Here is a 72,089-nt window from a genome sequence, read left to right as displayed (position 1 = left end):
TTTTCCACACTAGACTTTAAGTATCTATCATTGAAATCATATTTTAGAATATTTTCAAGGAGTTTTATAATATATGGCACCTATTATTATGACATTGGCTTATAATAGTTACTTGTCAGTACTATAGAAATCAATGCCTAAAGTTGATGAAGTGAAATCTGTAACTCAAAAATTGGGCCAACTAGACAGGAAATGTTCCATTGACTGTTTCAGAATTATAAAAATTACTTTTTGTATGTGTTCTTATTAATCAGAGAATTTTTGGAACTTAGATAATTTTGCACATTCAAAGGATTAAAAAAATAGGAAATAATTAAGACAAAATAGCTTATGATTGGGTTGTAGATACGCTCATGAAAAGATATAAACCACAGATAGCTGACCACTTTAAAAGTTGATAGCAGAATTAAGTTTTTCAAAAATAGAATTTTTATAAGCATTAAAAATGCAAACACCAAATGAAACTGATATAAACTTTATTACTAATGTATAAAGAATGTTGACATTATTTTATCAAAACTGTAAATTATTTGAAGATAACAATTTTCTTACTGCCACCTACGCAACTTCCACTGAGCCTAACATAGTCTCTCAAAAACTTAAATTAAGGAACCAACACTAAAGAGTCAAAAAAATTCAGGTTACAGGTAGTATAAAAAGTTAAGTTAAAAAAAATACTATCTTTTCTTTCTTGAATCAGTTGAGATATGCAACAAAAGATGAAAAAGAATGACAGGAAAAATTACAATGTTTGTTATACAATACAAAATATATCTCCCATTGAGTAATATACATAATAATAATGATGAATTACATAATCTTCAGAGTCCCTGTTCTGATTTTAAACTCTTATTAAAAACATTTATTTAGGTATTGAACATTCAATCTACTTTGTCTTATAGACCTTACATTTTCCTAAATAATAAAAGTCAGTACATATATAACCACTTTAACAGAAACATTCAAACTATGTTTGCAATAGTTTTTATTTTTAAATAAAGTACACACTTAAATGTTTTTTCACTAAAGACTTTTTGTTATTTTAAGTCCTGTTTACCACATTGTGCACCAATAATGTTATTCGAAAATGTGTCTAATGGAATTTAAGGTAACATTCCATTCTAGAAAGTGAGAAAATGTTCTGCTACAGAAATAATTGTGGGTTTTTTTGTTATGTATCTATGTGTGTATGTATTTATTTTTGAGAGAGAGTGAGACAGAGAGTGTGGGTACTTGCCTATGCATAAGCAGGAGAGGGGCAGAGGGAGAGAGAGAATCATAAGCAGCCTCCAGTTATATGTAAATATTTATAAGGGCTTTGTTTAAAATAGCCAAAACTTAAAACAACCAAAAGTATATCAAATAGGGAATAAACAAATTGTGGTACATCTATACTATGAAAACTTAGCACTAGAAAGGAATACACTATTGATATGTGCAACAAAGTAGACCAATACTTAAAGTATTATGTCAAGTATAAGTATTATGATAAGTCAGAAACAAAAGTCTATAATGTATGATAACATGTAGATGAAATCTGTAAAAGACAAAATTATAGTAATAGAAAGCAGATCAGTGGCTGCTTAGGCCCCGGGGTTGGGAGAGCGGACTGTATGCAAAGAAACAAAGGAATACTTTTTTGTGGTAATAAAAATGTTCTGTATGTTGATTGTAGTGGTAGCCACATGACTGTTTACAGTTTACAGTTGCAACTATGTGACTGTTACAGCAATTGTAAACACTGTTTACTGTTCACAGTTGCCAAAACTCGACAATGTGTGCCTTGAAGTGAGTGAATTTTATTGTATTTAAATTATACTTGAATAAAGTTGGGTGAAAAAGAGAGAAGGGAGAAAGAGAAAAGGAAGGAGGTGAGAGAGGAAGGAAGGAAGACAAAGAAAAGAAATGAGTCATGGAGGACAAAGTCATTAGTTTGGATAATAAAGAGGAAGATCAAAAATTTTTTTTTAGTTTAGTTATTTTGAGGGAGAGTGAGCTCATGCAGGGGAGGAGCTGAGAGAGAGAGGAGAGAGAGAATCCCAAGCAGGCTGCATGCTCTCAGACAGACACGGGCTAAATCTCACGATCTAGATCTCACGATCGAGATCACGGGCTAGATCATGAGATCATGACCTGAGCCAAAATCAAGAGTTGGATGCTTAACTGAGTAAGCCACCCAGGCACCCCAAGGAAGACCAAATTTAAAAAGAAATAAAAGTATTGCTTTTCATGATTTAGCCCAAAAAAAGTCACATTATATGGACAAAAGGAAAAAAAAAGTGCATTTTGATCAGGCTTGGAAGATGTATTTTATCTGAATATTAGTAATAGGTCTTGCTTTTTCAATTAACTCCATTCTATTTCACTTTTCCCAACTTTTACCTCTGACCCATATTTACCTAATTGCTGTTGTATGAACTCCAATGCCCTGTGAAATCAAAAAGGAAATCAACACCAGAATGAGAATCCAATGGACATACAGCTAATATGCAGACTGGAAGTACCACCCCAACCTAGAAGCTATCCCCACTCTAGAACTTTCAGATAAAGTCCAAAATACAAATATAGCCTAAATGAAATATAGTAGCTAACATGGTACTTCATTTGTTTTAAAAGATGTTTCCTAGAGACTTTCCTGTCAGAATGATCACAGTACACAACTTCTGCTGTGAAGGCAATGAAAGTTCTGTTAGACTAAGAAATAATCTTCAGAATAATAATTTTTAAAAAATCAGCTCTTCAACACTGGTCTGAGGCTCAACTCTAACAAGGGAAGTGGCCTGGGCTTTGCCAGTAGAGGCTGCACATGGAGAAGTGGGAGAAGAGGAAGTAACAGGGGAAGGGAGGAGCTGGGTCTGCAGATAATCACAATGACTTTGAAGATGTTTTAGCAAATGTGGACGCAGAGGATGCTGGGCTGAGGATGACCAGTCGGAGCTCGGGCTTGCAGACACAGAGTAATACTGGCCAAAATTCATGGCCTAGAAAGTCAAGGCAGATTAATGGAAGGAGCCAGATGGAGGGGCAAGGACCAAAGCAGGAACCTGTAAAATAATCACACTCAAGCTTTATTACCAGGGCCAGTAGTAAAAAGCATTCGTGGTCATGGCCTTTGCAAGTGATGGATGTGGGCTGGGCAGTCAGTAAACTGAGGCTAATGACCTAGAAAGCAAAGAAGCATTGTAGCTGAAGAGGCACAATTCAGCTGAGCAGGAGCAACACTGCTTTTCTGTGAGACGTGTTGTATTGACAACACTTGTGAGCGACTTCATTTTTTTGATCAGGCTAGTCAGGACTTGAGTCAGTCTTGCGATGTCAAAGAGAACAAATGGACTAATAGTCTGTACTACAGAATGCCTGGGAACCAGACCTTAAATCACATAGGGATATAATGAACTCAGAAAGAAGTTGGAAATGTGAAAATTAAATATCCTGTCTAATAAATATAGTGTCCTAATGTTTATATTACAATAATTCCTAACCACATGGTTCTTTAATGTTTATTTATTTATTTTGAGAGAGAGAGAGAGAGAGAGAGCATGAATGAGCAAGGGAGGGGCAGAGTGAAAAGGAGAGAGAGAATCCCAAGCAGGCTCCTCACTGCCAGCACGGAGTCCAACAAATAGCTTGAACTCACGAACCGCAAGATCATGACCTGAGCCAAAATCAAGAGTCAGATGCTTAACCAACTGAGCCACACAGCCACATCATGACTACATGTTTTTTATGTGTTTTTTTTTCTTTTTACTTTTTATTTTACTGTGGTAAGAGCACTTCACACGAGATCCATCCTGTCAACAGATTTTTAAGTGTACAATACAATATTGTTAACTATAGGCACAACGCTGTACAGCAGGTCTCTAGATTAAAACCAAAACCTATTGAATTGTTATACACACATATCAGAGAAATACATTCAGTTTTTAAATAGAGATTGTTATTCTATATAATATTTATAATAATCTCTGATTAAGTCAAAGTACTGAAAACATATTTGAGAGAAAGATACGTAAATACATACATCAACGTATGGAGAGATACACAGAATAATAGATATTAATGAATAAGCACACATAGGAGCCTTGTTTTTCCTTAGGGATTGCTAGTGATTGTGCTTTTTAAGAATTATTTATATATATATATATGTATATTACATATTAAACTATATATGTTAAGTTATATGTGTTATGTTATATAATTTAAGATATAAGCATTTTTTTATAGCAATGCAGAAAAAGAGCAGGAGTGATGCCTGAGATGAACTTGAATTTCATCAAAGGGGGACTTGGCATCACTAGCAATCCAGCTGCTCCAGACAGTAAGGAGCAGGGACCTGTCACGTTGCATTTCGAGTCATTCAAAGAACCTGTCAGTGGCAGGACTGCCCAGCATCTTTTCTTCACCATATTCTTGGTGACTGCCAAAAGGAGCACCATTCTGAAAGGAGAGAGAACACATTTTAACTCAAACCCATGCCACTGAGTGTTACTATGTGCCTAAAACATCAAATCGCTTCTTGTGTTGTTTGCAACACCTAATCAAAGATGACAAAAGCAAAATGTGTATTGTGAGACTCATATGAATTTGAAAGACAAAGAATCTAGTTGTCCTTACTCAAGAGAAACAAGACACTGAAGAATGAGAAATGGCATCTCTTGACATACAGGAAGGAACAATAATGTGGCACGTCAAGGGTGTTCTAAAAGAAAAGCTGAATATTACTGTACACCAGGGAATAGCAGAAGTAACCTGTACAGCAGACTTGTAATGAAACAGTACTGCATTTTTTAAAATTTCAGTAGCTTCAGAGACATGTACATTTTTGTCTATTACAAACCAGGGCCATTTTGAACAGAAAACTCACTATGTTGAAAATCTGCATAAACAGGTAGAAAGGTGTCTATTTTGCAGCTACCGGGGGAAGTGGCTTAAATGGTAAGAACTTTTCTCGATATGGGAATGTTGGACTGATACTACCACCAACACAACTAGTGGGTAAATCTGAGTTATAAATAGCATGATTATGACAACTTCCAAAGAAATGCTTCTATTTTCACAAGAACTCATTACCCAGGCACTTCATTTACTTTTCCATCTCTCCTAATAGACTCCTTGAGACCAGGGAGTGCAAATTAGGTATCTTCATATTCTGAGTGCCCAGCACAGTGTTTGGCCACAAATAGCAAATGTACAGCACAATTGCAATAGCATAATATGTGAATTATCTGTTATTCCAGTGCACACTGATCCACGGTTATTGGAAAGAAGGTGTAACTCAGCAACATATTTTGTTACTTTTAGTGAGGTTGAAAAACTTTTGCAAGAATGGAGATTGAAACTATTGGGCCTGTGATTACACATTACCCTTTAATCAGGGACACTTTCTCCTTCATAAGCAGGTATAACAGTATATTTTACATCAACTGATCCAGGCATAACATTGTTCTTGAGACCCCAGTAATGGCCAAAGTAGTCTTGAATAAGGATATGGCTCCTCACAGAAGAGCAGGTTCAAAAATCTCAATAGGCAGACTCGGTAATTCATATGAAGGGAAGGGTCCTGTTAATGCATCAGTGTTTCCTTAATCCCTGACTTAGTGCTTGGCAAATAGTGGGCGATCAATATGTGTGTGGAGAATACCACATGGTATGCTTTATTTGCCAGGGAAACAAAAATGGACTGAAAAGTTTTCCACATAGGACACTGGTTTAAACTCCCTGTAGAAATGATGACTTGGTATAAGTTGTTAGGTCTTAGAGAGCAAGGCACATGTCTCACACATTTTTGAATCTCTAGCACACAGCACAGCGCTTGGCACATGAAGCTACTCAAATACTTACAGAATTAGCATATGAATAACTGTTCCAGATGAGATGAAAGTACGGTGTGGTATTCTTTTCTCTCTCAAATGTCCAGGATATTTTTCTTTACTATTGAAGTCTGTGAGCAAGGAAGACAATGTGCATTTTCTTTTTTTTTAATTTTTTTTTCAACGTTTATTTATTTTTGGGACAGAGAGACAGAGCATGAACGGGGGAGGGGCAGAGAGAGAGGGAGAGACAATGTGCATTTTCTAACTCACTCTCTTAATGCTCCTTTTTATTTTTCTGTTCTCTACTATTCTTTGCTAATACCACTCTGCACGATTTATTTATTTATTTATTTATTTATTTATTTATTTATTTATTAAAACATTCAACAAAAAAATCCAATTTGGGAGGTGTTTTGACTTTACAATTGTGTTATCTGGTATTTCTTCCAAGGATGTGTGTTGTGATGGTTCTAAGATGCCACAAACCTTGAAAGTCAAGAGGGCCAATTAAAGTAGAATAAACTGAATGAAGTGCAGTAAAAAGAGACCCAGGTTTCCCCTAGTAGTTCTTACTCTTCACTTCCTGAGGCTTTATGTTTAGAAAACAGATAAAGTATATTTGCTCCCGTCTCAAAGCTATGACTTGGAGAAGTGCCAATGATTTGATCAAAGTGAGTTGGTTGATTAAGGCTGAAGGGAGATTGAACTGATCTCCAGTGTCTGTCTCTTTACTGTGCCTCAATGTCTCCAATCAAAAATAAAGATAATAAGTATTTTACTGGGTGCTTGTGAGAAACAAAAGACAAGCCAGAGCCAGGATTCTGGTTACAAGATCACCGCTCGGGCCAAAAGTCTATCTCTTTCTTTCAAAGTGTAGATGTAATGGCATGTTTAGTCCTAAAAATTGGTTGTTCTCACTGTTTCCAAGTAATGACCCATGAGAGAACCGAGGTCACTCTCATGTGATTGCTCACAGCTGTGGCCTACACGGCTTGGATAATACCAGCTCAACAGGTTTTAAAGTCCAGAGGAATGAGCACCTTTTGCAGTCAAATGATAAATTTGTCACAGTGAGCTCTTTTTTCTCAGTACTTTACCCTGGGCAACATCTGACTGGTGGAAATGTGGGCCCCTAGGGGAGCTGGGAAGCCAGAATAAGACACCTGGAGCTGAATGCTTGTTTCTGGAGTCAAGAGAGAATGTGAGTGCTTGCCTGCATTGAGTTGGCATTTCTCCTCACAGGTTACATTTATTAATCAAGTTGGGGTCAGTGGCACTGCAAGCAATCTTGTGTGAAGTCTATTTGTAATATCCAAACGGTGGCACTTGGAAAGAAACAAGTATTCCAAACAAATTTAAGGTATTTCTGGTATGTAGATACAGACATTAAAGATATATACATCATAGATATAGATCAAGTCCCTAATCTTGTAATCATTTATGTTTTTCTTCTGGGCTATTAGTTTTTAGTGCCTCCATTTTAGTGCCTCCAAAAACTTTTTCTTCTCCCTATTTCTCAAAATGTGTTTCTTTTCTTATTTTTTAACTTCTAAACTTAATTTATCAGAAGACATTTATGTGCATAGTTTTTAAGCAAATTTTGGTAAAAGGAACACGAAACCACTCCTCCTCCTATCCTATCACTTTATCACCCCGCCCCAATGTCAGTACTATTCCCATGAAACTTCTACTTTCGCCTCTCTTAGCTATTTCTTCCAACACACCCACCGCCATCAAAGGTTTTAATAATGCCTGCCAATGGTGCTAATGTCCAGCAAAGACAGTATTTAGTCTACACTTTGGACGTAAGCTAGTCTGACCACACACTCAGGCTACTATGAATATTCTGGGCTCCTGTATGTTTCCATAGCAACTTCAAGTGGGAAAATTATCTTTACTTTCTCTTGTGCTCTTATGCTCTGTGGTCTGAGTTACAGGAAGGGATCAACTAGATCAAGATTTATTCTCTGCTTTCCAACCTTGTAGAAAAAGACATGGTCTCCTGCAGAGCACCAAGAGAACCAGCTACAGCCAAGTGCTTACGTCCGTCCGCCCTGGTCTAGCTATAACAGGGGTCTTATTCTGGGGAAAAGGTACACTCACCATGTGAAACCCATGTTTGCTCCCATTTTCCAAACAACAACGGTGAAGAGAGGTTGAGGCCAGCGAGAGAGAGCAGCAGTCTCTCCCAGCATCCTGAAGGTCAAAGCTCACACATCATTTCCTGAAGGAAGCTGCACAGCCCCATTCGAAGACAGCTAATTTGATTATAGTTTCTTGTGGACTGCTTTCCTGTCCTTCAGAATAGCTATCTATGTTCATAATCACATTGAGTAGTGAGATCACTTGTTTAGTATCTCCCTCATCCATTATTCTGTAAGTTTTTGGAAAGCAGGGACCACTTTGGTGCTGTTCTCCACTGTACATCCAGAGCCCTGCACAGTGCTGGGTATATGGTCTATGAAGGAATGAATAGGTAAATGGATAGATAAATGAATAAGTGAATAATGAATGACTTTCAATGAATAATTAATAATTCAGTGTTATACTCTATAAAGTAAGAGGCTTAGAATAGATTAGTAGCTTTCAAACATTTTTTTAAAGCAGAAACTATTTTGTGGAATAAAATCTTATATTGAAGCCATGTTAACCAGATATTAATAAAAAAACTCATTTTCTGTGGCAGAAGTGTGCCTGCCTGTGGATGTGCATGCACACATGCTCTAATTCTGGGGAAGGAGGAACAGTAGGGGTGTGGGGATAAATGGAGCAGCTGGAGTCCCATGTACCTGGCCATTACTAGGGTGCTAGAGGATACAATGTGGAAACCACTGATCTAGATTATATTTCTGGTTTCTTCTGGATATGAAACTACTAACCTTAAAATGTGTCGACATGATTATAGTCTGAGGATAAAAAGAGATAGGCTTTTGCTCATTTCTCTCATCACATTCTCTGCATAATTTTCAGTGAAAGAGAGATCCTATACACGATCATCTTGATGTTTTCCTTAGGAACAACCATGTATGGCTATCTTCAAGATGACTTTTTTCTTGGGAAAGTAAGGGTTAAGCTAAAAGTATTCAGAATATAAGAGTATTCTCTGGCCAGTAATGATGACATGCCATTCTTTTACTACTGTGTACATTTGCTGTAATAAGTTAGCTTGAAAAGGGGAAAAAAAGTGAATTACAGTGAATTAAAAGGCTAAACAAAAGGAACTAGAGAAAATGAATACCAATTATATTTAACCTCAATTTCTTATGCAGAGGGAGGGAAGGTGTAGGGCTTTTGTCAGACTGAACTATTGCCTGTTTCTGCCATTTCTTTGTTCTATCTAGACTGCATATCCTGACTGACACACTATTTCTATAAGCCAAAATCCCACTGTCTTTCAAGGTCCAGCTGAAAGGATCTGAGTTTCTCTGAGTAACCAGTATCAGTCTTTCCTTGTTCTGAATCATCATAGGATCTTATCTTTGCCTTATAGCACCTATCACTTTCTAACTTTTAAAATATCGTTACCTCTTAATATAAAATATCATTATCTCTTAATTTACTAAGCAGTTAACAATATGATGCTAGGGACCCTTTTCACAGGCATCTAAGAATCAGGCAGATATATTCAGTGCTTCCTTGACCTTTCCAACACTGTAGTTATTATTTGTGTGATTATCTATTTACTGCCAATCTCTTCCATAGACATCGTCTTTTTTTTTTTTTTTCAACATTTATTTATTTTTGGGACAGAGAGAGACAGAGCATGAACAGGGGAGGGGCAGAGAGAGAGGGAGACACAGAATCGGAAACAGGCTCCAGGCTCCAAGCCATCAGCCCAGAGCCTGACGCGGGGCTCGAACTCACAGACCGCGAGATCGTGACCTGGCTGAAGTCGGACGCTTAACCGACTGCGCCACCCAGGCGCCCCAACATCGTCTTTATTTCAGTAGAGACAATGCATATCTTATTCTCCAGTGTCCTCTAACAATTTAATACAGTGCCAGGTACGTAATAGAAATTCAAAGATATGGTGAGTGGGTGAGTAATGAAGACCCTAAGGAATTGTAAGATCTTAATATTCTTTCTGAACTTGAAATTAAAAGAAATATAGTATCACTTTAGAATACTATCTTACGTACTAATTTTTTTTTGGAAATGATCTCCTTATTGCATATGTAACTGGAATATTCAACAAACAAATTTTGTAAGGTGATAATAGAAAGAATCCTTATTTTTGTCTTCTACTATCTCTTTAAAATGTATTCATATAAAGGTGGGAGAGATTTTCCCTTCAATAGTGGATGAAAACTCTGGCAATCTCATGATTGTTTTATCTTTCCTAGCTAATAGAAAGATTTATGGAATTTTAAGTAGCAAAACTTACCCCCCCACACACACACACACTCAGAATTTAGGATATATAGTCGACTATATTCATCAAAACTACAATCTTCATCCACAGGTAAGATTCCCCCACTCCCCTGCCACCTCCCGCTTCTCCAGGCCTGACCACCTGCCAGCAAACTGCACGCCACCTGGATAGAGTATGGTTTTCTCTGTTTCTCCAGGTTATTCTTCCACCCTTTCACCCCCATCTGGCTCCCACTCCCAGATTACAGATGAGTAAGGAAAAATGGAAAGGGGAGGTGCAGCAAAGTTTTAACTTAAATGTATTGTACTAAAATAGCATTGTGGTCTGGCAGATGTTCACAGATTTTTTTCTTTCTCTTGAATCTTGTTAAGTATTCTATAGATTCTTCCACTGAAACATTCAATGGTACTTCCTATGACAAGTGCAATCTGTTTTCCTTTGACTGCCACTCCTATTACTAACCCTGGTTTTGAGGACCATACTCCAGATTCTCTTCATATGGGTCCCATCACCTTTCTAGATGACCCTCTTGGAGAGTGTACAAAAGAACTCCAAGATAGTATACATCTAGTCAGGGAAACACACCTTCTTTTCTGCTATCGGTGAAAATATATCTGGTTTCCAACTCCGTATTTCTTTGCCTTCATACCATAGAACAATAGATATAGCCTCTATTATGTAAATTCCCAAGCATAAGATTCCAGACCACTTGTATTCATAAAATTGAGAGGCTATCTATTAAATTTAAATAATTATTTCTATTAAACCTCTCTCTGCAGGTTTGAGGTAAGGAGAAAGCCCATCTTTACCTTCACTTTGAGCAGAATGAGTTGGGTCACATAGCATAATTTTCTTCAAATAAATCCTCTTCCCAACACCCTTTCCTATCCTTAAAAATCTAATCCTTTTATATCTTCCATATATCAGTTTTTTTTATTCTCCAATAATGCTGTATAACAAACCATCTCAAAAGCAGTGGTTTAAAAAGCAGGCAACCATTGTACTAAGGAGACTGTAATTCAGTGATCTAGTTTGAACTTGACTGAACTGTTCACTCATATGCCAACTAGATTCAGTCATAAGTCTATATTTAGTTGTGATCTGGCTGGTCTAGAATGGTTCTGCTGAGGTAAACAGGCCTTAGCATTATTACATGTGTTTTATCCGCCAGCCAGCTAGCAGATTCATGAATATTAGTCAGTTGTGCCAATAACATATATTGATACACAGATTTAAAAGGATACTATCATCTTATTATAAATTTCTTCAGATCTATTTCTCTTTAAGAAACTATTCCTTTCCATTAATTTATTTGACTATTGATGTGCAAATAGTATATTTATTACCTTAAATGTAATTATACATTTTTAAACTTTTTTTTTTTTACATTTTTTTAAGAGAGAAAGAAAGCACAATTCGGGGGGGGGCAGAGAGAGAAAGAGAGAATCCTAAGCAGGCTCCACACTCAGCACAGAGCCCAAAGAGGCTGCGGGGCTCCATCTCACAAACCCTGAGGGCATGACCTGAGCGGAAATCAAGAGTCAGATGCTCAGCTGACTGAGTCACCCAGGCACCCCTGTAAATATACATTTTAATGAATGGTAAAACAAGTCAGTACTTATTGTTCTCATTTTGAAGAATGAGATATTTGGAGGGCCTTGGTTTATGTAAGAACATTAATATGTAAACAATTTGTCTCATCTCAGAAAACTGTGGATTCATTCATTATTTATTTATTCCTGTTTCATACGCTTCAATATAATTTATTGTTTTCTCCAGACACAACTTACCTGAGAACATCAGTTTTCTTCATACGTATTTTATTGGTTTATATCTTTTACCACATATTTTGTTAATTTTTTTTATATTTCTATTTTATTTTTGAAAGAGACAGAGTGCTAGTGGGGGAGGGACAGAGAGAGAGGGAGACAGAACCTGAAGCAGGCTCCAGGCAGTGAGCTGTCACCACAGAGCCCCTCATGGGGGTCAAACTCACAAACTGTGAGATCATGACCTAAGCCGAAGTCGGACGCTTCACCAACTGAGCCACCCAGGTTCCCCACCACGTATTTTTAAATTAGTTATTTTTGATGAATAGGGATATATGAAGTAGTTTTTTAAGTGTAGCATATTACAGAAAGTTCATACATCATAAGTGTTCAACTTACTAAATTTTTGCTACTTGAACTTACCATAGAATCTGCACCCTGCTCAGGAAATAGCATGGTAGTCCTCTAGCCTTATCTTCTTCATGACCCTTCCCAATCATTGTTCCCACCATTTTTCTCAAAGTTAACTACCATCCATACCACATCTCCCTTGGTTAGTTTTGCTCATTTTTTAAGTTTATGTAAAAGGGATCATAAAATCCATACCCTTATGCGTGTGGCTCTTTTTGTGTAATACGATGTTTGTAGGATTCATCCATGCTGCTGCACAGAGCAGTACTTGGTTCCTTTCCTGTTGGCGTTTGAGCTCTGCTTTTAGCTGTTGCAAATGATACTGCTGTAAACGTACAAGTTTTTGGTGCACATATATATGCATTTCCGTTGGTTTCATACCTAGGAGTAAAATTTATGTAATTGGTAATTCATATATAGCCAGAGGTTTCCAAATTTGTATCCATTTTGCTAGTGTCAGCAACGTAGAAGAGCTCCACTTATTTAACTTTCTCACCAACTAGAGTAGTGTAGTGTAGTGTAGTGTAGTGTAGTGTAGTGTAGTGTAGTGTATTGTGTGTTGGAAGAGTCATCCTGGAAGGAGAGTAGTGATATCCCACCCATAGAATTCATTTACATCTCCCTGATGGTTAAGAGAGCCAGATGTATTTTCACATCTTTATTGACCATTTAAAAATCTTCTTTGTGAAAATCCTATTCAAGAGTTTGTCCATTTTTCATTTCTTATTGATTTTTAGAATTTATTTCTATATTATATAGATATATCCTTCATCAGATAAGTGTACTGTCAGTATTTTTTTCTCTTTAGGTTGCATTATTGCATAGTATAATACCTTTAGCACAAAACCACATAAAAATGGTGATAAAGGGCATCATTCTCTTGTTCTTCCTGCCAGGAAGAAAGATTTCAATATTTCATCATTTAATAGGATATATTCTAAAAATTTTTGTAGCCACCCTTTATCAGAATGAGCAAATTCCGTCTAGTCTTAATCTACATGCATTCCTATCATGAATAAGCACTGAAATTTAGCAAGTGATTTTATTTAAAAATTTAGGTGATCATTTTCCTTTTTTCTTTTATTAATGTCATAAATAGCATTGATTAACTTTTGAAAGTTAAAATAAATTGTGGGGCACCTGGGTGGTCCAGTCTTAGCAGCCAACTTCAGCTCAGGTCGTGATCTTTCGTTTCGTGGGTTTGAACCCCACCTCAGGCTCTGTGCTGACAGCTCAGAGCCTGGAGCCTGCTTTGGATTCTGTGTCTCCCTCTCTCTCTCCCCCTCTCTCGCTCATGTTCTAGCTCTCTCTCGCAAAAATAAATAAACATTAAGAAAACTAAAATGAAATAAAATAAATTGTAATTCTGGAGGCACCCCACTTGGTAATGATATTTGTTATTCTGTTTATATGTCAGTAAATATACTTAAGATTAATCTATGTTCATGAGAGACATTGGTCTATAAATTTTTTGCCATGTGTATGTCAAGTTACAATAATGAGACTATCTTAGCTGAATTTTTAAAAATAAAAATATTTTCTCCATTTCTATCCTATGGAAAATTTTGTGTAATGCTAGTGTTATTTCTTCTAAAACTGCATTTGTTTATTACCAGTGAAACCATCTGAATTTGAATTTTATTGAAAATACTTGGTTAAAAATTGATATTTGTGGGGCGCCTGGGTGGCTCAGTCGGTTGAGCTTCTGACTTCAGCTCAGGTCATGATCTCACCATCTGTGAGTTCCCCCCCACGTCAGGCTTTGTGCTGACAGCTCAGAGCCTGGAGCCTGCTTCAGATTCTGTGTCTCCCTCTCTCTCTGCCCCTCCTCCACTCACGCTCTGTCTCTCTCTCTGTCAAAAATGAATAAACATTAAATAAAATTGATATTTGCTATTTCTTATTGCATCAGGTTAAGATATTTTATATTTGCAAGGTTATTTTTTCCATCTAAATTATCCTATTTATCAGCATCAAATTGTTGACCATGTCATTTTATTCTCTGAATATCTGTATCTCTGCATTTTTGATCCTGATAACATGTGTCTTCTCTCATTTTTCTTGATGAGTCTGATAGTTTATTTTCTAGCTCAGCCATATTAGTTCTTATCTTAATTATTCTCTTGTTTTTACATCCTGGCATTTAATTAGGCGTTATTTTTCTGTGCTTTACAGGTGGATTATTAATCACTGACTTACAGATATTTTCCCTAATATATAAATTGAAGGCTATAAATTTACTTCTGACCAATAATTTAGCTCCATTCACAAGTTTTGATATGCCATATTGTATTTTCATTTAGTTCAAATGTTCTTTGAAATTGTCATTCTGATTTCTTCTCTGACCCTTAGATTACAAAGAACTATATTGTATTGTGACTAGAAAATTTCTTCTTAAGGAAATTTGGTTGAGATTCTTCTTAGTGACCTAATGTATGATGAAAGTTGGTGACCATTTCAAGAAATTTAAAAAATAATGTATGTCCTCCATGTATTAAAAGTCTATACATATTTATCATCTAGATCAAGTTTAATTGTGTCAATTGTTTTTAAGAGAAATATACTGAGAATTTTGAGAATTTATCCATCCTGAGAAAAAGGTAATAAGTATTCTCAGTTCTTATTTACAGATAAATATCATTGTGGTTTGTGTTCCACACTAAAATTTATTTTCTTTCAAAATTTTGAAGATCTTAATCAAATGTCTGCTACTATATAGCGCTGTTAAATAGCAATGATTCCAGTTCCTTTCCGGTTATTCTTTTTTCTCTTTTCATTATGTTTTCTTTGTATTCATTGTGTTCCAGAATGTGAAACACATCCCATGATGGATCTATGTATGTTGTTTCTGAATTTATCTTATTTATCCCTTGGAATCTTTTTAATCCAAGATTTCACGATAACCTTAAGAGGCATTGTCTGCAATATCATCCTTTATTTTTCTTTACATCTTGTACCCCATCATCACCACCAAACACACACACACACACACACACACACACACACACACACCACCTTATGTTATTTACTTGTTCGACCTCCTATTAGACATTTTTGAAACATTTTATTATATTAACTACACCTTTTTAAAATCACATTTTACTTTTCTTTTGATCTGGGACAATCCTTCCACTTGCTTTTCTAACTAATTTATTCCCTGTTTATCTAAGCCCATTCTTTATTCTGTTTATCTCTTAAATTTTTATATTTTGGAGATGGGGTTTTCTGTCACCTGTTTCCTTATCTCTTACAATAGGGATATAATATTTCTAAGTATACTAATCACACTTATTTTAAAACTTTCTCTTTGCTTGCTTTACACCATTGCCCAGGTTGTAGTTTTATTGCTGAGTTTGTTGCCTGTCTTTCATACATTGATTTTTCTCAAAGCTTGATAATTCTTGGTTTCATCTCATGTTTGTATTTCATAATTTCTATTTGCCTATCTGAGGGTGTAAGTTATGAAAATCATATCTTTTCTTCTTTGGGAGCAGCAGTGGTATAACATATGTGCAAGGAAAGATATGGAATTAACTTTTTTTCTGGTTTTGCAGGTTCTCTTTGCCTCCTAAAGGTTGTTAATTGCCTTGGTCACTATTCTGCATTTCAAGTTCTAGCTCCCACCATCTCTGATTTTAGCATTGACCCAACATTTCTGCTGCCTGCTGCTTGGCAAGAGAGAGTGAAAGTGCAGCATGCAAGAATCATGCCTAGTTTCAGTTTCATTTTTAAATCTCTCAATATTTGCTCCTGACTTCCCCCTACTCATTACTTCTATTATCTCTGATATTGGACACCCTGAACCTTGCATCACATGTGACTTTGAGAAGCTTAATTTTTTAACTTTTTGTCCAATGATGCTACCCATTTATTTTTTCAAGAAGTCCCTTATATTTTGTCTTCTAGCAGGCTTATAGATGTTTGTGATACTTTTTCTGTAACTTCAAGCTATTAAGGTAGGTAGGGATGTAGAATATGTGCTCAGCTGTCATCCGGAATGAAGCCATAGTGAAAAAGGGATGAAGTTGAGACTCTTAACCCAGTTTTATGACACGAAACAGTTCTTGCCCCACTCCATTGTGCAGTAACACTTCAAAGGCATAGGAAACATATAAAATTGGTAACCAGAAGGTAATTTAGACCTCATGTTCTCACTGGATTAACTTTTATAAGTTTACCCCTTGGTATATGAGAAGCATATATTTTTCCTTTTAATCCCAGAGGCAAGAGCACCTCATGTATAATCAGATCAATTATGAATTTACTGAAGGCAAGAAAGCTTATTTGCTAGCTTTGCTTTTTAATGTAAATAATGGAACCAATCAGCAATATTCCTGTTGAACATGGACAACAAAATGTATAGACTCTTTGTTTACTATACAGAAGGCTTGCTGAATGTAAAATGGCCTGCCTTTTATTTATTGGTGATTGAATTATTACTTCCATTAACAGAGCAGAACTCCTTTGCCATCAAAGCTATTTTTTTAAGTACACAGCATATCTGATTCCAATCTTAAATCATTTATGCTGGTATTATTTATTATTAGAATTATTGATTAAGTCAAAAATAAGGACAATTCAAAACCCAAACCATTTTTCCCCCATTTTGCTCTTTTCTTCTGCCTTTTCTTTACCACCTGCCAAGATTTACTAATAGCCAAATAAAACCACTGTGTTCATCAAGCATCAGGATTTGTGACATGTGGTTAATTTAGCTAATAAGACAAAAGTATATATGTATATTTCTCCTTGCTCGGATTTACTTACACAATCAACACTTAAGAAGCCTCTTTCAGAGAACAGGCTGAGTTATTTGTATTAATGTATACCAGGATGTCATGTTAACTCTAGCAGTCATTTCTTACCATTTGACATATGAATATAAAAATATTTTCCCCTCAAATTAGTACCAAGCCACCCCTAGAGATGCCATCTGTTTTCCAAAAAAAATTGCTTATAGTATTTTTTTTTCCTTTCTGCTTTTTGCCTTCTTTTTCTGGAAGTCAAAGTCTAATAATCATGGCCCAAAGTACTTTTTCTTAGGGAATCATTGAGGCCAAATTCCCCTTGTAACACTTACAGTCAACAAAATAAAGCACCAAATATAGATTCTTTGTGAGCTCTATTATGGTGCTCTGGACAAATATTCAAGTCATTAAGAGAATTTTCCCCAGAAGCTCCTCAAAACAAGATTAAGGTAACCCTGAGAACAACTGGATAATCATGCCACTTTCTTTTTTTTTTTTTTTTAATGATGCCACTTTCAACTTTCTAGGAGAACAATTTGTCTATTAAAAACTTTGTCATGATTTGTCATCAAAGAAATTTGCTCTGTAATTATTATTCATGTTATACAGTCTTGCTTTGAGCAGAATAAATAAGGGAAAGCCCAACAAAATAAGTTTAGCTTTGCCTAGCTGTTCGGCATGATCTAGGTAAGAGCTTTCCCATACCTACGTGTTTGAAAAAGTTGCGCAGGTAATGATACATTGATTCCTTGGCCCATAGTGTCTAAGATTGGTCCCAAGGTCTAGAGATGCTTTGTAGTTGACTTCTGGTCATGGATAGGATTCTCCTATCCCATCACGTTGTATTACTCCATGGGTAACATTACTGGGAAAAGACTCTGAAGCACTGATCTAAACAACGACTAAGCAGCTGAAATCAACTCAACTCAACCATCAGTGGTGAGAACTTTGTCCATGTCTGAAGTAAATCAAGAAAGGGGGTCTGTTGCCAATTATCCAGCTGCTCACTACTTAATCAGAATGAGAAACAGCTGAAGTGTGCAAAAATTTAAGTACTTCTATACTTTATCATTCCAGTTTTCAGAAAATAATCCCTTCACTTTTCACTGGCAAAAATCACCACTACCCTGGCCATGGACACACACTGTCTTCAGTCAATGATATTATATTACAGTAAAATAATGCAAGTGTTATTAAAAGAACCAGATATTTTTACCTGCCACTTTCAAAGCAAAATCATTAAACACACTACACAGTGACTCATGTGAAAAATTCTTTATAAGCCAACTTTATATTTTCAAAAAAATGCTTTAATACACTTCTCCCCATCTTTACTAATATGTAACTTTTTAATTGCTAGCTTTAAAAAACATAATTTCACATATGTATCCTGATTAGAAGATTTTTTATTACTTAATTTACTTGTAAATTCAATTTAAAATTTATTTCCAGCGGTTTGCCTTTTATCTTCTGTTTCACTCAGCATTAAGAGCCTCCATTACATTTTACTTGTCTGCCAAGGCTAGGTCAGGGAGCAAAGTGCACTGGCCAGAGCACAACAGAGACTCAATAAATAGGTTGACCTAGTGACTAACTCTAGTTTCTTTTTTCTCACCCTACATAACAGCCCTGAAGATGCATTTCTTCACCCTTCAGCATAGAAAACAGCAACAACAACAAAGAAGTAAAAAGCAATCTTCTAGGGAATTGACACTAAAATGATAATTCTCTTCTTCCAGTTCACCATCCTTCCTAGAGTACATTTTTTTCCTAATAAGGAAGATCTCTTTTTTTAGTTAGTTGTTGTTTTGTTTTGTTTTGTTTTGTTTGGCCTTGTTCATCTTATCAAGCAGTAACTACTGGTCTAATATTATACAACTAGAAGATTGCTTGTCCATCAACTTGCCATCACTAACAATGGATTTAAATACAAACTGCCTTGGGGTGCCTGAGTGGCTCAGTTGGTTGAACATTGGACATCCAGCTCATGTCATGATGGTGGTGGTTCGTGAGTTCAAGCCCCACATTAGGCTCACTGCTCTTGGTGTGGTGTGGTGCAGAGCCAGCTTTGGATCCTTTGTCCCCCTCTGTCTCTGCCCCTCCCCCACTCACTCTGTCTCTCAAAAAAAAAAATTTTTTTTAAAAATACAAACTGCCTCAGATAAAGGAAACATGTTTCCAACAACATAGCAGAATATTTTTGAACCATAAATAGGCTTTTAAATTATTTCACAACAGGCTTTAGCACTTAGAATTTCTTCTTGGTCAAGCTAAGACATATCTGGGCTGTGAGAAGCTGTAAGATGGGACCTTGGAGGAGTGAAAGGGCTATATGATGTAATTTAGTGGATGTTTATGCTAAAGGTAAATTACAAGACATTAAATGGGTCTCAAGCAATCACAAGTGTTAAGAATTTTTAACATAATTTGAAAAGCAAGGCAAATGTTTTGGACAACAGTTCTAAAGGCAATTGCAATCTGTAATTGACAGGTTTACATATGAAGTGGTAATTGAACACAATGAACAACAGCATAGTCATTCAATAATCCAATTAAGTGTCTTTAGAGCCTAAAAGAGACAAGTGTCCCCTAAGTTAAGAACCAACATCTGCAACGATATCAAAGAAATAGAAGATATGAAGATATCTTCTTGTAAAGGTACAAGGGAGGACACTCAAACACAGCTACCTCCACATTTGCTGGCAAAGCTCTTAGAGGGAGGGATAATATAAATTTCTTCTTCCTCCATACTTTTCCCAGGATTCTCCAAACAAAGAGCCAGAACTTGAGAAGGAAGTCAACTCACACAAGCACTGTAGGCTTGTTGATACCCATTTTGAGAACTAGACTGAGTGCTCTCACTGCCCTTGGGAGCTCTGATGGGTTCCAGGGGACAAGAGTTGGGAGTCATTGCTCAGTGTTGAAGAGAGGAAGGGCCACACTGGGCTACAACTCCCCAAGTGAACAAAATCTCTGAGAGATATTGCTCTGAGAAGTCAGACAGTGAGTTTGGTGTTTTGTTTTTGTTTTTGTTTTTTGTTTTGTTTTGTTTTAAAATTCCCTCATGTAGGAGTATTGCTGCCTGGAGATCAAAATCCTGTCCTAGAGGAACTCTTGAGAACTGTTCTCAGTCCTTCTGCTTTTTCTCCAAAGTACACATGGAAAAAGATGACATTTGTGATTTTAAAAAAAGAAACAAGAAAAGCAGGTGTTTGAAATGGAGAAGAAAGGAGGAAAACATCCTAAGTGAACTGGGAGGCTTCGTGAAAAACTGTGGGGCCAGTTTTGATATAGTTGTGTAGATAGAATAGTGTCAGGATCTTTCAAGAGAAAAGTCTCAAAGGAAAGTAGGCCAGTTAACATGTGATGAAGAACACACAATTAATCATGACTAAAAAAGAGATAGATATAAAATTTTAATAAGAAAAAATGTCTGGGGTGATTTTAAAGAAATACAGCCGCTGGAGAGAAAGAAAAAAGGAGCAATTAAAAAACCATACTTAAAGCATACAAGCATTTAGAAACCATCCAGATAGCACACATCTAAATGTGTTAAGTGAATTAGTTGCAAAATAGCCTTAATCACATCCCAATGAAAAGAGAATAAGAATGGTTTTCAAAGTTAAAGTGTAAAAAATTATGCAAATATAAATAAAACCAGGGAGTAAATATAAAGAAAAATATTTATGTAAACCTCTGTTAAATATCAAGAAACATTTTTTAGGGCAACATAACGGGCTCCAATGCAGCCATATTTATAGAAGTAGGTGTAGAATTAATCCTAAAGAGAAATCGTTCCTTTGGAGCAATTAAATTTGAGTGCAAGTTTTCTAAGCCTTCCCATTTCCCCTCTTCTTTTCTAGTACATATGTTCCCCTTCAAAGAACTCTCAAAGAAGTTGAGAATATTAGAATCATGTGAAGAGAGGGGAGCCACATATGCCGATAAAATCTTTGGGGAAACAGAAAGTGTGTGCAGTACAATCAAACAAAGACGTACTTTTGGTCTTCGATTTCTGAGATTCTGGTCCTATAGCCATCATTACTGGTTGTAAACTTTGGAAAAACATATTCACCTCTGTGAATGTTTAAGTTTTGTTTTGTGTGGTTTTTCTATTTATAATATGAGAGGAGTTCGGCAAGACACTCTCCAATGTCATTGTTCTATGCTATGCATAAAGTATTATAATTTTTTTTATCAGACTTGTCACACAAACATTGATGAAGTAGTGATTGAGGCATCGCAAAGCATTTGATAAAGTTTGGTATGTAAAACAAAAGTTAGAAAATTAAATTGAAGGATTACATTTACTGAACATACTTTAAAAATGTAGAAATAAGTGCTAAAATGCATTCATTGAAAGAAACCACTCTGTCAATGGCCACAGAATATATAATGTCTTAATGAATGTTTTCCATCTCTAGCTATTTTAAGATACCATGTTATATTTGCAAGAGGATTATAGTATTAAAATTACATCTCTCCAGAGTAATAAGTTATCTGAAAAGACAAAAAGAAAGATTCTAAAATAACTATGGACCAAGCACTTAAAATTGTGATGGATTATTTTTATTGGTCATTATATAGCTATTAATATGCCACTTTTTTTTCAGAGCATGTCTTATATAATGAGAACTGGAAAATTAGATATCATGAACACTCATTTCTACATAAAGGAGCACACTTAAGCCTTGAGCAAAAGCTTTTAGACATGTGCATAAGAGTAATTTTTTTTTAATTTTTTTAATGTTTATTTATTTTGCGGGAGAGAGAGACAGTGTGAGCAGGGGAGGGGCATAGAGAGAGGGAGACACAGAATCCAAAGCAGACTCCAGGCTCTGAGCTGTCAGCACAGAGCCTGATGTGGGGCTTGAACCCATGAATCACGAGATCATGACCTGAGCTGAAGTCAGACTCTCAATCGACTGAGCCACCCAGGCACCCCAAGAGTAATTATTGAAGTTACAAGGTTGGTGAGATTTCAGAAAAAGAGAGAAAGAAAGAAAAGGAACAAGACTTATCCTGGGAGTTCCTTTCTATAGGGTACAAGAAGATATACATACAGGTTGGAAAAATGAAAATCAAGGGGTCCATATATACAGAAGCAGAAGGACTTTCAATGAAGGAATGGTTAAGAGGATGAAAAGCAGCAAAGAGATAAAAGGGAAGTCATTCATGGTATGTTCATAGAAATAGAGATTGATTTCCTGCAACCAAACCATCTTGACAACGTATTGTCTCTTGTTTAGTGAGGGAAGGGTGAGAAAACTGCGGTGTACACTCCACCTTTTACCATATTCGCCCCAAACCATACCCTCTGCTCTCTTTACCTTCTCATCAAAATCCCAGAGAGGTGACTTCTAAGACTTAGACATATAAATGTCACTCTTGGACAGAATGATAGCAACAGAAATAAAAGTGATTAAGAACACAGAGAAGGGCATTAATTCATGTAGAAGGCCCATGACACATTAGGCAGAAAGCAGCCACACTGGCACAGAGGTCATGTTTCAGAACCATGCAACTTGGATTGATTCTCAGACCAAGAACAGCAACCCAACTTCACTTTCTCTGTTTGTTTTTCCCCCCTCTTTTTTATAGCTTAGCCAAAGGATCTCTTTGACCCTGTTTTTCAACCTTCCCCTTTATCTTCCCTTCCCTCTGTTTCTTTCTGCCTCTCTCATCGTCATTTTTTCCTTTCCCAGAGAAGAGTCATGAGTGTATTCCCGGCTCTTGACCTTCTGCTAGATCACCAATGTCCATGAAAACTCCTACATAAAGAAAAGTCCTAAACATTTTTACCTACGTGGAGTGACTATTGAAACGTTAACAATTTCAAGGATCAAGCAAAGGCAAAAATATATAGCAAAAATTCACACTTAGACTTTAATGATTTTTGAAATAACCATAAGGCTCATCTTTAAAGTGGAGTATACCAGATGGTTCTTTGCCAGCACAAATTGTTCCCTATGTTTGTAACAGGTTTCTGTAAGTGCTTTTGATTGACAGCAACCAGTTGTGTTATAAAACAGTGTGACATCAGGTCAATCAAGATGAAACTTGATAATGCCACATCAATAATGTGACATTTTATGCTGTAGTTTGGAACAAATTGCTGTAAGGGAAGAAAGTGATACACAGTAATGGATGAATATTCTAAACAAACGTCAGCTCATTACATTGTGGCCTTTGTTGATAATGTTCAAAGCCAATGGCATGATACCAATGACTCTCAGAATCCCTAATGACTCTTAAATTGAGAAATAAATACATCCTCCAATGTAGGGCATAACATGTCCTGTTGTTTTCATAAATGTCACTGCTCTATATAATTTATTTAATTTCACATCAAATTATTAGATGCATTTGGATACAAATTTCAGGGGGATATACAGGTCCTAAAGACTCCTGAATGCCCTATAGCCACAATTATGGGACAGACACAGTAGGAAAAAGTGATAAATCTTCTATAGGGCAGATTATTCAAGATTCTATACGGCAGATTTATCACCACATAAAATAAAGCTGACCCGTTCCTGGCTCCATTAAGTAAAGTTGTGCTCTATTCTTGTTGTCTGTGATGGTTATGCCAGGCTAAGCATAGTAGGGGTGGACGGTTTATTTTAGCTGCAGGTAATCAAGCAGAAAACCAAGTCACAAAGGGTCAGTAGGAACTATCTGGAGCAGGTGGGGTGATGTGGAGTGGGAGAGATGAGATGGTGGCAACTCGTGGAGATGAACTATGGTGGGTCACCCCGAATTGTCTGTTGGAGAATTTGGTAAATTATTTACTAATTTTATTATTTGTTAATTTGATTAATTTTCTAAATTGTCTGATGGGAACATTCTACATCACCTCTTCATTTAAATTTTCACTTAATTCCTATTTTAGTTCATGTGTTGAGGAAATGGGTCTATTTGGGGGATGGGACATCATGCTTAGAGCAGTTTTGAGGTAAGTGACCATAAAAACTAAAGCCTCTAATGGAAGTGTCATGTAATTTAAGTCCTTGCTTTCTCACAGTACCAACTGATTTGCTGTTTTCTGAATACACCACCACTCTTCTGGTTTTGTGACTTGAACATCTTCTCTTCCCATGAGCTGAACCTAATATACCTCTTTAAGTTGCATCCACAATGCTGTATTCTTGACAAGGTGTGTTCTAATTTCCTAACTGGATTTGAGCTCTTCCTCCCTAAAGTATACATAGCATTTTGTAAGTATATTTCTTATGGCATGTTAAACAATCTGACTTGTATTCTGTCTGGTATGGCATTAAGCTTGAGGTAAAGAATTATGCTTTATGTATCTTATAGTGGCTAACCCAGTACTCAACAAATGTTTTAAAATTGAACAAAAATGCTAGGTTGTTAATAAGCAATACAACAACTAGTTTTCTTTTCTCTGCCCTGCTCTCTAAAAACTATCTTTAAAATAGAAAAGGGGAAATGGTTAAGTTTAAATATTTAAGTTGAGTTTTCATCCACTCTTGCGAGATAAATTTATTTTAATAATTCCTTTCATGTAGCAAGAGGGAAGAGTTTTCTTCAAAAAGAGAGCATGATCTTTCACTCTTGCCTACTATCTTCTAGAGGGGGCAGAAAATGAGGTTCTCTGAACACCCTGTGTTGGAAGGCATAGTTATATATAGTAGGCAGCGTTTGTGGCTGTACTCTATCTGTTGACAAACAGGCTGTTCTTTTTCAGTAATTGAATAGAAGAATATGTTCAAAGATGTATTTTCTTTGAGAGATGATTTCTAGAAGGAGGTTCTTTTGCTCCTTTGATTTCTATGTCTATTTTTTTTTTCTTTTTGTTCTTCTACTTTGGAAACAGTTAACTGACGACTGCACTGAACTTGCCCAGTATCATTTATTTAGTAGTTCACTGTCCTGACAGAGACACAGAAAATGTGTTTCACTTGGTGTCCTATATATTATCCTATTTCTTTTCTCAGGCTCAGACATCAGCAGAAGACAATAGTGACTGATTAGAGGTACAAAAGCCCTTGAATTCTTCTTTCACAAAATTAATCTTTTCCTTTGCATGTGTAAACACTGCCTTATACTTCATCCCTGCTACTATGAAAGAGAGAGAGGAGAAAAAGCAAGACTAAATAAAATACCATAAGCTGTGGACCAGAGCATGAAGGCATATGCATGTCAGTTTCAGCTATTTTCTGTGAAAGTAACAGTAGCCATTTACAAAGAAAGCACTAAGAAATATCCTTTAAATTAAACATGCTTGGAGTCTACTGTTTTTGTATACAAATAGGAAAAGGAGTATTCCTTTAAAAGTACAGTTATTGTTGCATCAGATGGTACTTCAAATTTTGCCTACTGGTAGCTGTTGGGGAAATTCTGACTTCCTGTAAATAGAATTTAAAGTTTTCTGAAAGACAAAATAAAATGGAAGAAGTGCATTGCTGAGGATGTGAATTTCTTTCCTCAACATTAAATTCCTGATCCGTACAAATGTACCTCCAGGTGTCTTATCTCAAACACAACATGACAAATTCTGAAGTAAAACTATATCTTTCAACTTACTGGACATCCCTGACTTTTATAAGACTTTTTAGATGGTTTTGGCTTTCAGTATTCTCCATTTCATGGTGCCTGATCAAAAATGTCAGTGTTTAGGGGCGCCTGGGTGGCTCAGTCAGTTGGGCGGCCGACTTTGGCCCAGGTCATGATCCCGTGCTCTGTGAGTTCAAGCCCCGCATCAGGCTCTGTGTTGACAGTTCAGAGCCTGGAGCCTGCTTCATATTCTGTGTCTCCCTCTCTCTCTGCCCCTCCCCTGCTTGCACTCTGTCTCTCTGTCTCCCCAAAATAAATAAATATTAAAAAAATTTTTAAATGTCAATGTTTATTGAACACATATTTATTGAACATCAATTATATGGCAAACACTGTTCTAAGAATAAAAATAAAGCCTCTGCCCCTCAAGGTGTTCATAATTTCGAGAGTTAAAAAAAAAAAAGAAAAGATACTATTGAGTCCAGTCATGGTGGGATAGCATGTATTGGATGAATCCTCCTGTCTATACCAAATACTAACTCTTGAGAAAGCAGAAAAGGAATTCTGGATGACAGTGGAAACAATCAAAGAGGAAAAAAAATTTTGAGTGAGGTCTATGCTTGAAAGACAAGAATCATTTTGTGTTCAAGCTAAATTTGTATTATTTATCCCCAAGGATTCTTTCTCCTCAGTCCATACAACATAAGACAGAAAAACTGAAGCAGACAGCTGCAGTATAATTGACCTGAAGAGACACACTTGAAGTTTTGAACTGCTGGAGGAGCTGGACAAAGGAGAAAAACTGAAAGGAGGATCTACAGAGAGGACAGCTCAAAATCTGCATATAAATGTTCTTAAATCCTTTCCTGATTCTTGAACTGTGGACTTAAGAAGGAAACTAAATGGAACCCGAGAGGAAAACAGCAACTGTAAGTTTGCACAAGCTTGCCAGAGCTATCAAAACCTGCTGCCCCTGGCCAGGAGACAAAAATTGGAGCTCAAATTTCACACATTAGAGAGATGCGATAAATATCTCCTAGTCTGTATTGAAACCCCAGAAGAGCATTGCTTTAGTAGTAAGGAATATATGCTAGAACGAATACATTTTCCATAGGCCCAAAAGCAAAAACTGAAATAAATCCTCCATAGAAAGCCAAAAGCCGGGGCGCCTGGGTGGCACAGTCGGTTAAGCGTCCGACTTCAGCCAGGTCACGATCTCGCTGTCCGTGAGATCGAGCCCTGCATCAGGCTCTGGGCTGATGGCTCAGAGCCTGCAGCCTGTTTCCGATTCTGTGTCTCCCTCTCTCTCTGCCCCTCCCCCGTTCATGCTCTGTCTCTCTCTGTCCCAAAAATAAATAAACGTTGAAAAAAAAAAATTTAGAAAGCCAAAAGCCAAGCCTCTGGAAACTTAATCTATGCTAATATAATAACCTACTGGAAAAAAAACAAATAATTATCACAGCTTTATGACACATAATCCACAATGTCTAGTATACAAACAAAAATTATTAAAAATGTGAAAAAATAGGAAAACATGAGCCGTAGTCAGGAGAAAAATCTGTCAACAAAAACAGACTCACTAACAATATTGATGATGGATTTAGCAGGAAAGCAATTTTGAATAACCATAATAAATATGCTAAAAAATCAACAAGAAAAAATGGATATAGTGGGAGGAGAGACAGGAATTTCAGGAAAAGTAAAATTATAATAAAAATTGGTAAGTCCAGAAATAAATGAATGGAATTAGCCATATATTGGACAAAACAAACAAACAAAAACAAAACAAAATCCACTTGTGAACTTGAAAATAGCTCAAAGAAACCAACCAAACAGAATAACTGAGAAAAAGATACTAGATAGATATTTAGACATACACAAAGAAATGAAGAACCTTGAAATATAGTAAATGTGTTTGTATATATAAAATATTTTTTCCTATTATTTATGTGTCTTTTAAACAAATATAATAGCAACATATGGGGGGGTCTAGAACATATGCAGAAGTAAAAATGCATGAGAAGAATAAAACAAAGGCCAGAGGTTTAGTAAAGATGCATACTGTCTTAATTTTTTTATACTTTAAATGAAAAGGCATAATTTCACTTGAAGGCAGATGGTGATAAGTTAAAGGTGTTCGCTATGAACCTTAAAGAAGCCTCAAAAAAATTAATAAATCAACCAAAAGAGGAGAGCCTGGGTGGCTCAGTCGGCTAAGGATCTGACTCTTGGTTACGGCTCTGATCATGATCTCACAGTTTGCAGGTTCAAGCCCAACGTCAGGCTCTGCACTGACAGCACAGAGACTGCTTGGGATTCTCCCTCTCCCTCTCTCTTTGCTCCTTCCCCACTAACTCTCTCTCTCTCACTCAAAATAAATAAATAAATTTAAAAATCAATCAATCAATCGACCAAAAGAGATGAAATGGAATCACAAAAATAATCCAAAAGAAGGCTAAAAAAGAGAAACCAGGATCAACGGAGAGATGAGAAAAGAAAATACTAACATAGATTTCTGCCCTCACATATTAATGATCAAATTAACTATAAATAATCTAAATCCTTCAGCTGAAAAGCAGATTTTATCAGACTGTAAAAGAAAAATGCAATTACCGTCTGCCTATATTAAAGTCCACTGTAAGTATTAAGGCATGCATAAGTTGAAAGTAAAAGGATGGAAAAAGATTTACAATGTTAACACTAATAAAAAGAGTCAATTCATGATAGAAAAAGATGAGAAAACCAAATACAAAGTAAGCAGAAGAATGGAAATAATAAAGATTAGAGGGGAAATCAGCAAAAAATAGAGAAAATCGATCATCTCAATAGATGCAGAAAAAGCATTTGACAAAATTCAACATCTATTTATTATAAAAACTAACAACAAAGTGGGTAAAGAGAGAACATACCTCAACATAATAAAGGCCTTATATGTCAAGCCCACAGCTAAAATCATAATCAATGGTAAAAAGCTGAAAACTTTTCCTCTGGGATCAGAAACAAGACAAAGATGCCCGCTGTGGCCATTTTTATTCAACATAGTATTGGAAGTCTCAACCAGAGCAACTGGGCAGGAAAAAGAAATAAAAGTCTTCCAAATTGGAAAGGAGGAAGTAAAACAACTTGTAGATGACGTGATAATATATATGGGAAGCCCACAAGACTGTTAGAACTCATAAATGAATTCAGTAAAGTTGCAGGATACAAAATCAATATAAAACTGTTGAGTATCTATATTCTAATAAACTATCAGAAAGAGAAATTAAGAAAACTATCCCATTTACAATTTTATCAAAAATATTAAAATACCTACAAATAAATTTAACCCAAGAGGTGAAAGACCAGTACACTGAAAATATAAGAAAGACACTGATGAAAGAAATTGAAGAAGACACAAATAGAAAGAGATCTTATTTTTGAATTAGAAGATTTCATATTGTTAAAATGTTCATACTACTCAAAGCAGATTCTACAGAATTAATGAAGTTCCTAATAAGATTCCTTTGGCACTTTTCACAGAAATAGAACAAATAATCCTAAAATGTGTATGGAACCACAAAAGATCCTGAATAGTCGAAGCAATCTGGCCAAAGCTAGAGGCATCAGGATCCCAGATTTCAAACTATTCTACAAAGCTACTGTAACTGAAACAGTATGGTATTAGCATTTATGCTAATCAATAGTGCAGAATAGAGACCTCAGAAAGCAACCCACACAAATATGATCAATTGATTCACAACATACACCTGCCCTTTGACAGCAGTTCCACTTCTAATTATTTACTTGATACCAATTAACACACATGCCCTCCAAAAGTCCTGTGCAAGATATTCATGGCAGCATTATGCATAGAATCCAAAACTAAAAAAGCAACTCAAATACTCATGCAAAGAGAATGGAAAAATAAACTATGGTAAATGCATTCAATAAAATATCTCTAATAAAAAAAAGGAATGAACTACTGATAAACATAACAAGTAAGAATTTTAGAAACACCAAAAAACCAAAAATGAAGGAGTACATGTTCTATTATTCCTTTTGTATGAGATTTTAGAATAAGTAAAACCATGGTATACTGTCATAAATCAAAAAAATACTTCCCTCCAGGTGTAGAGAGAAAAAATATTGAGTGAGAAACAAAGAGAACTTTTTAGAATAATAGACATGCCATGATACAAGGGTGGTTAAGCAGGTGTACACAAGATATGCGTGTTTTATTGTATGTAAGTTATATCTAAATAATAAAGTAGTTATAAAAATAAGATAGCATGATATCATAATGAATATACTATATCCAAGAATAGAAAGAGGTTCTCACCTCACTGTGCCTGAGGGGAAAAGTGGGACAGGAAATGCTTCATAGAAGAAATAATACCTGAGCTGAAGGTTAAATAGGAGTTTGCTAATAATGTAATTTGGGGAAGAAAATTACCAAACTTAATATATAGGATGAGGCTGTGGAAGTTTGTGGTCTGTTTTGGGAACAAGTCTGGACTTCAAAGAAAACAGAATGGACTTCTGATTTTTTCACTTCTACTGCCCCTTTACTTTCTTTTCTTCTCCTTCTCCTTCTTCTCTTTCTTCTTCCTCCTCCTCTTCTTCTTCCTCCTCCTCCTTCTCCTTCTTTTCCTTTTCCTTCTTTTCCTTCTTCTCCTTCTTCTCCTTCTCTTTATTCTTCTTCCTCTTCTTCCTCTTCTTCTCCTCCTCCTTCTGCTCCTCCTCCTTCTCCACCTCTTAACAGTTTGGAGTTCCTCTTTACAGCTTACAAGGTACTACTGCTCCAGACCTCTCAAACTAAAAAAGTGTAGCTTAGTGGAAGACCAGGTGCTTAGCATCTGTGAGGTCCTAGTTTCAATACCCAACACCTTCCTTTGGCCCTTTCTCTAGACTTCATAATTTCCTCTAAAGTTAGATAGGACAAGTTAGTATTATCCTTACTTTATACTAAAGAAAAACATTTAGTCCCTTCAATCCAGACCCTGTTAGCTACAAGACATCCAAATAATCTCTCTCGAAGTACTGTAAAAAGCAGAATAAACAGTCACCCCAGCAGATCTTTACCACACACTGCCAGATTCCACTGTCCTTAAACCCACATTTTACCGTAAATATCATACTCTATAACATAACCATATTTGTTATGATATTAAACTTTTAAACTTTTTTACCCTTAACACCTTACCCTACCAGATTTTGAGTAGAAGTGATGCTCCAGAAAGATGCAATACGTTAATTCTTCCACTTTCAGCTCAATTGGCACCTTGATGGCAATGCCCAAGAGTGAACTGTGGACCCACAGAATTAAGTATTCGAATGCTCTTCTGCTCTGACTCTTGCTTATCTGCCTACTCTCATCAACTGCCACACTCCCACTGCAATACATATTCCCACAGTAGAGAACTACTTGTATGACCATAAGGCTAGACGCTGACAACTTCCAGAACGAATCTCAGAAATAAATGTTGAATATTTGTAAAACTTACTGACTTTCTTGGTATAGGACTATTACGGAATAGTCATCTGTGCCCCCAGGCAGAATCAAGAAATAAGAGAAGAAATAAAGATGGTTCAATTCTTCATAGTAAAAAGGTTTCTAATTAAAAGCCAACATCATAAATTGAACACGTGACTAAAGCAATACCACAGGGGTTTTAATATAAAACTCACTGATTATTTTTATTTTTTTCCTCCTCCTCCTCCCTCTCCCCTCCTTTTTTTCTCCTTGTAAAATTGTTAAGTTACTGATTTCATAAAACAAACATCTGTTTGGATGAAAAACTTGACATCCTGTTTATGTCAGTTGTCAGAATTCAAATAGATTTGAATTCAATTTTCCTGATTTCTCATCTGTTCTTTTATGAGACTGTATACCTTTATCAAATTTATATTTATTTGAATAAGATTTCATAAGGCTTGTCACTGAGTTCATCATCCTCTAGGGCACCTAGAAAATATTCTGCCCCAACATCTTTCCACAAGACCTCTCATGGGAGAACAGCTAAAAGCTGCTTTACATTAGTGAAGTATTCTCAATTTTCGAAAGCTACCCGGGAAAGGAGTTTAAAAGTGCTCGAAGGGCATGTTTCAAGGTTGAAAGAAAAGAAACAAAAGCCTTTGACAGGTGTTGCAATTCTGTTCTGCAAGGGACAAACTTTTGGCAATCCCTTAGACCCCCCCCCCCCACCCTTAGTATAAAGACAAGCTGGTACCAGAGTTCACAGCTGAGCATTCCACTGTCACCCCTTAGGTTACGTGTTACCTACTTTTCATTATCGGTAAGTTCTCTGGTTATTTAGGGCTGCCCACTTCAAAAGCAACAGTGTTTAACGAATGCTTTCTTAGAAGAAAACATCACATTGTTATTACTTGAGTTTAAACAGTCAATTATTTTTTAAAGAGATTTAAACAGTCATTTTAAAGGCATATATTTACCCGTGTAGTTACCATTTCCAGAGTACTTTATTCCTTTGTGTAGATCTATGTTTTCCTTAAGTTTATTTATTTTGAGCGAGAGAGACAGCACGAGCAGGGGAGGGGCAGAAAGAGAAAGGGAGAGACAGAATCCCAAACAGGCTCCACAATGTCAGCACAGAGCCTGACATGGAGCTTGAACTCACAAAACAGTGAGATCATGACCTGAGCCGAAATCGGGAGTTGAATGCTCAACCAGCTTAGTCACCCAGGCAGCCTGATCTGTATTTCTATGTGTTATTTTCCTTTCGCCTGAAGGACGACATTTAACATTCTTTGCAATGCAATGTTATCTGTAATCATTCTAGGTGGTCTTTCTCTAGCTTTAGATAGTTTCCTCACACATATGATCTGATTAGTATTCAGCTGAATACTCAAGAGGCTGTCCTCAGATTTCTGAGGTTTTCTCTCCATTCGGCTCTCTCTTCTTCAGTACTCTGTCCTGAGAACTCTAGCCATCTTAGTTTTCCCAGCCTGTCAGGTCAATCTCATGTCTTAAAGACATAAACCCTCATGTGAATTTCCCCTCCCATGTCACACTTCTCCTCACAGAGCTCAGAAGCAAATCCAAGAGCTAAGCCAAGGAGCCAGTATCCAAGACTGATGACAGGCCATTTTCCCAATGCAGGTTTGACCCAGATGCCCCAACAAAATATACTTTTTCCTTTCTGCCTGTTATTAGTTGAATTGTGTCCTGCAAAAAGATATGTTGAAGGCCTCACACGCAGGACTTCAGAGCACTATCTTATTTAGAAATAGTGTTGTTGCAGATATAATTAGTTAATATTAGATTAGCCTGGAATAGGATGAGCCTATAATCAAAAATAACTGGTGTCCTTAGAAGAGGCAATGTGAAGACACAGGAAGAAATCGCTATGTGAAGGGACAAACATAACTGAAGAATGTCACGTGATGATAGACAGAGGCTGAGGTAGGAATGATGAAGGTACAAAACAAGGAATACCAAGGATTGCCAGCCACCATCAGAAGCTGTGGACAGGCAAGGAAGAATTTTATCCAGAGAGGGCGTGGCCCTGTCGACACTTTGATTTTGAACTTCTAGCCTCCAGAACTATGACAGAATACATTTCTCATTTTCTGAAGTACCCATCTTGTACTACTTTGCTAAGGCAACCCCCAGGAAACAAATAAACTGCGTACAATGTTTCAGCAAACTTGCTCTTTCAGTCTACACCTAAGACTTCACCAGATACTATCAGATATGTGTGAACTCCATTTGAGCCCAATCTAGATTCAAGAGCGAGAAGGATAAGTGCCCAGCTTTAACTAGTAAACATCAGGAAAACTTCATGGGGGAGCTTATTTTTAATCTGCATCTTACATTTTGGTCAATTTTGCCATCCAAGGTGGTACCTGAAAAGTGATTCTAGGCAGAGGGAATAGCATGAATATTTTTTCCAGTCTTTATTTCTGACAGTCATCAGTTTAAAGGACCAAATCCATCGACACCTTTTTTTTTCTCTTTTGCTTTCATAGAGTAAATTTAACTTCTCTATCTTTCATTTGGGAATGGAGGGTTGCTTTTTGTGGTTTTATTTTTTTTTTTCACATAAGAATAATTGATCAGGTTGGGGAATCACAGTTTAGATAATGGAACATTAGAAACTGTAACACTCCATATAAAAGCACAGATCGATCATGCCTCTGTCAAACAACAGAAGCCTGTGGTGAAAACCAACTGGTGGTAAATTCTATGCATTTGAATTACATACATAAATCTAAGACAAATGAAACCTCAAAAAACTGTCCTCATTTATAGCAGAGATTATTTTTGTTGTTTTATTTTCTTGGTTTTCAGAACCAGTGCGTTTACTAATGTATCTCAGCGTAATTTTTTAAACATTTCGTACTGATAAAAATCTGTTAACAATTTATCTATTGTAATCAGTAGGCTTGGGATAAAAGATGATTGTTCTTTTCGTTATTGTTCCTGTCTTGATGTGAAAATAAGGTAAGCACAGCTTTACTTTAGCAGAGATCTTATAATACATTTATAGGACATGAGGTTTATTGTGGATGAATTAATTCACAGTTCCTTATGGAAATTCTAAGCCCACACTAATTTTGGGATCTTAGAATGATCATAGTGTTAGAATTTCTGTAGTACCTAATTTAGCCAGTTCCAAGGTAAGTAATCCCATTATTTCTCTCAAAATATCATCTACCTGCTTATGGATTGACTTCATGTAGTTTAACAGTTTAGGGATTAATAACACATTTAAATTATATATTGAATAGAAACATGTCAGTATAAATGTAGACATATATATACATGACCTCATACTTTTAAATGAAAAAGCCTTAAGTTTCTCCTAGACCAGTTCATCAACCCTGTTCCATAGAGCTCTGGATTCCTCGGAGGATTTGAGATGGTTCCATAACCCACATAGCACTACAGCATCATTCAAGTAAGATACCTTGCACAAAGTAAGAAACATGAACTGTGGGAGGGGGGCAGCTATTAAAATGTGCACTGTTGGTATTGCAGCACCCACATAAGAAGAACAGGTGGCTATGAAAAGTAAATCAATAACATTGATATTACAGCTCAGAGGAGATTTCAAAAATCTGCATCTAAGTTTCTTGATTTACGATTTCAGATATTCAATGTATCTCTCCATTTTGCTTATTTTTTTCCATAACATGTTTATGCAGGCAAGTATAACAGAGCACATTACCTTTTTCTTTGTAAAACACTGGAATATGTTTAATATGAATATGTATTTATATACATATATACATATATGTCTGTATATGTATTATATATGTATACATGGATTAGTTGTTTGAGCTGTTTTTTGAAAATTATCAAATAACTTCACAAAAATGGAGCACTATCAGAAAAAGCTAAAGGACTTAGATTCATATAAAAGTTATTGCTAAAATGTGTTCAATCCGTGAGTATTGGATAGACATTAAGTGACTGTTAAGAAGATGCCAACATCTTTCAAAAGAGTATCAGAAAATATCATACAAAAGTATCAATTTTATTAAGACATTTTCAACTCTTTATTAAGGATATAGGTAGTAGGTTTTAAAATTTCTTTTCAGTAATATCAGTCATTGGATAACCTGAAACAAGATGTTGCCAAGGCTATTTGAAATAAAACAAAACAAACAAAAAATTCTTTTTTTTTTAAATAAAGAAACTCTAATAGCGAAGTATCTTAACAGTTACATGGCCCTACTAGATAGCATATTGTTGATATTGTAACAGACTAACTCAACAGAATTTAATAATGAAGAATTTAAAATGTTTTTGTACTTATAACCTAAGATAAAATGGCAGCAATGAAGTTAAAACTTAAATACAGAGCTGGATAGTCAAAACTAAATAAATTTGCCTACTTTTATTCTTGGAGAGATTATCTGCCAGAGTCAGTCACTGAGGGAGCTGAGGTTTTTAATGGCTACATTAAATATCTTACAATGGCATAAGATCTTTTATTAGTTTCTGCCAAACAGTAAAGATTCAAACTTGTTGAGAAACCAGTCATTGTCACTCTTCAGATTCAAGTCTAACCCACTAAGGGATTCACTAAATGTATATATTAGTGATTCAAGTTTGAAACAGTTATTTCCTCAGATTCCTTATATTCCCTGGTCTTCTCCATGTCTCCTCAAGTCTCCTTAATTGTTGTTAGTTTTGTGCCTACTTAGCTAATTGAGATAGGATTTTCTTGATATAATGCTTTCAAAACACATATACATACATTCATTCCCACTCTCACACAAATGGCAATTTAAATGTTCAGTCTACTATAAAGCTTCAAGTATGTCATATGAGGAACTCAATTCATCAGGTAATTGCTAAGTAAGTTTTATAAACTTAGACGAATATAATTTATTCATAGTTATAAAGTACTTTAAATGATTGATAGATGATAGACAGATGAGAGACAGACAGACAGAGATAGTGCACATAGTCAACTTCAAAAGTATAACATTACTAACTTGGCCACTGCCTGCTCTGGCCCAGCAAAGACAACATTCCAACCTTCCCAGGAAAATGATTATTTGCTACCCTTTCCTTAAATACCTTCAGAAGAATAAACATATGGAAAATAAATTCTACTTATTCCCAAATGTAAACCCAAAAGTGTGTAACATCTACCTTACATTTATCTTACTTGTTCTTTGCTCTATACCTTTTGCCCTGACCTTTAATAGAACTCAAAACTACTGTCAGAGAATTGACTTCAAGAGTGAAATTAAATCACTTCTCTCCACTTTATCTTAAGGCTAGACAAAGTAAATCTCTTCGAATTTCAATTATAGGGGTATTTTACTTTAAATAGTTCTACAGTGACTAAGAGAAATCAAAACCTTTTGTCATCAATGACCTTCATGGCCCCAGGCTGAAAATGAGACAAAGCCTACCATTCCCACCCTTGGCCTGATTAGGAGAGATAAGCATGCTGGCCTGTTACCTTTATAAATAGGATGAAAGGGAAGGAATTGTAGATTATTCTGCATAGAGCAGGAAAGAACAGAAGTCAAGACTGAAAATTGTATTTAGACCTAATGTTCCCAGATCCATTAACTTAACAAGTCTGGATTTAGAGGGCATGTTCTTTGGTTGGATCCCAGGAGCATATAACTTTATCTCTAGGGGTTATTTCCAAATCCTCTTCAGAGTTTCTGCAAAGAATTTTCTCTTAAGCACCTTTAAGAACATCAAGAGCTGTACCTCTAAGCTAATACAGCAATATAGAGACCTCTATTCTCTCATGTATGCAAATATTGGAGAAAAATTCCCTTTAAAACCTTATGAATATGGTATCTTTTGCATAGATCAGATGCAGTTCATGTTTTGGTTTTTGCTCAGCTATTAACTCAAGACTAATTACTGTAGTTTCAAGGTATCTGTTGCACACAAGCATCTTCTTCCTACTGTTTGAACTTTTACATGTTTCTCTGGTTCTTCACATTTTTTTTTTTGTTTTTATTCCTTTAAATGGCCTTGATCAGTTGAATTAAAAGCCAGAGGTTTTAGCTACTAATGCTTTCACTAACATTGTAGCAGATTTTGAAATTTCTGGGTAAAGATGATTTCTTATTTTGTATAATTAGCACAGATGCAGTGAGTTGCACTAAATCACTCCTAATCAATTTACATTTCGTGGTTGAAAACTCTCATCTATAATCTAAGAACACATTGATGTTTCATTTGTTAGAAAACAGAGAACAGAGTTTTCTCATCAAATTTTAATTTTTCATTTTAATTACATACCACATTCTCCCAATATGCAGAGGAAAAAAATACTTTAAATTCATACATAGAGCTCATGCAGACACATAGAAGGTTAGAAATATAGAAAGTCAAATTTAATGTGGTTCTGAAAAAAAATTATATAATAATCCACGTTTCAACCTTAATAGGAAACATTTTCAGAGACTATACACCACATTTTATGTGTCTACCCAAATTATTTGAGCATGTTGACTATGAAAATAGACATGATTCATTTTATTATTCTATTTACTAGAATTATTGAATTTTATTGTATTGTCCAAACCCGATCACTATTGAAACTGGAAGGCGTTGCTACCAATAATTTACTAAGATAACAAAAATAAATCAGAACTATCCTGGGGGGGAAATGGAAACCTTTATATGAGCTCTAGTCATAAATAAAATTTTAATCTTCCTTATATAACTCAATAAAGTTAAATTCTACCAGCCTAACATGTAAATATAAATCTAGAAAACATACTGAAGCTTGATGCAGATATTGTTGGTCTTGATAATAGAACCCCAGTATTATTTAAGCAAGGAGAAACAATGTGCCCAAGGAAGTCCTTTCTTCCAGCCTTACCATATGAACCATGCTTAGTGCTATGCCAACTATAAATTACAATGTTAATACTCATTACTAAGGAGTACACACACATGTTCACACACACAGACACACATATGCTTCATGTGTATAATACATGTGTATGTATTATTTTTTGTACATATTTGGTGCTATACTCACTATAAGTTACAGTGTAATACTTCATTACTAAGGAGTACACACACACACATACACACACACACTCCGTGTGTACAATACATTATTTTTTGTATACTCCAGGGACAGTTAGTTATTATTTGAAATACTCTAATCCTGGTATAAAGAGTTAAAATTTAAAAGATTCCAATCAGGTGTACACAGTTCAAGTACCTACTGTAGGTGTTCTCACTACTGTTATTTTTAAAAGTACCAAAGAGCTTGTTAGAAAATATTTTTTCATTGGTTGAATAAGTGTTATTCAAGATTTGTAGATGGGTCTTTTCATCATTGCATAAGATGGGTGGGTATAAGAACTTAGTGAGTTCAATTGCCTATAGGCCTTAGAACTAAAGCTTAGCTCTTGACTTAGGCTTCAGAAATGTGTTAAAATGTTTTTGGAGGATCCTCCCACCTGATCTGACTGGAAGTCTAGCTGAACTCTGCCACTATAATATGCGGACCTGAGTGGACCTGCCTCCACTCAGTCTATGTTACAAGTGTTTTTTATTCAAGTATTTAAAAAGATAAAAAAGGAGACTTCAATGAATCACAAAATTTATTGTAACAGTTTTATTCCTCCTTATTAGTAAATGTTGGAGTGTGTGGCAGGATTTAGTATAAGACTTATTGTAACAAACCACCAGAGTTAAAAAGAAAATTAAAAAAAAAAAAAGGTTGTGCAGTAGCCTTTATGTATAACTTCCTCTTTGAGGGGACCGTATCTTCCAGAAAGAACAAGCTAATGTGAATGACACACTCAGAGTTAAGTCAGCCAGACTGAAACCACGACAGACAGCTATTTTAAAAGTGAATTTAATACAGAGAATTGGTTAATTAGAAGGTTTTCTAGAAAGTTTTCAAAGACTACAAGACAAAAAGGGAATTGTGAGGTAAAGATGATACAAAATGTAGGAAGCAGCTTCCATCCCCAGGGCATAGGGGAATAAAAGGAATTCAGTTTATCAGAACCTAGAAAATGGGAGGTGATCTGGATTCAGACAATGGAGAAGGGGGCACTTTATGGTGCCAAAAACTCTGTGACTACTCTAGAAATGTGGAATACAATCTGAAGACTGGAACTGATTGCCTGGGGAAAGATCCATTGCCTGGACCTGCTAATAGAAACTGTATACAGAGCAGGAAATTTCAAATCCCTTTTCTATCTTCCTGCTTTGTAGTCTGCCTCTAGTGCCCTCTGCTGTCAACCTAACAGGGAGGGAGTTGGCAAAGGGGAAATATTTGCAGTTTCAGCTCCAGCTTCAAAAAGCAGAGTACAGTGGCCCCCTTATCTGTGGGGGATACATTCCACGACCCCTAGTGGATGCCTGAAATCCATGATAGTACCAAATCCTATCAAACCCTGTAAGTACATACATACATACACACACACACACACACACACACACACACACACACACATTTACAACAAATTAAACACAGTAAGAGATTAACGGTAATGGCTAAGAATAAAATGAAACAATTATAACAAATAATGTAATAAAAGTTATGTGAATGTGGCCTCTCTCTCAGTCTGTGGGCTTATTATAGTGTATTGTACTGTATTGTATTGCATGTTATTGTACTACACTCAGCCTTCTTTTGTAATGATGTGAGATGATAAAATGCCTACATAATGAGATGAAGTTAGGTGAATGACATAGGCACTGTGATGTAGTGTTAGACTACTCCTGACCTTCTGATGATATGTCAAAAGGAAGATCATCTGCTTCCCAATGGCACTTGGCCCGTAACTGAAACTGCAGAAATAAAAACTGTGGATAAGAGGAAAACTCTATAGAAGATGGACTTGGAGGCAATGAGAAAGTAGCTTAATAACAGCACATTTGCTTTAGTCATCTTGAAACACATAAAAATTCAACTCCCCTACGGCAATGATTGTTTTGGGGACATCATGTAAAACTGTTTTGACTAATAGAATCTATGGAGACATCAGTTTGGGGTTACTTTTTTATTGTGAAATATAGGGTTTGTAGAGTACAGTTTGTAAAATAGATTTTCTGTAATGTGTAAAGTTTAAAGACTAATAATAAAACCAAATAGCTTTATACTCACAACCCAACTTAAAAAAACACAACATTTCCTGTCCTAAAAGTCTTTCCTTATCTCATATTTCTCTGCTCTATCAACTCACCTGAAGGTAATCATGACCTTGAAATTTGTGTTAATCATTCTTTCTTTTACTTATAGTTTAATCACTTATTTATGTGTTGTTTTGAATTATATTATTTTAGAATAAAGAATCCTAAAATAAACCCATACAAATAGAGATGACCAAGTTTTTAAGTGCAAAGATAAGTCAGTGGACAAAGGACAGTCTTCTTAACAAATGGTGCTGGAATATTGGATGTCCAAATACAAAAAAGAAACATGAATCCATACCTTATATCATATAAGAAATAATTTAAAACGTTATAGACCTAAATATAAAACTTAAAACTATAACTCTTCCAGAAAAAAATGTAAGAGGAATGGGGTGCCTGGGTGGCTCAGTTGGTTAAGTGTCTGACATTGGCTCAGGTCATGATCTCACAGTTCATGAGTTCGAACCCTGTGTCGGCTCTGTGCTGATAGCTTGGAGCCTGGAGCCTACTTTGGATTCTGTGTCTCCCTCTCTCACTCTGCATCTCCCACACTCTTGCTCTGTCTCTCTGTCTCTAAAGAATGAGTAAACATCAAAAAAAAAATTTTTTTTAATGTAAGAGGAAGTCTTAGTGAACTTGGGTTAAAGAAAGATTTCTTATATATAAACAAAAGCATAATCTATAAAAGAATAAATATTTTTTTTATTTTAGAGAAAGAGAGCACACACACAAGCAGGGTAGGGGGCAGTGGGGGAGAGAGAAAGAGAATCTTAAGCATGTTCCATGCTTAGTGCAGAGCTCCACATGGGACTTGATCCCACAACCCTGGTATCATGACCTGAGCCGAAATCAAGAGTCAAATTCTGAACCAACTGAGCCACACATGTGCCCCAAGAATAAATTTTTAATTGAACCTCATTAAAATTAAAGAACTTCTGCTCCTTGAAAGACACTGTCAAGAGAATTAAAAGACAAGCCCACAGATTAGGAATAAATATTTGTAAAGCTTATATTTGAAAAAGAACTTGAATCCATAATATGTAATTAACTTTTAAAACTCAGCAATAATAATGTAAAAAAAACAAACACCAAATTTAAAAATGAGAAAAATATTTGAACAGGTATTTCACCAAAAAAAGATACATGGATGGCAAATAATAATATGAAAAGATACTCAATATCATCAGTCACCACATGAATTAAGGAAATACAAATTAAAACCATGATAGATTCTACTTAACACCTATCAGAATGTCTAACATTAAAAAAAATACCAGATTTTGGAAAGGATATGGAGAAACTAGAATGCTCATATTCTCCTAGTAAAATATAAAATGGCACTATCTTTTTGAAAAATATTTTGGGAAGTTCTTAAATAGTTAAGCATGCACCTAACAATAAGTCAGCTATCCCACTTGAAGAGAAAAGGAAATAAAGACTTGTACAGGAATGTTCATAGCAACTTTATTTGCAATAACCAAAACCAGGAAACTATTGAAATGTCAGCCAACAAGTGAATGGATGAAACAAATTGTGGTACATCCATACAATACTATTCAGCAATAAAATGAATGAACTATTGCTATAACAACAACATGGTTGATCTCAAAATGATTATTCTGAGTCAAAGAAGGCACATCAAGAAATAATCATACTGCATGGTTTCATTTATATAAAACTCTAGAAAAGACAAACTAACACATAATAATAAAAAGCTGATACGTGATAAGATGAGGAAATGTGATACAGAAAGAGATGCAAAGAAGGAATTACAAAAGGGAAAAAGGAAACGTTAGGTGTGATGAATATGTTCACTGTTTTGATTATGGCGATAGTTTCACAGATATATGCATAGGTCAATATGTATCTGATTTTATGCTTTAAATATACATAGTAGATTATATGTCAATTTTGCCTAATAATACCCATTAAAATAAAAATAAAAATGGGTTAAAGACCTAAATGTAGGATCTGAAACTGTAAAAATCCAAGAAGAAATTAGAGGCAATAATTTCTTTGACATTACTCATAGAAACATTTTTTCTAGATCCATCTCCTCAGACAATGGAAACGAAAGCAAAATTGAACCATTAGGACTACACCAAAATAAAAAGCTTTTGCACAGTGAAGGCAATGATCAATAAAACAAAAAGGCAACCTACAGAATGGAAGAAGATATCTATAAATGATATATCCAATATCCAAAATACATAAAGAACTTACACAACTCAGCACCAAAAAAACCCAAATAATCTGATTAAAAAATGCGCAGAGGACCTGAACAGACTTTTTTTTTCCCCCCAAAGAAGACATTATTTGGCCAAGAGGCACATGTTAAGATGCTCAACATCACTCGTCATCGGGGAAATGCAAATCAAAACCACAATGAGATATCACCTCATGCCTGTCAGAATGGCTAAAATAATTAAAATTAGAAAAAAAAAAACAAGAAACAACAAGTGTTGGAAATGATGTGGAGAAAATGGAACATTCTGTACTGTTGGTGGAATGCAAATTGGTGTAACGACTGTGGGAAACAGTATAGAACTGCCTCAAAAAATTAAAAATAGACATTCCATATGATCCAGTAACTCCACTACTGGGTATTTACCCAAAGTAAATGAAAACACTAATTTGAAAGAATATATGCCCCTTTATGTTTATTGCAGCATTATTTACAATAGCCAAGATATGGAAGCAACCCAACTGTCCATTGATGAATGAATGAAGATGTGGTGTGTGTATGTATATACATGTATATACATAATGGAATATTATATATGTAATATAATATGTGGTGTATGTAAATATACTATATATATAATGTAATGTATATATTATGTAATATAATGTAATATCATGTGATATGTATATATATAGTGTATATATAATGAAATATTATTCAGTCATAAAAAAGAATGAAATCTTGCCATTTGCAACAACATGGATGATTGTAGAGGCTACAATGGTAAGTGATATAAGTCAGATAGAGAAAGACAAATACCATTTCACTCATATGTAGAATTTAAGAAACAAAACAAATGAATAAACAAAGAAAAAGATAAACCAGACTTTTAAATACAGAGAAGAAACTAGTGGTTGCCAGAAGGGAGGTAGGTGAGGGGATGGGTAAACTAGTTAAAGGGGATTAATAATACACATATCTTGATGAGCACTGAAAAATGAATAGAATTATTGAATCATCATATTATACACCTAAGACTAATATAGCACTATATATTATATTACCTAAGAAATAAAATAAAATAAAATTTTGTTTTCTGTTTTTGAACTTCACATAAATGAAATCATATTGTAGGAATTCTTTTGTTACTTGCTTCTTTCATTTTATCTTTTTGACATTAACCCTGTGGATTAGTTATAGTTTATTTTCAGTGCAGTACAGTATTCCTGTGTATTATAAATGTATCACAATATATATGTCGATTTTGCTGTTTTAAGCATTCAGGATCATTCCAGTTTTTGACCATAATGGACAAAGCTGTTTTACACATTCATGTACTTGTTTCCTGGTCACATTTGGAAGTGTTGCCCTGATTCCTCGGTGAAATTTAAGATGTTTACATGCTCAAATTTTCTAAGGAATGCCAAACTGTTTTCCAACATGGTTGTTCCAATGTATATACCCACAAGCAGTGGATGTGATTTCTTTTAATCCAAAAATTGACCAACACACTTGATATGCTCTATCTCATTTTTTTATAGCTGCCAATCTGATGTATGTCACTGTCTCAGTCAGCTCTGGCTGACATGACAAAATACCAAAATAGACTAGGTGGCTTAAAAGCAGAAACTTATTTTCTCACAGTTTAGGAGGCTAGAAGTTTGAGATCAGGGTGCCAGCACCATCAAGTTCTGGTGAGAAACTGTCTTCCTGCTTCGCAGACAGCCACCTTCTCACTAGGTCCTCAAGTGACAAGAGAGGGATCTCTCCCTCTTCCTCTTCTTATAAGGCCACTAATCTCATCATGAGGGCTGCACCCTCGTAAGCCAATGTAATCTTAATTACCTTCCAAAGGCCTCATCTCCAAATACCATCACACTGGGGTTTAGAGTCACAACATATGAATTGCTGTCAGTCCGTTACAGCTGTGGTTTTAATTACCAAATTACCTAATTACTAAATAAGTTGATCATCTCTTTTATGTAATTAAGGACTGTGTTTTGCCTTGGCTATAAAATCCCTGATCATATCTTGCTTATTTTTCTATATGAGTGTTTGTGGTTTTTTTATTAATTGATAAGTATTATACTGAATATATACATGTTCTGGGTTTATTCCTTTATTGGCTATCTGTGTTGTAAATATTTTTTTAGTTTGTGGCTTATAACTTTATTCTATAACAATTTGATCAATATAATATGTTAATTTTAATATAGTTAAATTAATAGTTTTTATGATGTTTAAAATTTTGTGTGACTTCATAAAGAGTTCTTCTTTCCCTAGGATAATGTCATAAAAGTATTAGATTACATTATTTTTCACAAAGTTTATAAATTGCACTTAATCCACTGAAAATTAGGAATTTTTGTTTATTTAAACCAATAACTGGTCAACATGAACATACTTTATAACCATAATGACCATGAACATAATGAATATTAGAAAAATGCAAAGATACTTAATCCTTGATGATGTCACTGAATCTCTAAGCCCTGAAACCATCTATTTCCAGACTTCTTACTATGTAATATTATAATGTTCTTTTTTTTTTGCCTTTATCTAGTTGATCATTTTTTTCTTTTTTATTCTCAAGTTAGTTAACATACAGTGTAGTGTAATCTTGACTTCAGGAGTAGAACCCAGTGATTCATCTCTTACATATGGCACTCAGTGTTCATCCCAAAGAGTGCCCTTCTTAATTCCCATCACTCATTTAACGCCCTCTGTCCCCCCTCACCATGAACCCTCAGTTTGTTCTCTGTATGTAGGGGTCTCTTATGGTTTGCCTGCCTTTCTGTTTTTATCTTATTTTTCCTTCCTTCCACTATGTTCGTCTGTTAAATTTCTCAAATTCTATATATGGGTGAAATCATGTGACATCTGTCTTTCTCAGACTGACTTATTTTGCTTAACATAATACCCTTCAGTTCCATCCACGTTGTTGCAAATGGAAAGATTTCATTCTTTTTCATCACTGAGTAATATTCCAAGATATCTAGATAGATAGATAGATAGATAGGTAGATAGATATCTTGTCATTTGCAACAATGTGGATGGAACTGAAGGGTATTATGTTAAGCAAAATAAGTCAGTCTGAGAAACTTAATACACACACACACACACACACACACACACACACACACACCACATCTTCTTAATTCATTTGTCAATCAATGGACATTTGTGCTCTTTCCATAATTTGGTTATTGTTGATAGCACTGCTATAAACATTGGAGGCATGTGCCCTTTCAAATCCACATTTTTGTATCCTTTGGATAAATTCCTAGTAGTGCAATTCCTGGGTTGTAGGGTAGTTCTATTTTTAATTTTTTAAGGAACCTCCACACTGTTTTCCAGAGTGGCTGCACCAGTTTGCATTCCCACCTGATCTACTCTTGTCTGAATATTCCATTACTTGCAGCTAAGTTCTCACTATTTAATAAAAGGTGCTACAATTGCTTGGGCACTTTTTCCTAAGTGTGATTGGGAAACAGAGCAGAAAATTCAGGGCAAACTAACAACCCCGATCCAATTGGTTTTTATCTTATTACAGGAGTTTGCATGGTGAATTTATTGATACATAATTAGACCAATTACTCTGTCTAGGATCCTTTTCTAATTATGATTATGACATCAGAGTCCAAAAGAGAAAAGAAAATTGTAGGTGTTTATTCTAAAAGAAGACTGAATGCAGCCTTCACCCTTGGCTCCTCGTTATCAATACTGAGCATCAGCAATCTCTTCAAACAGCTCCCCTGGAACAGCCTTGATCATGGGGGTTGGCAGGATCTGCGAGAGATTTAATGCACTATTAGTAGTACACATGATGCCATTCTGAGAGCACTGCACTTGGCAGAACATTACTGCAACCGAAGGGCTATATTAATGTCTTATGAGGCTGTAAACTTGTTGAAAATGCACCTGAATTCTCAGAGGTAAGGAAATGAAGATGTAAGTAAGCCTGGAGTGAGTGTTTAGCTTTGCAGTTTATTTTCTGCTTAACAATAATGGGAGACGGAGTAGCAAACTACTATTACTTGTGATTCATGCAGCAATACTCTAATACCAGAGGTGAACAACTTTGGGAAGATGAAGCTGTTTGCATCTTTATACCCAAGAGAGTGATCTTCAAGATCTGGACTGTGCAGATTTGACAGCGTGAGCCATCAGACCATTTAGAGGAACCCATTATGTGCAATTTGTTCCAATTAATATGAAAGCCTAGCGTTCTCCAAAAGTACCTCCTAGGGTGAGCAGTGAATGGATTGATATTTTGCAGATACTGTTGATTAGGTTAACCAGAGCATAAGGCATGATGACTATCAGTCACCAATTATTATGCTTAATGGGTATAACGAAGTCTCTCATTCTCCAGTAAAATAGCTTTTTGGCCTGACCTTTAAAACCCCAAACAACTTTATTTCTATTCAATTCCTTTTGTAGGATATGACCTCCAAATAAAACTTACCAGTTAGCCAAGTTTGGTGATAAAGCCCCACGCAAGAAAAGTGGCAGATCAGAACTCAGACACTATGATATTGGGAAATGGGGTAGACCTGGGACCAGGGCTGACAATACCTCAATGTACTGTGTGAATTTAAGTAGATTATTATCTGTGCCTCCTTTTCCTCATCTGTTCCCTAATAGCAGAAGTTGAACTAGATTTCATCTATAAAATGATATGTGGTCACTTTCTTCATGCTGAATTCTGCAAACCCATAATATTATGCTGCCTTTGTCAGTGTTCAAGACAGTCCCTCTCATCATTCCCCTTAACAACTTCCATTAAGCAACTAATACAATCCCATTTCTATTGGAAATTTTTTCTTAGTTCTCAAAGAAATGTTGGAACTCATAATCCTGTTACATCTAAAAGTCTCTGTATATGTGTGGTTTTGTTCAGATAAACAGGAAAAAGAGTATGAACTGACATTTAGAGTGAGAAAATCACTCTTAAAGCACATGTATATAACATTCCACAGCCATGTCTATAATATTATATTGGAAGTTCACTACCTGCTGTGTTTCAGGTAGAAAAGATGTGTGAGGAAGGGGGTTCCATGAAGATTCAAGAAGCAAGGGGATCATGGTCACCTGGTGTGGCCTTATAAAACCCTTCAGGTGTACCACTCCTAAAGCTGTGCCAGAGACACCCAGTTGGGAGGACCAAGCAAAGTGGGGGGTGGGGGCACAAAACTGGATAATGCATGCACAACATAGGACTTTTTTAATGGGAAATATTTGCACTGGGATTTCCTATAGGCCTAGCTGAGACTTTTACAGAGTTGCACGCAGTATGAAGTTCTTCCTACTCAATTCCTTCCTTTCTCAGATGTCAGACCTGCATCAATCATGATCTGAAAATTTCTCTTGTTTGCTCCTATTGTCTCCTTTATGCTTCATAGGCTTTCTCCCTCTTCTCCCAGTAAAGCTTTTGCACATCTAATTCCATCTTGATGTTTGCTTCTTATGGATCTAGCATAACACATGTGACTACTTGGAATAAGTAATATTTCAGACTCTCTGGCATCCAGGTGTGACCATGTGACTACATAGCTAAAAGTGCATATTATGTGTTATGACCTTGAAGTGATCTAACAAGAGTTTGACCATCTCTTCCTCATGGCCTCCATCCTGCTAGCTAGAATGTGGGCATAATGGTTAGATTCACAGCAGCTAATTCAGATCATGAAGTAGAAGCAATATATTTAGGATTAGGGCTACATATCCCTGATGATAGAGAAACTGTCATATCAGCCTAGATGATCCATATTTGCATAAAGGAGAAAAATAGTCCGTGATATTTTTGCTTTTCTATCAAACAACACAATGTAATCTAATTCATAAAGGTCCCTACCCTTCAGGGAGGTGGGGAAGAGGCAAATAAAACATTCATTAAACAGGAACCAATGCATGGTGGCATGGAATAGTCTCTCTCTCTCTCTCTCTCTCTCTCTCTCTCTCTCTCTCTGTTTCTCTCTCTTACACACACACACACACACACACTAAACACTCTACGAAAGGGGGGAATCATTGCCATCTAGAATATTTGGGAAGGACATAACCTGGACTTTGAAAGACAATTATGTGTAGAGAGGAAAATTGTACATTGGGAAAACAACTTGAGCATACTATTATTTTAGGGTTAGAGAGAAACTACCCTGAATGCAATAGAGGTGATTTGGTGGCAAAGAGTGAAATACAATTAGGTGGGGGAAGTCTTGACAATTCTGCTTAGGCAATATATCCTAAAGAAACCTGCCTGGTTATTTGCCTTTTGGTTGAGGTCTATCCCCTGCCCTTCTCTACTCTGCAGTGTGTTACAAGGATCTGATCCCTCAAGCCACACTTACCAGGCTTCTTTGACCAATGTCTTCTTAGCTGGGTTTGGCCAATGGCAAGTACTGGCTAGACTCTGGAGAACAGGAAGATAGACAAAACCAGGGTATATCTTTACCTTACTCTTTTCAACCCACATCTCCAGCAGTTGTTTTGTCTTCTCAGTAATTCAAACTGCTGTACAGCCCTAGCTCCTGGACCCAAGCATACTCTTTCTTCCCTGTGTTCCTCTTGCCCTAGGGGTCATACTGGCTTCCTGTGGTTGCTAATCTTGGTGTCACCTCACTTTTCTCCTTTTGTTCTTGCAGCACTTCTGACACCTTTGTAACCAATTTTCTGTGTTAAATTCCTTCTATTGAATTACCTGGTTTAGCAGATGGTGTTGCTATCCTGTGCATATGCCTGCAATGTTCATTTATATACACCAAAGGCTGCTTAATGTAAATATTTGCAGTTATTGGTCTAAATATTTTATTTAGCCACAAGAGCACTTTTGGTCAAATATAAGGAAAGCCAGAAGTGACAAAGAGTCAGTGTCCCCAGAAACAGATCATGATGGACAGGGAGCTGGTACATAAAACCCAGATTCCTCAACCTGAGGCAGAGGGTGGTGGGTAACTCTAAGTTGTATACCACACTTTTTCTCCTATTTCCCTAGAGGGATTAAATTCCAGCTGCCCAAGGTGGTAACTGACTTGATCACATATACTTTTTATGTTAGCATCTCTCTCCTCCTTGTTTTACCTCCCCACTTGGCTACCAGTCCACCAAATAAACTACATGTACTTGAATTCTTGTCTCAGGGTCAACTTCTAGGGAAATTCAAACCAATACAACTGGCTTGGGTTTGACATCTCAGGCAAGGCACTAAATGATGTAGATAGAACCCTTTCTTAAACTTCCAGGCCCACCCATTGTCCACAGCTTCCTGTGTAAAAAACTTTATCATAGAAGCACTTAGTGCAGAAAATTGAAGTTGCCCATTTACATTTCTTACATCTTTAAGAAATTGTAATTCCGCCACTTAGGACTTTTTTTGACACCAAATAGTAGTTTATTAAATATTTGTTGTATAAAAGAATGAAGAAGTCTGGGAAGGGGAAATTCTCACCATTGTTCTCAACAGAGTGTCTAGCAGGTCAGAAGATAGTCAATAGGGACACATGGGTTACTCAGTCAGTTAAGGGTCTGATCCTGGTTCCAGCTCAGGTCATGATGCGTTTTTGTGAGTTCGCAGTTTGAGTTTCCTGAGATGGCAGGGCAGAGCCTGCTTAGGATTCTGTCTCCTTCTCTGTTCACCCTTCCCCACTAGTGCTGTCTTGTCTCTGTCTCTCTCAAAATGAATAAATAAACTTTTTAAAAAAGAAGATGCTCAATAAATATCTATCAGTGGAATTAATAACCTAATGGATTTGGTGATAACTAACTTGGAGTTTAGAGTTGGAGACTTGGGGCTGGATGAATTCTTTTGAGAAATTGCATAAACATAAGAGAAAAAGGATAAGATAAGATAATCTTGGATAAGATAATCTTGTAGCAAGAAGATCATAGTTGACAAATTTGAATAGAAGAAATACAAAATATAAATTCTAATGAGATAATTTCTTATGATTTCTTTGAAAATGACAGTAGTCAAAAATCAAGGAGATATCCAAAGTAATCAATGAATATTGATTGATGAATATTGATGATGAATATTGATGATATTGAATAATGAATATTTCAAAGTCAGATCAAAATAGAGCATTTAGATAAAGGCAACTAGGTTTAGAGAGAATATTTGCTATATACAAATATCTTCATGAATGATACACTGAAATTAAATTTATTTAAAAATTCATTTTAAAATTAGTTTCACCATCAATGTGACTTACTAATCGCAATTTTTTTCTCAAAAAATAAATTCCATGAAGTTTGCATATTTTTGCAGGCTTAAATTTTTATTTAGTCTTTTAAGAAAGGATTTAGAATTATCCCTCCCACTCCCTTCATTAGTCCAAAGTATAAAAAATCAAAAAACATTTGATTCTTAAAAGTTTCTGTTGAAAATCCAAACATAACTCTTTATGATAGTCTTATGAGTTTCCAGAATCAGGTCCTTCAAAAATTTACATTCCTGATAAATGATTATGGGCAGATACAACAAAGTGCCTGGTGCTACATTATAAGCATTATATGATAAAAGTACACATTAAATACTGTCTGTTTGTTTTTAACAAACAGTTTCTAAGATAAAAATTCCATGTCATGATTGGGTTCCTGGGTGGCTCAGTCAGTTAATCGTCCAACTTCTGTTCAGGTCATGATCTCGTGGTACTTAGTTTTCAGGCTCTGTGCCTACAACTCAGAGCCTGGAGCCTGCTTCAAATTCTGTGTCTCCCTCTCTGTCTGCCCCTCCTCCACTCACACTCTGTCTCTCTGTCTCTCAAAAATAAATGAACATTAAAAAAAAAAAATCCATGTCATGAATCCTCAGGAAAGCCAGACATCAGTGACACTGACTCTTGATGAAGGAAAAAAAAATCAATCTGAAAAGATTGCTTACTGTTTAAAGCTACTTGTCTGCCTGTTTCAGGCTCCATGGTAAACCTTAGTTTTTGTCCAAAGATTCTCATTCCTGATGAAATCCCAGGTGGTTGTACATTTGGATAAATAGCAAAAGCAGCCTATCTCAAGGCAATCCTCAGCAATGTGATCTATGCGTTACAGTATTTTATCTAAGTAATAACTCTCAAGAGGCCTTGGCACAGAAACTAAATATCACTGGCATCCATTTTATTGCATTAGATTGTTTTACCAATTTATACAAACCTATTATAAACTATTATGTATTAAACATAAATAATAGATCTATTAAGACATAACACTATTAAAAATAATAATAGATTTAATATCTATGAAGCATATGAAGAGAAAATTTTCAGAAAAGAGAGTCCATCTTCCTAGTTCAGTCTACATCAACTCAACCTTCTTCCTGCTATTCACAACTTAAATTCAAATACACCATAGGAGACAGATAAAAATGCATCATCTTATTTTGTTCCCTACTTACTTATCCCCTACCTTTCTTATCTATTTTACATTCTGCTAAAGCTGCATCTGGTAGAAAGAGTTTTTCCTGTAAGTTGATACCGTTTTCCTATTATTTGCCTGCCTGTTCACCATCATCATCCCTGTCTGAGACATTAATAAATTGAGAATATGAGAAAATGACGAGCAAATGATGGAAGTAGTTTACAGAGCCAGTCAAATTAGGTTTTACATAACTCCAATCAGGTATCATTCCTCTTAAACAATCACACAGATTTAACACCAATGTTGGAAGAGACTGTAGAAATCTCTTTCAACATCTTTAATTCACACATGAGAAAGCTGAGGTGTGTAAAGTTTAAAATGACCAGCAAAGATCATGTTATTGCAAGTTAATGGCAGAGCACCCAGAGCCCAATTTATCTGCCTCTCATCTCAGGAGATTGTTTTCATTATAGAATCATCTTGAGTTTTTCAGTTTCTTTCACATTACAAGCTGCATGTTTGGGCTCTCATGACTAATATTATTTTCCAAAAAACAATTTTAAATAATATTTCATTGATAAAACTTTAATTTGATACTGACATAAGATTATTTATTCAACTACTGTTGCTCAACAAATTTTATCAAGAAAGCACTATTCTAAGTTCTGAGAATTATACAAGTGAATAAAACAAGCAAAATCCCCTGCCTTCATTGGAACACATGATCTAAATTACACATTACAATTTACAGGTATCATATTCCATATTGGTCAGTGAAGTTGTGTCTTTGGTTAGACTGTTTTAGAGGAGACTTTATGCCATTTCTGAGAAAAAAATCTAAGTGACAAGAGCAGCAGCAGTTATTCTAGTTTCAAAACCAGAATTACAGTGTACAGATTAGGGAATAAGGCAAACAAAATATAGGATAAAGATAGGGACAGCTTTCACAGCGCCAGGCTTGTGGGAAGACACGAGTCTGACTGGTAAATGCCACTGAATTCAACAAATGTTTATTCAGCTCCCATGTGACTCTTAGCCCTGGTATCTTGTTTGCTGTTTAATTACAAGCACCTAGAACTGTGTGTGCCACCTCATAGATGTTCAATAAATATCCTGGATATGAAAGAATGGATAATGTAAACCAGATATTGTACTAGATTACAGAGATACAAAGATGAATAAAATACGGTCCCATCTTGTAAGCTTCTCATAAGGGATCATAAATATAATATTTATTAAATGTCTTCTATTGATAAAACACTATGTTAGGCACTGCATTAGGGAAAAATAAAAACAAAGCACAATCCTTCTCTCAAGGAGCTTTATAAGAAATATTTTGAGGGGCGCCTGGGTGGCGCAGTCGGTTAAGCGTCCGACTTCAGCCAGGTCACGATCTCGCGGTCCGTGAGTTCGAGCCCCGCGTCAGGCTCTGGGCTGATGGCTCGGAGCCTGGAGCCTGTTTCCGATTCTGTGTCTCCCTCTCTCTCTGCCCCTCCCCCGTTCATGCTCTGTCTCTCTCTGTCCCAAAAATAAATAAAAAACGTTGAAAAAAAATTAAAAAAAAAGAAATATTTTGAAAAATAAGACCATGGACAGATTCCACCTTTCGCTGTTGGGAATTAGAACAATTTTCTTGAGACAGTGATATTTGAGTTGGGTCCATGACGTCAGTTGGACTATTACCATCTCTCTGTGCTAATTCTCAGTAAGAAGCTTTTAAGAAGGCTTAGTCAAATAAGAATTGAACTAATAAAAGCCCTTAAAAAGGAAAATAATCAAATACCTAGATAAGGCTTAAGGTCGTCTTTGGCCTCTTGTAGAATAGCTCTCTGCATCTTAGCAAAATCATTCAAAATGAGGTGCAGTTCCCAAAATAGAATGTGTTTCCTTTTTGTGTCTCCTTGTCTCTGACAACTGTTGTTTTCTCTGCTATGGATGACTTCTCCAAATCTATCCTGTACTGTGTCTCTCCAAGACTATCCTTAGGTTGATTTGCTAGGAGGACTCATAGGACTAAGCATATAGTCATACTCACAGTTGTGATTTATTATAGCTAAAGGATATAAATAAATAGGAGCAAGGAGTGAAGTCTGAAGGAAACCAGGTACAAGTTTCCAGGATCCTCTCCCAGTGGAGTCACATAGGATGCATTTAATTCCCCCAGCAATAAATTGTGACAATACCTGTGAATTTTGCCATAGGGAAGCTCCTTAGAAATTCAGTGCCCAGGGGGCACCTGGGTGGCTCAATTTAGGTTAAGCGTCCTCCTCTTGCTTTCTGCTCAGGTCATGAACGGAGTCCCACATCGGCTCCCACACTGGGCCTGGAGCCTGCTTGGGATTCTCTCTCTCTCCTTCTCTCTGTCTGTCTCTCTTTCTCAAATAATAAGTAAACTTTAAAAAAAAAAAAAGAAATTCAATGCCCAGGGTTTTTAATCATGGCTGGTCATGTAGGTACCCTCTGCCCAACACCCCAGCATGTACCAAATTTCCAGACTCCCAGAAGGAAACCAGGTGCTCAGCAAAAGCTGTATTATTTGTATAGATAGTTTAGGCATAGTGAGCCATGCTTTCCAGGTAGGAACAGTCCTAAACCTAAGTTTCCAGACATGAGTCAAATTTACAAGCAGAACTTCATATGGATATGAGTCTCAGTCTTGCTCTGTTGACTCTTTTCTGTGCACTTTGCATTCCCAATTCTGAAATACGGTGCTAATGAACATAGACTCAACATAAACATCTTGTAGTAAATACTCCCCAAAGACATTCAGGTAAAATTGATCATTCTCTCCCTTATACTACTACTATAATGGGTGTATAATTCAAAGGTAACTATGTGACATGATGGATGTGTTAATTAGCTTGATTGCGGTAATCATTTCACAAAACACATGTGAAACTTCTTGAAATTTATGTCATTAATCTTATGTGATTTTTTAAAGTTTGCAACAATCTTACAAAGGTTATGGATAGTATTCTGATTATTTTTGTGTCAATATGACAATCAAAAAACTTCAAGTGACAGCAATAATTGAAAGGCAAATTTAACATGAGTCACACAATTATTGAAAATTAAATTGCAATCTTTGTTCCCTTGCTCAGCTTCCACAAAATATTATGAATTTTCATGTTTTCAAATAGTACAGGTATGGAAAATATCACACTGCTTCCCTTGCATTACCTGAAATAAGAGAGTAGTCAAAAAATCATTTAATGTATTAATTTTACCTAAAATAGAGTTCAATATTTATTTATAAATTACTAAAGTATGAAATATAGAAACTCTGTGATTGTTTCTCTCCTGCCTAGAAATATAGCTTAGTATGTTAGCCCTGGAGAAATTCAATAAAAGTTATGGAATCAGTCTTAAATCAACCAGTTGGGTAGCAACTTCTCCCTAATACTTGCTTTGCATCAGAATGTGAAAAATTGTAGAAAAATTGTAAGTGCACACTTTTGCTCTGTAAATCTTTAGTTTTGTGAGGTTCTTATGAATAAATTATCATTTGACTTTAGCCTTCCTTAGAATAAAAATATGACCAACAGTATCAGAGCTTATACTGAGAATTGTTCTGGGCCCAGAATATAAGTAAAAGGTGGCCATTCTCTTCTTATCTTGATTTTTCTCACATATTTTATCCATACGTTGGAGTTAAATCAATACCAATAATGAAAGACCACATAAATTGCTTATTAGTTGCACTATGTCTATGCCTGACATGAGCCCATGGAGATGTTTGAGAAATGAGGCATCATCTTATATGGGCACACAGAAGAGGTCACTTTGTTATGACTAAGTCCTAGGGATTGTCAGTCTAAGCTTAAATAACTCTTAGGAAAGAGGAAGTGTCTCTTGACTTTTGGAATTTTGTATATGGTTTAGACCTATACTACCAAAAAAGAAAGTTAAAAAATTTGGCTGAAACTCTGAAAAATGAAGAATACCATTATTTCTCTAGACATTGGTTTGTCTTCAGCTGCATGTAAGAATAAGGATTTAAACTGTATTCATAAACCATATAGTTTAATTTTTTGGATAAGAAGAGGAAGCGCTCTGAAGCATGAAAATTTGTCTAAGCTACTAATTCCATAGCTGTTCCCTCATGTGGGGAGTGACTTCAAGATGATTAAAATTATCAGAAGTTCAAGAGAAATTTTTGTCATTTTATGCATTTACTTTGTTTTTGTTTTTAAATATTATATATATATATATATATACATATATATGTGTATATATATATATATATATATATATTTGATCAGAACTATTTAAATACCATTCTACCTAGGGACAAATTAAATAAAAGACATTCTCCAGAGATTCACAGAAATTATATGATCCAAGTCTCTTGTGGGAAAAATGAAATCCCTAGAAGCTAAATGCCTTGCTCAAGTCATATAGCCGGTTGCTAGTAGATTCAGACTAAAATATTTTGATCAGATACAAGCTATTTATCATATCAACAACTTTCTTCTTTTAAAAAGTCACTAAGAATTAGGAGTATGTACTCAAGGTAATTACTTTACTTTTCTCTCATTAAATATGCATTTTTAAAATAAAAGTTTTCCATTTTTAAGTCATCTTATATTCAAATTGGATATGTATCTGAGTAACCACTAAAATTTGTGGACTCTTAGAACTTTGTTGATTACAAAAATAACTAACATCTGTAAAAAGCCTCATAAAATTTTGCATATACAGCACAAATGACACAAATATTTGGTTTTGTTTCCAAAATGCTGTAAAAATGCTATTAAAATTTAATTAAAAAATATTTCTAATTACTCTTCACACATAATACAAAATGAAACAGGATGCTGACAGTATATTTAAAAAATACGTTGTTACTTTCCTTTTATGGCTTGTCTATACTTTGTCTAGTAGAAAGCAGCCCAGTGGAAATTCTGTGGTCTGGGAGGCTGAGCTTCTGGTTTATTAGATCTTCCCATTCTCTTCTCATTGTAATATTCTCAACCAATTCAAATAGTACTTTAGTATGTATGTGTGAGAGCTACACAGACATTTATGGACTGGTAGAGCAATGGGTTTCAATCTCAGAAAAAGAAAAAGAATATTTATTTTAAAAATGGAACATGAAGGACACCTGGGTGGCTCATTCAGTTAAGCATCTGACTTGATTTCCGCTCAGGTCATGATCTCATGGTCACGAGATCAAGCCCACGTTGAGCTCCTTGCTGGGCGTGGAGCCTGCTTAAGATTCTCTCCCTCTCCCTCCGTCCCTCCCCCATTCACACACTCATGCTCTCTCTCTAAAAAAAAAAAAAAAAAAAATAGAACATGAAAATTTAAGACAGGCTAGCATGTGGCTACAAGCAGCCTAAAGCCAATGGTGTCTGTAAACTCCATTTACTCAGCCCACAGAATGTAGATGCATGGCCTTAATCATTATATTATACTACTAACCTGATATATTAACTTACTACATGATTCTGTCCTCCTCTGTTTCCATCCTATTCCAGTGAGTACCTATTATTCTTCCGGATTACATGTGCCGAAGTGTTAACATAGGGTCTGGCAATTTTCAGGTGGCCAATAAAATCAGGCTTTCCTCTCATCATATTATGGAAGACATAGAGATGAAGATTGTGTAACTTTTTACCTAAACAGTACAAGAAATTATAGAAATATTACCTGGGCCACAAAGCTGGAAGCCATAATCCATATAATCTGGAAAGTGTAAATTTGCAGGAAGCTCAGATAACTTGGCTAACATTCCTTTCCATTACTGGAGTCCTGGTATTCATTGGAAAAGGTAAAATCCATGTTTAACACCATATTAAAAGTATCCTGAATGAAATGGAAAGTAGTTCCTGTGGGAGCTTCACTCCTGCTCTCCTTGTTTCTAAAATGATTAACCTTGCTTTCTCTGACAACTTCCACCCAGTGTACTAGGAGATCTAGGGTTTCCCCTCTCTTCCTTTCTTTCTCTACTCTCTTTCCAACCCTTTTCTCAATCATCTGCTCCTTCTAAGTCCCAAGTCTGAGGCAGTGTGAAATGAAAACAGTGGCTAGCTGGTGGCTTTCACCCACTCCTTCCCTTTTAGTCTCCCCAGGGCTCTTTGATCTTCCTTTGAGAATGGCCTTTTTTCCCATACTTAGTCTAATTGCTTAGATTGGCCTGACTCTATGCACTGTTCTTTCCCTTCTCCCTTTCCTAACCCCCACTCCAGGAATGTACATGACACACAAACTGAACAATCATCATACTCCATCGTTTTGGAAACAATGATTGGGTCAGAGATACACATTTGACTTGCCTCTTCTGAAATTATTGAGTAAAGGGGGCTTTCACTTTGCTGGTGGGACAGAATTATGAGAATGTTGGCATGGAGTTGCTAGTAGACATGTCATTATAAGGAAAATCTTCGTGAAGAGTGAAGCTGCATGTAGGAAATCAAAATTAAGAGAGCGAGAGGAGACGGTGACATGGACTTGAGCACCTGAGACCCTGGAGTTTTTCAGTTTATGTCAGCAAATAGATTTTGGTTTTGCTTGAACTTGTTTGAGTTGGGTCTTTGTTATTTTCAAGAGAATAAATTCTAAGAAATACACTTTCTTTCTCTGGACTTCACCTTTTTTTTTTTTTTTTAATTTTTTTTTTCAAAGTTTATTTATTTTTGGGACAGAGAGAGACAGAGCATGAGCGGGGGAGGGGCAGAGAGAGAGGGAGACACAGAATCGGAAACAGGCTCCAGGCCCCGAGCCATCAGCCCAGAGCCCGACGCGGGGCTCGAACTCACGGACCGCGAGATCGTGACCTGGCTGAAGTCGGACGCTTAACCGACTGCGCCACCCAGGCGCCCCTAGACTTCACCTTAAGTGCAATTTAGTTCTCCTATTAATAAGAAATTTAGAACTATGTCACAGCCACTCCTCCAACAAGAATGGGTTATTGAGTGCTTCTAGCTTAAAAGACCTCTCAATGTAAACAGTCATTTGAAGTCTACAATCTATTTTGTCTATTCCGTGCCAACATAATCTTGAAAATAACGTGTCTAATCACGGAGTGGTGAATAATACATTATTAATCATTATTATATGTTATTAAATATTAATATACGTAGTATTAAATTATTTAGTCTCTTAAGTCACAAAACTTGTTACTTCATTATCTGGTCCATATATGGATACCATTTGAAAATGAAACCACAAGCATCAATTACTTAATAAAACTCCAGTTTATGAGAATTGGTATACAAAACATGTAAAATCTAGTCAAATGTACAATGGCATGCAGGATTTTTAATATAGGATTCCAGAAATTGCTGGAGGTAAAGAGCTTGAAGGGCATTGCAAATCAGACATTATAGTTATATTATTTATTCATTGCCATATTTAGTGCTAAGAGATGATTTTGTGACTTGAACTAAACAAAATTTCTGCTTGAGACTACAGTGCTCAAGAAAATGAAGGACATATTGAGAATGTTGAATATACCCAATATGTAAATATACAGTTATTTTGTGTTTGCTTCAAAGAAAGTGAAAATCAAAATCTTACGCAAAAAAAGTTAAAATTTTAATTTGTTTTCTTTCTCTGAGGGCAGAAAAAATTTTCTTATGATTTATTTCACAAGAAATTTTATAGAAGATATATTTAAGAGTAATATGATATATAGTACATCTAGGGAGAAAATTAGCCTTTTTTTTTTTTGGTAAGAGATGGTAGGTACCAGCTTTTTTTACTGTCTGAACAGAGGCTGTAGAATTCAGTATTCTCTATCAGTTTAAAAGAGGTTTTGAATTTTTCTCAGCAAATACAACAGGAGGATTTACTTGTTGAATCTGTACTCTGAGATGAAAATTAAACATGCTTTATATATATGGAAACTAATATAAACCAAATTATAAAAAACATAGTCCTTATATAATCTTTATCCTTGATGAATTAGGCAATTGTATTGGCCTCAACTGGTTTACCATGTGATAGTCATTGATAACTATGGTCAAGTAGTTTCAGTGAAGTAACACATTCAGTTATTCATTTAACAAGTATTTATAGAATGACTTGTATGCATTCAGAGCAGTAAACAGACTACAGTGCCTATCCTAAAGGAGCTTACATGTTAGTAGAGGAAGACAGCAATAAACAAATAACAATTATATAAAATCAGATAATGGTAAGAGCTATGGAGAAACATAAATCAGAATAACAGGTATGAGGGTTAATTTTTAATGGGTCAAGTTGGCTAGGCCATGATTCCCAATTTTTGGTCAAACACCAGTCTAGATGTTTCTGTGAAAGAAAATTTTTAGTTGTGATTAACATTTAAATCAGTAGACTTTGAGTAAAACAGAGTACCCACCTCATCTAATGTGGGTGGGCCTCATCCAATCAGTTGAAGACCTTAAGAAAAAGATTGAGGTCCCTTGAAAAAGAAGGGATTCTGCTTCCAGACTGCCTTTGATCTCAATATTGCACAATCTGTCTTGAGTCTCCAGCCTGATGGCCTAGCCTATGGATTTTGGACTTGCCTGCCCTACCATCACATGAGCCAATTTCTTAAAAAATTAATCTTTCTCTCTCTTTTTGTATACACACATGCACATCAAACACCCTATTGTAAGAGAAATGGGAAGGGCCATAGTGAGAAAGTGATTGCTGTTTTACATAAGGTAATGAAGAAAAGTTGGATGAAGTAACAATTGACTGAAAGCTTACAGGAAATAAAGGAGCTAGCCCTGAGGTCATCTGTAGGAGGCATCTAAGAAGTGAGAATGGCAAGTACAGAGGTCCTGAGGCAGGAGTATGCTCAGCATGATCAACAAACAACACAGTAGCCCTTGTGGCTAAAGAGGAGTGAGGTCAGACAGGTGAGGGAAGAGCTGATCTCACAGATACTTAAAAATTACTGGCTTTTACTCTGAGGAAAATGGTAAGCTGCTAGAGAGTTTTTTCAGCAGAGGAGTAAATGTGGTCTGACTCCTGTGATTACAGAGTTAACCTGAGTGCCATGATGAAAGTAGAATAAAGGGAACAAATGCAATAATCCAGGTGAGTGATGATTGCGGATTGGATTAGGATGGTATGAATCAAGTAGTGACAGGGATTACTTTCTGGATAAATTCTGTAAGTAGAGCAAACAATATTGGATCAGATGTGGAGTGTGAAAGAAAGGAGTCAAAGTTTTTGACCTGAGCAACATTAGAATAATGGAGTTGCCATTGACAGAGATGAGTCATGTTGAAGGGAGGAAAGCGGATGTGGATGGAGAGCTCTTCTGTTAGGTTTGCTCATGCTTAGATTTGAGTTGCTGGTGATTCATCCAAGTGGCTGTGTGGAGTAGGAAACTGGCAGCAAGTATGGCTCAAGGTAATAGTTGTGAGTCATTTGCTTCAAGACTCTAGTTATTAACCTGGGTTTTACTATCTCTCAGGGGGCATTTGAGGAAAGTATTGGGGCTTTTTGGTTGTCATATGACTAGGGAGAGTAAACTGACATTTAGAGGGCAGAGGCCAAAGACTCTAGGATTCTCACAATACGCGGGTCAGTTCTGACAGCTTTTGAATTTCCCTGGATTTTTCATAATTCTTGAACATCTTGCTGGAGTAAATTCCAGTGAGATCAACAATTTGTTTTCTGCTATTTTCTGGATTTTTCAGGAATGTGATTGCTATGCAAATCAATAGAATATTGTACATTGCTCTGTTCTCAGCTTCTTAAGAGCTTTTCATATCAGAAAGTGATATGATCAGCAGTATCACCATTACTGATATTTGAAGTATCAGTCCCTAAATACCAGTCTGCCTTTATAGCTGTCATATTCAAATATACGGTGGTGGAGTTTTGAGACTCTTTAAAACATACTTAGAATCAAATACTATTAAATTAATGAAGATATATTAAATAGAAGGATCTTCTAAAACATTACTAACAAATATTATAAAATATTTGCTCTACCGGTATTCCTTACATAATAAATATTTTATACCACTATAATAGAAATCTGTGCTGTGAAATCACTTATTGAAATTTTTATTGAGTGACTGCTTCTTTTTCTAGTTCATCTTCTATTCTTGATTGCCTATCAAAGAATATGGTCCTCAAGATCTCATTAAGAACTGGAAGCAATGAGTGGATTTCTAAATAAAGATGTATTTTATGTGATAATGTTTGTATACCATACAGAATACTTTTGACACAATACTTATTTATAAATATGGCTCAGCTCAGTTATAAGAGTAACAGAGTATCATATTTTTTCTCATTTCTGTCATTTTCATAGTCTGTAGTTTGACTCAGAATGTCTTTCTTGCCTAATTTAAAATTATTTACCTCTTATCATAAAGCAAACCTCAGTTCTTTCATTTTTCTTTTTATTCCCCTAACTGTAGTTTTTACTTTAGTGTCCACCTAAAACCTTTGATTCTTCATTTACTGTTACTTCTGGTACAGAATAGCTTCTGGTCTTTTTATTCATCTTATAGCCCAACTTATTTATTGCAAATCATTGCAAACATTTGTCTACTTCATTGTATGTCTTTTAGGGTAGTCAAGCCTATGCATTTTCATGTTGAAATATACACTATTTTATTATATGTATATTTTGTTATATTTTATTTTGTTTTTATTTTATATTACACTTGCAACATTATATTGACTTTCATTAATCATTTATTTTGGTAGGTTATATTTATCCATAGGTTAAGTTTTAGGATGGAAATATAGAGGTATTACCCAATAGTTGTTATAAAATATACATAGCATTTGATAGAGATAAAAACACCCAGCCTAGCAAATAATTGCTGTATTAGTCAGAATTCTCCAGAAAAGCAAAGGAGGTCAGGCTTTTGTTCTATTCAGGCCTTCAACTGAGGCCCACCCACATTATGGAGGCCTTCAACTGAGGCCCACCCTGCTTTACTCAGGTCCACTGATTTAAATATCAACCTTATCCAAAAACACATTCACAGAAAAATGCAGAATAATATTTATCCTGTTTAACCCATTATATCACTCGTTGTACTTTAAGATCTGTACAATATCTGTTTCCTTCAATAGAGTGAAAATTCCATGAGAAATAAAGATTATATCTGACTTTTTCTTCACTTCTAGAACTTCACACAGACCTTGGCACATAGTGGGCAATCAATTGGTCACTCTGTATTGCCATATTTCATCAAGCCAATCCCCTTTCATGTTGGTGTCTTCTTGAAGCTTTTTACACAACCAGGTAATGACTGTTAATTAGCTGAAGATGATCATAAAATACCAGAATTATAAAACATATCCCAATTTGAAAATACTAAAACATTTTAAAAGACATCCCAGAATTGATAAAATGTGGTAAGTAATTACTCAGGCTCACAGATTTCAGCTACTAACTTCTAATATGGGCGCAAACCACAAAGAGGTTGACTAATAATGATTTGAATATTTCATTTTTCCTTCTGACATTTCAAATATTTGAAATTATAGACTTATTACAAGTATCACAATCTACCTTCTTAAAGTTCTCTTAGGAAGCAAAATACTCAGTTGTGAAGTGCTTCATATTGTTCACTCCCCAAAATGCAACATAGAGATGCAATTGCCACAGAAAAGGGAGGAAACAGGAGAAAGCACTAGAGGCTAAGGAAGACCACATAACTGTGGATGGCCCTAGGTCACTTGCAACTCTCCCCACACCTTCAGACTCTGAACACTAAGTCTTTTACCTGCATTCTATTGGACACTTTAGAATTCTTTTACAATTGTTGTAGCTTCATATTTGAAAGATAACATACGTTCCAAATAACACTTTGACATGAAATATTGAGAAAAATGTCAGGGGCCGTAGCATCTCCATTTTTTAAATCTCGTCAAGTGTAGCGTGAACCATAAGTATAAGTCTATTTTGAGTTGTGGAAGCTATTAGCTCTTTCTCATGGCAATTCCCCATAGCACATTCTAATCTCTTTCCCATCCTTCCTCTCCCACATCAAAAGGATTCCTATGGTAGACAGTGGAAGTCATTATTCAGAAATTCAAAAATGTACTAAAGTTTTCAATGATAGCCCCGGGGTGCCTGTGTGGTTCCGTTGGTTAAGCTTCCATCAGACTCTTGATTTAGGGCTCAGGTCATGATCCCGTGGTTCACAGGATCTGGGCTGACAGCACAGAGCCTGCTTGGGATTCTCTCTCTCCTCTCTCTCTGCCCCTACCCCACCCATGCTCGCTCTCTCTTTCTGTTTCTCTCTCTCTCTCTCAAAATAAATAAATAAACATGGGAAAAATTCAAAAAATAAATTATAGCCTTGATTACACACACACACACACACACACACACACACACACACACACACGTGCACACTGAGGATATTGCCTAATGGGATTACTTGACCCAGTGGTGGTCTCAGGAAGGGTCTATATCTTCTTGCATCTCTATGTACTGGCTCCATCCCCAACTCCTCATGCCAGAAGCTCTATATACACTATAGCATCAGGCAAAGCCACTCACAGGTTTTTCCATCCTCTTTTCATGGGTATAAAAATGCTACCCAATTTTTTTTTCTATTTAAACTTAGGTATAACATACAATATAAAGTTCACATACATAGACACCCCGTAACTACCATACAGATTAAGACGTAGCTTATTTCCAGGCCCTAAAAGTCTTTCCAGTGCCCCTTGCCCCCACAAAGGTGAGCATTACTTCGATTTCTGCAATTATAGATTAGCTTTATATGAAGCTGTATTTATGTAAGTGGAATCCTATACAGTATGTATTCTTTGGCTTCTGTAACTCAATGTTATGTCTGAAATCTATTCATGCTGTTGCATTTTAGTTGTGTTATACTCCATCGTATGAGTATACCACAATTTATTTATCCATTTGAATGTTGATGGGCACTTTGGTTGTTTCCTGTTTTGGACTGGGAACTTTTTTTGTGGCAAAATATACATAACATAGAATGTATCATTTAACCATTTAAGTGTACCATTCAGTGGCGTTAAGTATACTCACGTTGTAGTGCAGTCATCCCCACCCTCCATCAAAGAAAATTTTCACCTTCCCAAACTAAAACTCTATACCTATTGAACAATAACTCCCTATTCGTCTACCCCCCGCCCAGTCTCTGGAAACCTCCATTCTATTTTCTGTCCTTATGAATTTGACTACTCTAGGTATATCCCATAAATAGAATCATACAATATTTGCCCTTTTGCAACTGTCTTAATTCACTTGGCATAATGTCTTCAAACTTTGTCCAGATTGTAGCATATGTGAAAATTTCCTTCCTTTGCAAGGCTAAGTAATATTCCTTTGTATGTATATACCACATGTCATTCATCCAGTCATCCGTTAATGGACACTTGGTGTCCTTCCACCTTTAGACTATTGTGGATAATGCTAAAGTACATGGATGTGCAACTATCTGGTCAAGTCTCTGTTTTCAATTTTTAGGGGTATGTACTCAGAAGAGAAATTGCTGGATCATATGGTAATTCTCTGCTTATTCTTTTTCAGAAACTTTCAAACTGTTTTCCACAAGTGGCTACACCATTTCACATTCTTACCAGTAATGCACAAGAATTCCATGTCTCTACATTTGTTATTTTCTGTTTTTATTTTTATAATAGTCATCCTAATGGGTGTGGGGTAACATCTCATTATAGTTTTAATCTGCATTTTCCTAATGATTAGTGATGATGAGTATCTTTTCATGTGCTTATTGGCCATTCACTGATATTCTTTGAAGAAATGTCTATTCAACTCTTTTGCTCATTTTTTTTCCATAAGTTTTTTTTTTCTTGTTGGAGCTGAAGATTTTTGATTCCTTTCTCTTTGCAAGGGTAGAATTTTTTCTTCACCTCTGTTGTTTCTGCACTCATAAAAAGACAACCCACTTACCTTTGTATGTTTTCTCTCATTTCTGATCTATGAAAGTATTAATCTTATTTTAAACACATGAATACATTTTTAATGTTCTTTTTTTAATATGTTACCATTATTGTTACATGTTTGAATTAGAAGAAGAACATCAGATTACAAACTGCAAACAGCCGAATTGGAATTTTCTCTATTTTTCCACATACAGCTTTTTAAGGGTTTGAAAAACATTTGTTATGGTCACTTTAAAAAATATTTGTATAAATAAGGGTGCCTGGGTGGCTCAGTCGATTGAGTGTCTGACTCTTGATTTCTGCTCACATAAAGATCCCAGGATTGTGGGATCCAGCCCCTCATCAAGCCACACATTGAGTTCCACACTGAGCGTGGAGCCTCCTTAAGATATTCTCTCTCTCTCTCTCTCTCTCTCTCTCTTTCCCTCCCTCCCTCCCTACCTCCCTCTACCGTTCTCCCCCATTCATGACCTCTATCTAAAAATAAATATTAAAAATTATAAAATATGTTTGTATAAATAAATACTAAGGAAATAAACATCCTGTACATGAATGTGAATACTTTTAAGTGAGCATGATCTTATTGTTCCAGAGAGATCAGTATAGGAAGAAAGAACAGTGTATCCAGCAGATGTGTCCAGATAGGGAGGTGGGAAGTGGTAAGAGATAAAGCACTCTTTCTCCACAAATAATCAAATTGTTCTGTTTTACCGAAGATCAAAAAGCTTTAAGACAGGATTTCTCAACCTCAACATTATTGATATTTTTAAATCAGATAATTCTATATATGAGTGTCCAGTGCTTTGCAGGATATTTAGCAGCATCCTTGGTTTCTACCCACTAGTTTGCAACAGTATCCTCCCAGACATAACAATCAAAAATGGCTAAAGATATTGCCAAATGTGCCCTGAGGGTAAAATTTTCCCTAGTTGAGAACCACTGTTTTAGGGCTCTCAGTGCTACTTAGGGTGTGAAGCATACTTAGAGTCATTAGTCAATAGAGAGAAAGTGGTTCCCGTGGCAGACATCACGTCACACTGGGGTTATAGGGTAATGTAAGATATTTAAACCACACAGGTACCACTACAACTTTACTCAACCATGTTGCCTTCCAGGTTTTTCTTTTCTTTAATTAACATAAACAGGGATAGTAATGCTGTGTAACCACTCTGTATACACACACTAAAAGCACATATGGAAAGATCTAGAGAAAACAAAGAAAATAGAGTTTTCTAAACTAAAGGACATGGAAGTAAGTCAGTATGGTGACAGTACCTGGCAGAGAAGCATCATCCAGGACAGAGGGAGATGCTTCACCCCAGAGGTAGGTTGGGAGACAATGTGGTGGTGATGGAACAGATGGGAAGTTACATAATTGGGGTTGATAATACGGAGAGGGAATGAAGTAACATCAGAACTTCAAAAGGCCTAAGTGCTTTTTTACAGATGTAGTCTTACATATGTAACATCAGGGTCATCCTACAATAGCCTTGCATGAAAAGATGCTGGAAACTTTTTTTACCTGAACCAGATGCCTCCCATCAATCCCAGAAGTATTTTATGCATGATATAGGGTCAGGCTTGAATGAATGTCTGATAATTTATTACCAGCTTCCCCAACCTAGCAGAGCTTGGTCCAAGTAGTTTCAAGAACTCCTAGGTATGGAGCTAGAATCATGGCAATTTACCCAGAAGTCTCTGGGAGTCATGCTAACAGGTTTCTGACCTATGATTGAATCTCAGAGGGGTTTGCTTTGATTAAGTAGAATTAAATGAAACAATGTAAAGAAAGTTCCTGATTCATGAAAAGTAGCTTCATTATTATCTTTATTACTGTTATAATTGTATTGTTGTCCTTACAGTGCAAACACTTGGCATTGAGATTACTGGTGGAAATAGGACCCCAACACTTTTTTCTTCTGGCTTCTCTTATAGCAATAACCCTGTAGAAGATCAGAAATTGGGTCTTTTGGTTGCCTCTAGAAGAGATATTTTAAGGATTATTTCTGCTTAACAGTCTTTTAGCATGTATCCATCAAAGAAATAATTGGAGCATTTAAGGAACAGAGCAAGATTATGAAACTAAAAGAAATAAAAATCTCATTTAGACCTTTGCAAAAGATGTTCAGAAATGTGTCTACTCTGATAAGACTAGGGATTTCTCCTTCAGTATGTTCCTATGGTCACTAAATTTCTTGAGGCAGATTTTAAAAAATCTTTTGAGTAGAACTAGTTTGAGAAAGTGGAAGAAGATGATTCAAGATTTCTTTACTCAGCATTTTAGTTCTGCCGTTTGGGAAACACAAGGGACAAAAGACTGTGTGGTCACACTTCATTTTAAACTATCACAGCTATTGTTAAAAGTACTATGTGTTTACTTGGTGTGATCCAGCTTATTAACAAGACATGGTTTATTCTATAGTTTAAAATACTATATGCAGGGCATTTGGCTGGCTCAGTCAGTTAAGTGTCTGACTCCTGATTTCAGTTCAGGTCATGATCTCATGGTTCATGAGTTCAAGCCCTGCATCAGGCTCTGTGCTGACAGCATAGAGCCTGCTTGGGATTCTCTCTCTCCCTCTGTCTGTCTTTCCCAACTTGCAATTTCTCAATCTCTCTCTCAAAATAAATACATAAACATTTAAAACAATAAAAAAATAAAATTCTGTGTGTTTACTTTGTGTAAACCAGGCTAATAAACAGTAGGGGATTTGTAAGGTTTTCTCCAAAAGTTGCTGATAAATATTAAGGAAAACAATTTAAATTAATCTTCATGCATCACTTGCAAATTTTAAGACTATTTTTATCACCTTCTTTATCAGCTGTTCACAAACTAAAAATAACAAATTATTATAAAATCAGGGAAAACTAAGAAATAATGACAATTCTGAATTTAATGTTGCTAAGCTATCAGAATATACACTAATTTTGTTAAAGTATAGATATGATGGATCTGTTTTTAGCAATCCATGTTCCAAGAACATGGAAAAGAAGAAAATTAAGCTTGCCATGTGGGAATTAATTATGAACTACCCAAAATGGAGTAAAGCAGAGGTATGCAAGGTCACTTACTATTAAGTAGTGGATCCCAGGCCAAAGTAAATCTAAAGAAAAAGCATATAATTTGGAAGGAGGATGAACTGGGAAAGTTGAAAAAGACGTGAGGTAAGAGCCTCCACTGGCTGTGTACAGGTCATTGCTGCCCAGAGCTGGGGTGTCCTGGCCCAAATCATCTGGCATCTCTGTCCTTATGGCTAATGTGGACCTCGTGTGAAGGCAATTGTATATTCTAAGTCATTCAGTAAATGATTCATTTATGTAATCCCCTTTGCTCTAATTTCATGTTTATCAAGCCACTATTTGAAGATAATCTGGTATTTTAGGCATAAAGGAAAAATTGGAAATCACATCAGTGTGAGCATATCAATTGTAGTGATAATTATAAATAATACATTGTGATTCTGTTTTACACATTATAGCTTGTGAGCCTGAGAGACATAGCTTTGCTCCTGAAAGATGTATGACCCTTCAAAGGCTAATAGATCAAAGTTCTGATCCTGCATAGCAGCAATCTAGCCTCCAATCTGTGGTGGATTCACCAAGATTAATGTCACTTGGTAATGTTCCTTGACAGCTTCCAGGTGGCTTCTGTAGGCAACAGCCACCTTTCCAACTTCTTAAAACATCTACACAGTGTATTACTAGTTTTCATCAGAGCAATTACATAAACCAGCACATTGATATTACCCTGAGTTTATGACTACTAATTGCGATTTGGCTCCTAAGACTGCCAGATACTCTTCATGCTTCTCTTATCAACTCATTCTTCCAATCTCTAAGGAAAATGTTTCCTATCTTCTTCACTTCCCCATAAACATCCCTTATCATTCACTTTCAGTGGATGACCTTCCTTCACACTGTACAACACAAAAAACAAAAGATATCAGAATTTTACTCATCTTCCCATCACTTAATCCACAAATTTATCTTTACCTGCAACTATTTCAGAGGAAAGAGCCTTCTATTTAAATCTCAGAGATGCAAGTATTTCTACCAGGGATCAAATTTATCATGTTCTTGGATTTCATCCCAATTAACACTCAGGAATTTTGTTCCATCAAGTATCCTGCTCCCTTTATATCACTCTCTGACGGCTCTACTGGGCCATCCCTATCAACATTCAAATATGTTTTCCTTAATTAAAAGTAATAGAAATAAATAAATGAATAAGTTAAGTAACAAACTTATCTCTGTATCCCATATCTCCTACCAAGTCATTATCCTGTTTCTCTTCTTGCTTTCATAGCCAAGCTTCTCCAAGGAGTTGACCTTGGATTCCTCCCTCTCTACTTCCTTGCCTTCCTTTTATGCCTTAGCCCATTATAATATAACATCTCCTTTAAAAGCTCACCTTCTGTAGTTACCACTGACTTCAATCCTTTTCCATTTAAAAAATGTTATGTTTTTCCTAACAAGGGATGTGGCACCATTTAAGTCAGTGAATAAATCTCTTCATGAGACATTCTTCCCTTCACTTCTATGACTCTCCACTCTGCTACCCTTTTGGCCTCCTTTTTAGGGTCCTTGGGGTTTTTTTCTTCTCTACCAAGATTTAGAAGCAAACTAGAGGGGGGCAATAGGGTGACTCATTTGGTTAGGTGTCCAACTCTTGATTTTGGCTTCAGGTCGTGATCTCAGCATCCTGATCTCAAGGTAGTGATATCAAGCCCCGTGCTGGACTTTGTGCTGAGCGTGGAGTCTGCTTAAGATTCTCTCTTTCCCTCTCTCTCTGCCCCTCTCTTCCCCCTCCCAAATAATTTTTTAAAAAAAGAAACAAACTAGAGGAAATGGAGTTGAAGTCTGAACTAATTGAGATCAATTCCTAACACCAGCAACTGAATAGCGGTTAGGGCCATTCCTGAGATGGGAAACACTAAAAGGAAAAAAAAAATTCTTAGGAATGGGAGGAAGAGCCCTTTACAATGGATTTTGAATGTGCTCATTTTGAGATGCTTGTGAGACACCAAACAGAGATATTTGGCAGGCATGTGGAAAAGAGGATTGGAATTCAGAAAACAGAGGGGAGATTGATAAGTGTTAAGAATTTTCTGATGGTAGATCATGTTTGAAAGTCTGAAATTAATACCATCATCCAGGGAATGAGTATATAGTAGCATAGAGTAAGATGCCTGATACCCAGTTCCAAGAAATTCCAAAATACAAAGTTTAATAGATGGTATTTAGAGGATGGAAATGGATAAGACCACCTGGGAAAAATGTAAGGATTCTAAAGACAAGATGCCCAGTATGAAGTCCTGGGCTCAGCAAATTTTAAAGGCTGAATAAAAAAAAGGAGGCTCCTCCAAGAGAGTGAGAAAGAGTAGCCAATGAAGTTTAAGTACATGGATATTGAAGCCTCAAGGACAGGAGAAGGAAGTGTTTCATTTGTGGAAGGAAGGAAGGAAGGAAGGAAGGAAGGAAGGAAGGAAGGAAGGAAGAAGGAAGAAGGAAGGAAGGAAGAAGGAAGGAAGGAAGGAAAAGAGGAAGGAAAAGAGGACAGAGAGGGAGAAAATAAGGAAGGAAAGGCAAAAGAAAGGGGTGTTATAATTTGATTTGCGTGCCCAGAAAAGATATGTTGCAGTCATAATCCCAATACCCATGCATGTGACCTTATCGTAAAATAGAAGCTTTGTACCAAGTTAAGATGCAGTCATACTGAATTAGAGTGTGTAGCTTAGAAAGGGAAATTTACACACAGACAGAAACAGAGGGAAGAGAGCCATGTGAAAAAAGAGGCAGAGATTGGAGCAATGGTGCCACAAACCAAAGATCTCCAAAGATTGCTGGCAACCACCAAAAACTAGGGAGAGGCAAGGTAGGAGACTTCTCAAGAGCTTTACGAAGGTGTGTGGTCCCGCCTACAACTTGATTTCAAGCTTCCAGCCCTCAGAACAGTAAGAAAATAACTTTCTGTTGTTTTAAGCCACTAAGTATGTGCTAATTTGTTAGTTAGCATGAAGAAACTAATACGACAGTGGAGGAATATCAAGCTGACGTTCACAATGCATCAACATTGACATGAAGGTTTTCTCTCTTTGCAGGGAAACATACATGTTTTTACTGAATGTCTTGTATATAGTCATGTATCGTGTGTCATTGATTTTCTTCAAAGACTTCAAAATTTCTTACATTTTATGTGAATTTTAAAATAGAAATTCCTGCTTTATGTCCTTGAAACAAAACTCTTTGCAAAGCAAGCTATGTAAGTAACTCAGGGGAGGAGAGCATGAACTCTGTATCCTCTAGATACTGAACACATTTTATTTTCCTTTTGTGCATCATTCGTGCCATGTTTCTCAGATTTCATGAAGACTCATGCTTTTTAAAAGTGTTCAAGAAGCACTAAAGGCTGAAATGATCTTATAGAAAATAACAATAACTATGACTTTCCTCTCATTTTCCTCTCATTTTCCTCATTG

Source organism: Lynx rufus, unplaced genomic scaffold, assembly GCF_022079265.1.
Source record: "Lynx rufus isolate CCGP_SWC_20201006 ecotype Redwood Valley unplaced genomic scaffold, mLynRuf1.p SCAF_6, whole genome shotgun sequence".
In the NCBI taxonomy this organism is placed as follows: domain Eukaryota; kingdom Metazoa; phylum Chordata; class Mammalia; order Carnivora; family Felidae; genus Lynx; species Lynx rufus.
The sequence above is the reverse complement of the archived record's forward strand: the minus strand, read 5'-3'. Positions refer to the sequence as shown.